Source organism: Sinohyriopsis cumingii, chromosome 16, assembly GCF_028554795.1.
Source record: "Sinohyriopsis cumingii isolate HCF-2022 chromosome 16, ASM2855479v2, whole genome shotgun sequence".
Taxonomy (NCBI): Eukaryota; Metazoa; Mollusca; class Bivalvia; order Unionida; family Unionidae; genus Sinohyriopsis; species Sinohyriopsis cumingii.
This window is the reverse complement of record NC_142976.1, coordinates 80,129,005-80,200,550: the sequence shown is the minus strand read 5'-3', so window position 1 is coordinate 80,200,550 and position 71,546 is coordinate 80,129,005. Positions and strand designations below refer to the sequence as shown.

Genomic DNA, 71,546 nt, shown 5'->3' with positions numbered 1-71,546 from the left:
GTTTCTTTCTCCGGACTCCGACACCACATCGTAAGCAGGCTATTGGACCTAAGCTTCCATTACGAACACATTGTGAATGTTGCCCGCAGAATTCGTTTACGCAGGATTTGCCACATGGAGTCACAGATCCTACCTTAAGCCACTTGCACAGATTTCTTGTTTGGGACATTGTATATATAATATTTTTTTTATTTAAATGTTTGTCTTAATTATATATGGATGAGCTTGAGAGATTATCCAGAATCAAGCCCTGGAAAGCTTCTAGATTCGATCTTGACAGACTAACCCCTGACTCGCGGAGCCGAGCTCTGACTGATCTGATTGATATGATCAGAGATGCCAAAAATGAATTTCGTGATGATGGAGCATCTCACGTGTGGTCTACATTCAAAATTATACGCGATTACTCTGTCAGTGATGCTACAATGAACGATGCACGAGCGAAAACGAGTATCGATTACCTCCCCCTTGATCAAAAATATTTTTGCAGAGTAAAATTTATCGTGCTAGCACAAACAGATCATTGGATTACCCGTGACAAACGTGACCCTGTCCTTGCTAATGGAAAAACTGTCATACTGAGTAAAAATTCCAGACCAGGAGCTATGACTGGGATTGATAAACCATATTATGAGCGAGCGTATCCTGTAACAGCAGTCATTTATGGAATCTATCCGATAGAAAAACCCAGTGTTGATAAACTGGCCCAGATAAAATTATCAAAAATAAATTGTGTAGCTCAACGAGTAATAGAACATTTTACAAATGCGATGCGTGGAAACGGTCTAACGGCATTACGACGTGAAAAAATAAACAATTGGGCTGAACGGGTCAAGGATACCGGAGCTACAATAAACGATGTTGACGAGTTAGAAAAATCACGAAGATTCCCAATAACCGTAGCAACGATAACAGGGGAAGTATTATACGAATCGAAATATAATGGGAACGGAGCTCCAATAAATATCATTGATCATAACGCTCACGCGTGGACCAGCGCAGTCACAATATTTCCACGAGATCGAACTGTAAGATTTTACCCAGAGAATTCTGGGAGAAACATCTTTGATTGTATTAATGAGATAGGTAAAAGCGATCATGTGTCAGTGTGGTTATTTAAAAGGTTCAGATGATGAAAAATATGATCAATTTGTACGCGTTAACGGCGAAATATACCGTAAAGAATCTCTTCATGAAACAATGAAAAACTTGCCCGGAGATACTCAGAAGATACTGACCGATTACTAATTGTTTCACTGTTCCATCAGTTGCACCCCACGCTGCCAGAGAAAAAATTTCGTGGAAGCCAACCCGAAGTGAGTTTCTCGAAGATGTACAATTAAGTTGTTGTGAATACGCACACAGCGGATTGTGAAATACCAAGTATAATTACAAGGAAATGATAACAGTTGATATGGTTGCGTGTTATCCAGAAGCTTCCTCGGGATGGGATAATGCTTTGGATACTTTAAAAGATTTGGACACCCCACGAACTCGATGACGCGAGTGGCCATTAATGGACCATTCCCGATTTTGACCTAACAGGATTCGCTTGTGTAGTGTCATTCGAAATGGCTAAGAGTCTTCATGTTATTTGTTATGTTTGGTTTGGTCGGCATTTTAGTGAAAAGCGCTGGGCACCAATAGTGTTGTTACTATATATGCTTGATTGTAAAATACTGATATCGCTGACGGTCAGTGAGGCAATTATATCATATCGGGCACAGACTGAAGTTTGGTTACCGACGCCTGAACTGGTTGATTGCGAAAGTGATGATTACAGTACATTAATCGCCAACCTCGAAGAGAAAAGAACCGCGAAGGATCTCGGTAAAAGAATAATTGGCAAGTTTACTCAAAGCCGTCCATATGATCATAAACGACATTATGCACGGCTAATTATGGACGATGCTGAATACGATTTTATAATCGCTGATGCAACTGCGAGAGATATATTTGTAAGTCGAGAAAACGCTTATTTATCTGACGGAACTCGGCTGGGTACAATTGTAAGTTATACTGATGGCGAGTCACCTCAGTATACTCATTTAAGATCTTCAATGCTAGCTTATGTTTCCATCAATTTGCTATCGATGATAAATAGATTCCCTGACACTGCAGTTAGAGTTGCAACGGATTCGTTTTACATCAACAAGAAATACCTGAATTCGGTAACTCGTTTTACAACTGATGATGCAGAATAAAAGAAGAAATGGTATATGATTGTTACACGGGGGGAGTGAATGTCCCTCCGTATATGGTTTTCGTTATCTAGGGGTTGACCGCCCTCGATGTTATTGCCCGGTTCGAGTAAATATAAATATAAGTGGTGAAACTTATAGGTAGAATAGATAGAGATCTCAGCAGGTATATAGAACAAACCAACACGAGCCCCCGTACATGTAAACAAACAATTTAATCAATTACATACAAACACTGTGAAAATTCCTACATCAGGAATGTACTCTGCTTTTAGAAATTTAACTTTCACCGAAATGCAAAGAAAACGCAAATAGATCTAAATAAGATAGCCGATCTGTTACTGATAGATTTAGTTCATCATAGGATCGAGTGAACAATCGAAGTCAACGTCTTGTACGATTTCATAACCTGCTCGTCCTCAGTCTGTTTTTGCTTCCTCTGTCGCTGTTCAGACCCTTGGATCTCAGGATGATACTTTCTACCATCCGTCTCAGGACACTCTCAGAATAAGTCTTCAGAAATTAATACGTCGCAGGATTGCGTCACAGGATTATACGTCTCACTGCACTCTTCTCTATGCTTCTCCGTATAGGTCTCAGAATAACATCCCTCATTCGTTCCATACGTCTCTGGAGCTATTTTCTCCCTTTTAGATAAATATAAATAGAGACAACCTAAATTTCCCGTTATTTATGAAACGGTTAATTCTTCATTATTCTCCCTCGTTATCAGATTTCACTATCAGTGCTAAACAGACGCTAAGGCTATCAATCGACTCCACATGTCCTATAATGACCCTAGTTAGTCAAATGGCTAATTCGTTACACCTTGACCTTACACATTAACCCATACGCGAGGCCTGGGTTCTGACCCAGCCTCAATTTACACTGTGAATAAATAGGATACATCACGTCAATCAATTACTAGATCATTTCCGTCAATACACACTTATTCTTAACCATACGTGAAATCTTCTAAATTCGGCGAATTCACACGGATTCTTAGAACATAATTCTTATGCAAACAAGACGACAAATTGAACCAATTCGTCAAACTTATCTAAAGAAGATTAATGTACAACTTCCTATGCATAAACTCAACACAGTTATACTTCATAAAGCAAATTATTACACGAATGTAGAAAAAAGATTCATGCAGATACAATTAAATAACTTCAGCAAAGCATTATATATGGCATCAACAAATTACATGGAATTGTCACACTACCTTTGCTTTCAACGTTCCTCCCTCTAATCGGTAAATTAGTTCGTCGGTTCCTTTCGACAATCGTCCCCTTTTGGACAACAGTTTTACGGAAATTTCTTGCAAATTCCCGAAGTCGTAACCTTTGGGTCCCCTCTTGTAGGGAAAGCTTAGACTGATTAAAATTAGATGCGGGCGATATTAAAACTTATGAAATTTTGTGTTGGAACACGCCCTCTCATTTAACGTACCAATCAGAATCAAATATCTCTGCCGCCTTTTTCCACAGGCGCCAAAGTCAGGGTCAACTTGACCTGGTAGTTTGAGTAACAGAGTTTCTGCGTTCTCTCAATTGTGACAACTTTACCATGAAAATGAAGTTTTCCTTGTCCTAAATTGTCCGCCTGGCTACTGTATAAACAAATGTTTAATTAGGAACATAATTCTCCCTCTAAAGGACATTACCGTACACGGTAGTATGGCGATATGATACGCGCCTGTCTCAATAAATCTAATTAATGGTTGTCTGGTCTCAACTAATGTATTCTTGTTAGATCGACATAAAATTTGCCACTTCACAATGATTATTCCGAATCCGCAGATGTTGAGATCAAAGACAGTTATTATAAATCAGAATTATCGGAAACCTCGAGTGCGCCATCTGTGTACGATCCAGTATCCAGACACAAGACTGTTTATCTCAATGGGCCGGGAGGGTCTGGCAAGACGACTCGAGCGATTGAATTATTTCGGAATTCAGATATGATCGTGTTAACACCTATACACAGACTCGCGCGAGAGATGAAACAACGAGGGGTTAACTCATGCACTTATCACAGCTTTTTCAGAAACAAGGGCGACGCATGGACTCCTGATCGAATAGGAGAGAAATATATTCCAAGGATTATAATTTGGGATGAAATATGTGGGATGAAAAATGTACGGTACCGTTAGAAACATTAAAAATATTTTTCGATTGGTTATTAACAAAAAATACAGCTGTGATAATGTGTGGCGATCATGGTCAACCACCGCCCTTTGTTGGACCATCTCCACATTTGTGGTTAAAAGATTTTGTTGATTATTATGAAGAAATAAATGATGATTATAGAGCGCTTGATGCAGAATTAAACGAGTTCAAGAAATTAATCAGACTACAACTGAATAAAATTCAATGCGAAATAATGCGTAAAATAATTTCAGAGACTTCAATTAGCGACTTTCTGCAAGCGTGGAGACCAAACGACTTGATAGTGGCAAGTAGAAAGATAGTCAGAGACACACTTCAACAGCGGTTGTTTCAGTTACAACGGGAAAAGTTTCCAACGTTGCCAGTGCCGTTGTGTTATAGACCAGCTGATACACGACTACAAAATATTGACGTTGATATACCAGGACAGACCGAAAAACAAAATCTCGTATTAAATGATATTGTCGCAGTTGATGTCAATGTTGCTGAAGATAAATGTCAAGTCGATATAATAAGAAAAAAATTAGCCGGTTATAAACAAAGTGACAGAAAAAATAATCGCAATTTTGATCTTGACACTGATTTCATCAGCGCGCTGAAACAACAGCAGAATAATCACTGTGCAAGCTGTAATTGTGTAATGTTGTGGCAGTACTCGAGTAATAATCCAAGACAATTTACCGTAGACAGAAAAGATAATAGACGCGGTCATACACGAGAAAATGTGATGCTGACCTGTCTTGAATGTAATCGACGTCGGGGTGCTAGTTAAGTGATCTAGGCGGTAATTGTTTGTCTTCGGGAATTACTTGTAATTGCTTGCGTGTAAATCCACGTTGAGGAGCAGTTGAATCCAGTCTGTAGATTGCTGGTCTACCAGTAGATCTAGTTATACCAGATATCTTGTTTGTAGTGATGCTCCAAGTAGGATCAGTTGCTCTTTTTTTACCCCCTTCAAGTTCACCGGGCTCATATAAATATCTCACAGTGTCATTGCCCAGCACTGGCTGTGTTGAAAAATCGCGTCGTTGTACGTGTATATTCTTTTTGGTAATTGCGTTAATAGGTTTCATGTTGGTTGTTCGAGTAATTTCATTATTTAATGCAGTTATCACGCTTGGTAATCTTGCAACCCATTCGCGAGATCTCTTGTCTTGAATGAATTCCTTCGCGTACTGATATCCAAATAACCGCTCAGCAAGTGTTCGATTAAATCGTTCAACAATTGCCTGATCGCGATGAATCTCAGTATGTCCTCGTCTGATGGTGACGTTATGTTGTTTCATTAACGATGATACTGCACCCTGAAATTCTTTGCCAGGATCAACTTGTAACAGCTGTGGCCATCGTAGACCACCACGTTGATAAATTCGTTTAAACGCACCTGCTACTTCAGTTGCTGTCTTTGTTGACAACGGTTCTGCATCTTTATATCTGCTTGCAGCATCAACTACAGTTAGCGCGTACTTGTATGTTATTTGACGTCTTTGGATTTTAACGGTATCATGAGGTAGAAATAACATATCAGCTTCATGATCTTCATTAGGAACACTGACATTGAAATGTGCAAAGTGAATTTGCTTAGGCTGTGGTATATAAATTTGCCATATTGCCTGTCGGGATAACCATTTTTTAGCAGTAACACGCGTAACTTTTGCTGCTTCGGCGAGTTTACTAATTGCTGCGGTACCCTTCCGGTATGCTCTTGGGGAATAATAAATCGATTCCATTTATAAATTACCAGCACCTAGCGCTAATTTACCTTTCATTGCGGATTTTATTAACCAACTAGATAACCTTTCCTTGAAAGATTTATCAGTGATGAAATTTAGTGCATGAATTAATTTCACATCTGCGAGATGTCGCTGCTGCAGATCCTTACTTTTATAAGCTACATCATGAGCATGACACGCTTTATCAATAGCGTTTATTGGTCCCTCGCCTAGTTTTGGTTGGTCATGGTTGTCAAGTCTGATACCAAGTCGGGTTCCAGGCCCCCAGTAATTATATCCTGGAAGATGTTTTTCTCCTGGATATTTAGCCCACGGAGTTCCGGGTAATTTTCCTAATTTTGCTGCAATATCATCCCCGTGTTGCTTTTTCTTACTTGACTTTGGCTTATCGCCCGAGGAAATAAATTTAAATTTTTTTGTACCGCATCGTTCACACTTACCCGTAACCGCTGATCTGTTATTTTTTGTTGTAATGGTTCTAAGATCACCTGTTGGGGTACGCGCCCTGCATTTCACACAATATAAATCCATATTACTTTATATATTTTCTATATGGAAATCACTGACTTTTCTGCAATAAGTAAACGAGAACCAGTTAACCATCATGCAACGCTACCAAATTCTGTTCGTATGATTATTATAGGACCATCTGGAAGTGGTAAGACGCAGTTATTACTTAATTTAATAATCAAGTGGATGAAATGGGATCAATTATATTTGGTAGCGCGATCAGTTGATGATCAACGATGCTACGATGTGCTGAAAGACTTTAATGAAAGCGCAAAATCGTTAAACGATGATGATGTTATCGAATTTATCACTGATATCGATGAAGCGCCGAGTGTTGATGATCTTGATGGGTTTATTAACAATTTAGTCGTGTACGATGATGTGATGTTTGATAAACAATCAAATCCAGCTAGGATATTTTCCAGAGGTAGACACAAAAACACAGATGTAATTTATGTAACCCAGCGTTATACACAAATTCCTAAAGTGATCAGGGATAACTGTAATATTCTTACTGTGTTTAACGGAGTTGATACTCACATGTTACGAAATATTCATCAGACCTGGTGTAGCGGTGACATGGACTATAATTGGTTTAGAAACGTTTTTTCACGAGCACAAGCTACTCCGCACGGATTTATAACAATAAACTTACATGATCCTGGAACACAATATCGAGTTGGTCTTGATAAAATATTCGGATAATAGCTGCAGGGAAGGCAGCGACAACAAGTCGAGGTCGTCGCGTAAACTAAGGCTTTCATCGAGACGAAAAAGAATTCGTTTGGAAAGCAGCGGGACCTTCCCCGAGTAATTATCGCTGACTTTTTTTCGGTTTGATGGAGGCCTCAGTTTACGATTTAAGGGCCTCTAAAGTTTGTAGGGTTCGCCTCCCTGCTGCTATATGTATTCCATAGGTAACATAAATGGTCTTGGCTCATGTTACAGGATATAGCTGCCTCCTTTATGGCATGTCCAGTTCTGAGCATGCACATTGCTCTCCCGATCACAAGCATGCCATCACCGTCTGAGGCTGCTGAATTCCCTAGACTTATTGCGTCTGTGTTTGTCACCCACTTGCTACGCAACCATGACCGTTAGAGACATGCATTAAACCCACCCTCCAAGAACCCCCGAGGTCTAGCATGAACATTGCCGCTCCGTGATGTAGCATAATGTGATAAAAGGTGGGACTAAATCACTTTCCCAACGTTGGTGTTCAATGATTTAGAGTTAATGTGATGTGAGTTGTGACCAAATCAACCATTTACTACTAATATCAATAACCTTCATTAAGTCTAGATCAGTTCTTTCGAACCTATGGGCTGCATGCCCCCGGGGGTACGCTGGGTTATTTCAAGGGAGCCTAAAAGTACAACTATTAGTATGGGGAGGGGTCCACGTGAATTCTTGCGAAGTTACAAAAGAGTCCTCAAACTAAAAACGGTTGGGAACCACTGGCCTAGACCATTCTCATTAGCAGATAAAGATTTCGAGTCAAGTCTCAGATATCCGAAACAATTGTGGTGACTCACTTTTTGTTATTTGTAAGTTCAAAATTAGGAGAGATTTTATCTAATTACTGTTGCCGCTAACAAACTGCGCAAGGATTTTGGAATAATGTATCAACATTACAATGCTTCTTGCCAACTCTGTGAGTGACCTGAAGGTTGTAAGTGCCAAGTTTTTTTTTTTCTGCTATCTTGCAACTTGACCTGTCAGACATTTCAGGTTTTTAATTCAACTCTTAACAGCGTTATCAGACGTCTTGCCCATAAAGATCATCATTCATCATTGGCGACTCAGTCTGGAGAGACCATGCGAATAGCGCCCTTGGGGTGTTGACATCGTCTGCTGTGGCTGTACAGGGAGTGACAGTCCCTATTACAGTTGGTGCAGACATACTGGGAAGTCTGAGTTACTGTGGTTGCTGCCGCGTTCTTCTTTCTCTCAAGTTTCTCTGCCGCCAACTGGCCTCTCCTCGCATCAGTGACTGATATGCCCTTGTTTACCGTCATTCTCCAGGTGCCTCGGTCCTCGGCCAGCACTTCCCAGCCATCGGGTGAAATGTCGCATGCCTTCATGTCCCTCTTGCATACATCCTTGAAATTGAGTGAGGGGGTGCCGACTCTTCTCATGCCAGTGACCAGCTGTCCATATAGGATATCCTTTGCAGCCTCCCATCCTCCATGCGTCAGACGTGTCCCAGCTATCGAAGGCGCCGATTGCTCAGCAGGGGGTACATGCTTGGGGTACTTGCACGCTGCAGGATCTCGCTGTGTGGAACACGGTCTTGTGAGTTGATTTTCAGGATGAGTTTTAGGCACAGTATATGGAAGGAGTTGAGCCAGCGCTCTTTTCTCATGAAGGTACTCCAGGCCTCACTTCCATATAGAAGGGTGCTGAGAACGCAGGCCTGGTAGACTTGAACCTTGGTGTGCACTGTCAGAGCGTTGTTTTCCCACACCCTCTTCGTTAGTCGTGCCATGATGGTGTTTGCCTTTCCAAGCCTTCTGTCTGGCTCCATATCAAGCGAGAGAGTGATGGTTGACCCCAGGTAGGTAAAGTTGTTGATTGCTTCCAGGGTGACACCGTCGATTTTGATGGAAGGGGCAATGGTGGTATCTTGCACGCTGACATTTGTCTTTTCCAGGCTGATGGTGAGACCAAACTGCATGCAGGCATCAGCGATACGGTCTCCCAGTCTCTGGAGGGCTTCCTCAGTGTGGGTCACAAGAGCTGCGTCATCTGAAAAAAGCATCTCCCTGATGAGGACAGCCATCACTTTGGTCTTTGAGCGCAGTCGGGTCAGGTTGAATAGCCTCCCGTCGGACCTGGTGTGGAGATATATGCCATCAGTGGAAGAGTCGAAGGCGTAGGACAGGAGCAGGGAGAAGAAGATCCCGAAAAGGGTTGGCGCCAGCACGCAGCCCTGCTTCACGCCACTGTTAATTGGGAAGGAGGTTGAGGAGGATCCAGCATACAGGATTGTTTCCATTCATATCTGCTTGGAAAGAGATTATCATGGTGCGGTGTTTGGGGGGCAACCGATCTTAGTGAGAAGTTCAAAAAGGCCCTTCCTGCTGACCAAGTCAAAGGCCTTGGTGAGGTAGATGAACATCATGTAGAGTGGGTGACCTTGCTCTCTGCTCTTCTCTTGGAGTTGTCGTATGGATAAGATCATGTCTGTCGTCTACCTGCCTGCACTGAAGCCGCACTGGGATTCCGGGTACACACGGTCCGCCAGCAACTGCAGCCTGTTGAGTACGATGCGTGAGTACACTTTACCAACGATGCTGAGGAGCGAGATACCTCTGTAATTATAACAGTCACTACGGTCGCCCTTGTTTTGTAAAGGGTCACAATTGTGGCGTCGCGCATGTCTTGGGGGACTGCTCCTTCCTCCCAGTAGAGGCAAAGTAGCTCATGCAGTGGTTGAAGCAATGTTGGTTTCCCACGTTTTATAGCTTCGGGTGGGATGCTGTCACTACCTGGTGCTTTGTCGTTTGGGAGGGAGTCGATTGCTTTGCTGAACTCCTCTAGGGTTGGTACTTTGTCGAGCTCCTCCATGGTGGGCAGATTCTTTATGCTGCTGAGGGCTGCATCGGTGACTGACGTTTCTTAGGAGTATATCTCTGAGTAGTGCTCCACCCATCTGGCCATCTGTTGCCCACGGTCTGTGATCTTCTCTCTCATCAGAGATTTCAGGGGAGCGACCCCTTTCACTGTAGGGCCTAGAGTCTTCTTGATGCCACTGTACATACCTTGGATGTTTCTGGACTCGGCACTGCGATGGATCCCTTCACGCAGTTGTTGCCAGTACTCGTTCGCACACTGTCTAGCGATGCGTTGGGTGTTTCTTCGGGCACTTCTGAGAGCAGCAAGCGTCCGTTCATTAGGGCATTTTTTGTAAGCTATGAAGGCTTTTCGTTTCTCCTCAATTAGTGGTTCCATCCTTGATAGGTGTGCGTTGAACCAGTCCTGGCTGGGTCGTTTCTTCTTGCCAAACGTTGACATGGCTGTACTGTAGATGGCACCCTTCATGGCGTTCCACTTTGCTGTAGCATCGTGCTCTGACAGGTCCTGGAGAGCCTTGTCCAGGGCGGACATATACTCCTCCACCTTGGAGGGGACCGACATCTGCGCAGTGTTTATGCGAGGGCGTCTTTTTGGTTTTGAGCGGTGTAGTGTGTGTGGCTGTAGTCGCACCATGCTGCTCACGAGGGCATGGTCGGAGTCGCAGTCTGCACTGTGGTAGGTTCTGGTGAAGAAGACGCTGTTAATGGCAGAGCGCCTGGTGATGACCAAGTCGAGTTGGTGCCAGCGATGAGACCTGGTGTGTTTCTATGACACTTTGTGTTGTGGCTTACACTTGAAGAAGGTGTTTGTGACGCACAGGCCATGGTAGGTGCACAGCTTCAGCAGTCTTTGACCGTTTTCGCTGGTCTTTCCAGTTCCATGATATCCGAGCAGGTAGGCCATGACTCGTGGTCCGCCCCTACTCTGGCATTATAGTCGCCAAGGAGGAATAGTGGTTCGTGTTTTGGGCATCCTTTGATCTGTTCGTCCAGCTGCCCATAGAACTGATCCTTTGTGTCTTCGGAAGACGTGAGGGTGGGGGCGTAGACACTGATGATGTTGACAGGACCTTCAGCAGTGGTGAGGCGGATGGACAAGAGATGCTCAGTGCCCCCTGTGGGAGGTTCAACCGAGGCCAGGAGATTGTTTCTGATGGCGAAGCCCGCTCCGTGCTGGCGGGGCTCCTCAGGTTCTCGACCCTTCCAGAAGAAGGTGTAGTTTTCCTCTCTGAGGGATCCACTAGAGGCGAGCCTGGTTTCCTGGAGGGCAGCTATGCTGATATTTAGTCTGGTGAGTTCTCTATCGATGATGGCCGTCTTTCTGGTGTCGTCCACTTCCCTGAGGTCGTCGGAGATGCCTGTGCACATGGTTCGCACATTCCAGCTTGCAAATCGAAGAGCTGGAGTCTTCTTTATTGGCGGGCGGTATTCGGCCAGTGGGACATGATGATCCCTCCCACCGTCAAAGGTGACCCGTGGCGCCCCTTCCCTACGCCAATCGGGTGGGACTATAACCCGTAAACTGTCAGCTTCCATGTTGTTTCCTCACTCAGTAGCGAGACTGGAGTGACCTCTCCAGAGCTCAAGCCTGGGCGTGGAGTATGGAGATCCTGGGCTGTCCAGACGTCAAGATCCCCCTCTCGTCCTTGCTGGTGGGGTCCAAAGGAATGCTGAGCATAACATTTGGCACCAGTTTGGATACAGGAGCTGCCGGAAGGAAGTAGTAGACACCCAGCCGCCTTGAGAGAGAAGATCACACCGGATTTTCTGTCTGGGTTTACTCCCGTAGCCTTTCCTTCCCCCGAAGATATCCACAAGGCAGTGGAGCCATCATCCAATGGATGGGACTTGGAGGGTTTTGAATCAGAGTTTCCTTCTTCTAGACGAACTGCCTGACAAGGCTAACGAGCTTCATCTGCCCGGGTTTGGAGTCAGAATTTCCCTTCTCTTAGACTGGTTGCCTGCTAAGGCTAACGAGCCTAGTCTACCCACCCAGTTATACCGCCGGGTACTCGGTCACGCCACACAGAAAGCTCTGTGAAAACACAACATAGTAGTGTAGGAGAGGCCATATGCAAGTAACCTCCTGCTCAGCAGAGCGAGTCAGTGGTCCTGCGGCGATCACTACACCTGGAAAGGAGAGGCTATGAGAGACGCTTCACTTTCCTTTGGCAAGCGGGAAGTGAGGCCCAGGCCTCGCACACACCCCTGCCCATAAAGATAATGATGACATTTCTGAAGTACAGAAACCACATCAAGCAATTCCATTCTGGTCACACTGTAACAATTTCATGCTTATTCATGGCTTTGATCATGTAAGCAATTACCCTTTCGACTCCATTTTGCTCTTTGGAAGGTACTGCTCCAACTGTGTGTTTGCCTAACTAGGTACGAACTTGCTTAGGATGATTTGGTAGATCAGCTGCAATGTTGTCCGAGTCAGAATGCACCCCATCTTAAGACACAAAATGACCCAAAGATTTTCACTACGCTGGAAAAAAAATTACAATTTGATCGTTTCAACTTCAGATTTGACCCCAGAAGTCTTTTTAAAATATGTTCCAAGCAATCCAGATTCTGAAAGTAGGAAATGGTACAAGAATGTCGTCCATGTAAATCAGGTATTCTTTACAATGCACTACCTTTAATATAGATCTTCATTAATCTTTAAAATGTTGAAGAGCTTCTGGCCAAACCAAATGGCATAACAAGAAGCATTTGACTTCTATGTTTGTAATTCTCATCATTATTCCAGAATTTGATTTTGGGAGTAAAATTTTAAGTTGTTACCAATTTATGACTTCATTTCATTTCTATCGTCCCATGCTTATAGCCTAGTATCATATTCAGTCCTAATTTTATATAATGTGTATTACCCAAAACAGTAACAATCTAGATGGTCTTACTAAAACTGTTTCACTGGCCTTTCATATCAACTGTATTTTATCTTGGAAGGAAACTCTAATATAAATTAAATCCTAGTGTGTTTAAATCCCTTTTTTATCGTTTGCCTGCTTGTGCGTATCTCCCTTAGATATTGTGATTTTCAAAAGGAAATCACGATGATGTTTTAGATAACACTTCAGATCTTAATATACATTTTTCAGTGACATAATAACAAAAGGAAATTCAGAAGAAATACTATGCAGATTATTTTGAGCTGTTCGAGTACAACAGAAAAGGGGACCATTGGTACCAGTATCTCGTGGAGTTATGTCATGTGTTAATTGGTATTAAATCAGTCCGATATTCGTTCGGGTTTTGTTTTAGCCGGAAAAAATAAACTTCTAAACTAAAGAATCATAAAAACATACACAGAGACCACTCTCTTGACGTCAGTTACATCAGTGTATAATAATAATAATAATAATAATAATAATAATAAATATACCAATGGTGCTAAAATCATGGAAGTTAAAACTAACCTTTTCAATTTTCATGTCGCTTTTTTCTGAGACTTCATAGAATACAAAAATAAGAGTTCCACGGAACATTGGCCATCTTTACGTAACCTGTGCTTGGATTTTTGCCGATATGCTAAGTTCACTGTTTCAGATATCCCTAAGTGTACAGTTAAAGTTAATATTGGAGAAACATGTTTCATTTAGATTATTCTACCATCTTTCTTCAAGTCCACTCCCCTTTAGAGTCACGTAAGTCATCAACCAGAGGAAGCTTTGGTCTTGATGCTAGATGTCAGGTGGGCTTTAATGCAGATATCAGGAAATATTAAATATTGTAACATTCATACTTGATTTTTGTGTGCTACCAAGCTTGCAGTCTATTTCGGGAACAGACTGCACTCAAATTTTGATTGTCACTTGATTTCGGCTTGCAGTCGACACTAATTAATGATTTCTCCCTCGTATTCACAAATGAGCCGGAATCCGATCGTTAAAATGGTTACTGAAACAATTTTATAGAACTAGGTAATTAAGAGTTTTTTTTCCTTAAAAAGTACATTTTGTCTTTGAGTGTAACAGGTATATCAAATATAATATCATACAGCAACATGTCATGTAAGATCAGTCACTGACAATTTTGAATGATTCAGGTGGAAAACTGATTATGAACAATTAATAGTTCAAATTTTTATTTTTATGAGAGAGGTAAAAGAGCAGAAAGAATGAAATAGCCTTAATACGGAAATACAGGTCTAAATAACATACATAAGGATTGATATGTCTATATTTCTTTAGTATATATTTATATATATAAACACCTTCGTATCTTCAAAAAAAATATCTTATTTGATTCGTAAGTTGTGAAGTGTAAGGTAATCGGTTAACCATAGTTGGTATTTTACCAAACAATATATCATTTTGACTGTAGCAGAATTCTGAACAAATTGAAAGGAAACCGGGTTTAATATTCCAAATACTCTGTAATGTATTCTGAGATAGCTTAAGTCACAAAGTTAATAATATATGCTTCAAATGGGTGTAAACTCTGTGTGTGATGGGTGTAAACTCTGTGTGTGTGTGTGTGATAACAAGACATTATAAACCCCCTTTTAAAACTTAATTCCTGGCAGTAACGGCCTTAGCAAACGCGGGGCCCATTTTGAATCATTTTGGAAAAGTCCTCTGGCTTTACGCGAGGGGCCCCTGTGAGCACGGCTTTTGGAAATAAACTTTTAAACAAGTTTTATAAGATAATGAACTTAAATTTTTCTTCTATCGCTTTAAAATTACTTTCTCTCTCTCATTCTCTCTCTTTCTCTCTTTAAAAAAAATTACTAACTCGCAAGGTCCCTGTGAGCGCGGGGCCTGAATGGGCCAAATCGATCCAATCGGCCTAAGACCGGCCCTGATTCCAGGCCCCCTCCTAATATCTTAGATTGATTTTATAGCTCTAATCTATCGTGCCTTTCTTTGTAAAATATCTTTAGAACTTAATGTCGAAATTTAGATGACTTAAGATCATTAGATTTCATGCATAATGTAAATGAGAACGTAAACATATAGCTGATATATCATTTTACAATGTGTAAGACATCTCTTTGTTTATGCAATAGCGTACAAAGTGTATATGGCACGCTCTTTCGTTTATAACATAGGTATGACATTTCAAGATAGTTTCCTTTCTCCTCTTCTAACCAATACATAGCGAAATTTACGACACTCTTACCATCCAATCCTCCCCAACCAGCCCGAGCCCTTATAAGAATGAATCTTCTTTGCCCTCGGGCCCTTGCTTTGGTTTTGATTCACTTTATTCGGTTTCCTGAATATCATTATGCTCTATGTCATTTCCTACTTAATGACGTTTAAGATAATGCAACCAAAAGTATATTATTTTTACAACTATAATGCTAATGACGTCATCGCCCTTGGACAATCGTGTGACATTACTTTGTATAGTCAACATTTTTACAAAAAAATTTCAACATCTTTTGCGTCCACACAAAGAAATGCGATAGTAATATTAACATTTGTTTAAAATATATTTTGATACCTTACGATTTTCAAAAGCCACTAAAACAGACTCCAAAACGGCCCATTTTCAGAGTAATTATGGATGAATTCGGTGTTTACAGTTCCTATGCAACGAACGCGATTGTACTGTATACGGATTCGTCACATGTAACTTATATATATATATATATATATATATATATATATATATATATATATATATATATATATATATATATATATATATATATATATATATATATATATACACACACACATGGGTCACATTTGGTTGCGCCCTACAGATAATACGTACCTTTGAAAATGGGAGATGTAACGTTCAGTTGTTTCCATTTGCAACATGCCCAATGGAGAATAGCGAATAAAACCTCGGAAATTCTTTTTCTTGAGAAAACATAACCTTATGCAAAATACGAAACTGTAGAGCGACACCTCAGAACATACACGAATAAATGGAACACTTTTTTTATATTTTCTTGTGATCGTGTATGATATTCTCACGCAAACGGCTCCTTAATATTGATGTTATGCACGAAAATAAGATAAGTATACTTAGTTTGTTTTTGCTTGCAAAATATGTCTCGTGACAGTATTGTGTGCAATGACCTTATTATGTAGAAGTTTAAAGTCTTAGAACATAGGAGTGAAGTCAAATTGAATTTAAAGATGTTGCTTTATCTGAAAGAAAATAAATAATGAACAAATAAATGTTTCTTTTCTTCCATTTGTAATGAACTGAAGGGCAAGCATGAACTGGTCTATGCCTGTTCAAACTGTGAAATGTATTAATGACATCTCAAGAATAATTATGGCACGTTTGTGTTCCCATCTTTCAGCATAACACTGGTTCATGTGTCGAAAAAAAAAGCAATGTGCATTTTTAAAATGGCTCACTTTTCATCATGGGTGTGTGGGTGCGGGGCTTATGTGGGATATGCTACAAATGAATACTGTTGTGTGGAGACTCAAAACATGAGAATTATTCAGAAGGACTGGTTTGGTGTTTGCGATTTAAATGTTTCCGTTATGCAACCAATCTTGAAATATACAATAATGATACCTATATGGTCCTTATGGGTGCGCGCTATAGGTATTATGTATTGTCGAGAGAGTGGCAGGTATAAAATGAAGTTATTTGCACTTGAAACATACACAATAGAGAAATGTCTGTTATACTTTTCTCGCATTTTTCTTCTTATTTTCAACAATGTCAAGTTTAGAAAACTGGAAATGGATAGAAATTATAACAATAAAAAACTGTAAATTACAATATGCTAATAGTTTTTTTCTTCTTCAGATCAGTTACTTTCATCATGAAACTCGGATTTGCATTATTGATTTGATTCTTTTATTGTATGTAGTCTGGTAAAGAAGGTACATAATTCATTGGAGACTGATAATTTGCCAATATAAGAGTTATTTCTCTTGTCTTAGGACATTATAGTTCCATTTTAAACATAAGAATAAAAAAAAAAAAAAAAAAAAGACTCATACAAGCGCTTATAGATACAATATAAACCCCGACAATTATTTATAAAATATAAAAATTAGCACAAAAATAGAAGAGGTACTAGTGAGAGAAATAAATTCAAAGACAAGGAATGGTATGTAATAACAGATGGTAAGATTTTACTTTTGCACCGTTAACAGCGGTTAAGGGTTTACCAACTAGGTAAATATTACAGCTGATGCATCTTTTGGACCTTCCCCCGGAGTTGTTGACAACTCTGCTGTCCTACCTGCCGGCACGAGATCTAGCCAGAGTGTGTCAGACATGCATTTGTCTACGTGATTTGGCCAGATTAGATTCCCTTTGGCAACAGAGATGCAGAAAAGGTACTGCGTTTTTTTTTTTTTTTTCCAGTGCAGAAAATATAGAGAAATAGAAAATTTACTGCGTTTTTTCTTCTTCTTCAAACTGACCAAATCAGAAAATCCCGCCAACCTACGGGAAGCTGGGGCCTACTGCCGCTGACAAGCTTTCTACTCACGTTGACATAGCCCGAGACTCGAGGTCGAACCCACGTGAACGGAGTTGAGACGTCAGTATCTGTCCACGCAGTCGCCTTAGACCACCCGTCTACCAGAGACCCGACCCCTTGTTTATTATCTTGAAATTCCAGGGACTGAACTTGATTATCGAAATATGTCTTCCAATGTTTGTAATTAATATAGTGCATACATGTAGCTTTGGAACATTTGTGAAGCTGACAAATTCAGACTTACTGTCATCTGTGGGGACTAGTTTGATTTAGTTATTTGTTTACCATTTTATCTGCATGTAATTTTGAGATTAGAAATATAATTTTAACAATATACCTTTATAGCACATACTAATTTAAAATTCTTGTTTTTAAGCTATTTAGGTATTTTTTGTTTTTCTGTTTGTATACTTGCATGGATGACTACATGCATGTATGCTTGTTAATATCAGTTGTTATTTTGTTATTTATGGATGTGTATATTCATTTGTCCACCATGTTCCAACTTTTAGAATGACTGTTATGCAGCTGCCGTATACCCACATTTGAAAAGACTATCCACAAAGTGAACGGTCACTACATGAGGCATCAGTCCAAAACTGTTCAGAATGATTTAAACTTGCATAAATGTGACAGAACTACGATTTCAAACCAGTAGATTTACAATTTTACTTAGTAGGTTGGCCTCTACACCACTCCATTCTTTTATCATCTTCATTAGCCAAGGTTGTGATAACCCTATCTAAACCTTAGTGGATTGAACAGCTAAATTAGTGCTTTGTCCTAGCAACATTGATTGGATTTCATATGTTGCCTCCCTTTGTTTGTAATTCAAAGTAACCAATAGCATGGTGCATTGTACATTGGCTGAAAACGGTGGTGGCAGTGGATCTAAAAAGGATACTTTGTAAGTTTAACATCAAAAGTATGAATGTATACTGGGGGAAGCCATTACAGGTCTATTTGAGTGAAAGGTATTTGTGCAAACATGGACTGGCACTGGAAAAGTGCTTATTTATCAGTCCATTTGAGTTTTGTGCTCCCCTTGTCTCGATCATGTAGGAACAGTGTTAATATCTGAATAACTTCATTTTGATTGGATGTGGTGGCTTGATGCCGCATCCATTGAAGTTCACAGACCCGAAGGTCTGAAATATTTGCTTGATATGCCAAGGTGTAGATATATAGGGTTATAGGAACTTTGTTCTTTTATTGGCATAAATTGTACGTTCTTTGAGGAGATTGGAAACAAACAAGTGCATTTTTTGGGCTATAATATGTATTCATTTCTTGCTTTAATAAAACAGCAAGCTTTGAACATAAATCAGATTGAGATTCTGACTGCAGTGCTGTAATGAGAATTAATCAATCTGTACGCTATCATTAAAGACTTTTTAAATAAAAAAACGTTACAGAATTTTAAGTTTCTTCAGCAAGATCACTGTCTGGTGACCACTGATGACATTCAGGGATCGTCCTGGGCTTTGCCAATGTCGCAAATTGCGATTTTTTTTCCTTATTGGCGAAAAAAATATCCCATCTGGCGATTTTTTTGGGCGACAGACTTTTTGGTTATTTAATTTGTACATACAATCATGGATTTGGACTGGATAAATTAAAAGGGAGAATGAAAGGAAGTCACAGACTTGACTAAGCAATGCATTGGAATCAATCTGTTACACAAACGATCCTTTGTTCGTATTGACAAACCCATCTTTACAGTGCATTGTTACATCATAATCTGCTTATGCTGACATCTTGGCTGAGTACTGTATGCTGTGATGCAGTCAATCATGCTACCGAACTATACCTACAACTGGCCGACTTTTGAAGACGCGAATAGAACAGATACAATTAATTGATTGGCTAATCCTTCTGTTGTTTTTTTTTTTACATATACCAATACGGTAGTTTTGCTGAACCTTCATAGAAGACTGATAACCTTTGAGGTACCGACTACTGTGTATAAATACAAAGCAAATGGAAAAAATCTCAATCACAATTATGTCTGTCGCCATTGCAGCATTTTACTCATTGATCTTTTCCTTTTGCCATCAATACGTGTTACGGCTGCTGAGATTTAAACTCCGCAACAAGAAATAGCACAAAAAACCCCAGTTTTGCATAATTAAAAATAATTATTTATTTCTCAAAAGAGTGAAAGAATCTCTAAATTGGGTGTGAATTTATGCTTATATATACGGTCCAATATTGCCAGGTGTTGAGTCGTGTAAATTTCATTCGTGGGAATGGAGATCCTATTTTGCTTGTCGAGAAAATTTATACAGCATTCAGTGATTATTCTTGGGATTTAGGAAGCAATTCACTACAAGCTTTGTAAAGCTAGCCATGGGGGGGGGGGCCTGCTGATAGACTACTGGTGTCACCTGTCAGCACTGTGGACTGTGAACGTGGATACAGTAAGATGAACCTCTTAAAAACTGACATCAGAAATAAACTCTGCATCTCATCTCTCAAGAATTTCATGAGAATCAGCATGTACAGATGTGAAAAATTAGACTTTGAAACTGCATTCAACAAGTGGGCAGCCCTAAACTCGCGATGGATCTTTATGTAACACTTTGTAACATTTTGTTAATGCTTGTTGTAATTAGAGTATTAACTAACCCATCTTTTGTAATTTTCATTGCCTGTTACATTAATAGACTAAATTAACACTTGGAAAAATGTACGCTACTTGTTCTGGCGACACTTTTTGAAAATTGTCGACAAAATATTGAGGTTGGCGATTTTTTTGGCGACAGCTTTTTAAAAGCCAGGACCATCCCTGACATTGGTTCTGATTATTAAGCCTCACACTTAACAGGATCTAAATAGACCCCTGAATCACTTTGCATTTTGCAAAGATTGGAGAATGCCCTCTTTGTATCCATATTATAATGTTGTAAAGACAGGACAACTAAGCTCAGCCTATGAAGAAGTAAATACAATTTTCCTGTTGCTGGTTTTATAAGGTTGCTGACTACTCCCCAATACTCCCCCAATTTATGTTCACATCTCAGTGGAAGTTCCTGACATGGGCTTAAGATGTATTAGTGAATCTCATCCTTGAGGGCTACATGCTCTTCATAGCTTGGAACATAAACTTGGCAGGTTTCACTACTGCTATTTTTTAAATAATTTTTAAAAAGCCATACAAATGATTTAGACTTTAGATAAACATGAAGATATACATGATTTATTTATGCTTTTATGAATAATTTATCCCAGCTTGAAATAATTATCTTGTAATATATTGTTAAGTGATGTATTTTGTCTAGAGTTTGAATTTAATTTATGTGCATAAAAATGTCAAATAGTTTATGAAATACAAAAGATGCATACCTTTGAAACACACAGTGCAAACTCCGGACTTTTGCTACCTGCCTTCACATATTTAAATTCTGATATCCAAGCAGTTTTGAACTTTTAATATTTTTTAGCCAGTGGTTTCATAATGTTGGGAGAAAACACGTTTCTGCAATTTTCCGTGAATTGAACAAAACATGTAAGAGGTGTTCTTAAATATTCTTCTTGAACAATAAAGTATCAAATAAAAATGACAAAAGAAACAAGATACTGTAAAGGTTCTGTAAAACGTACTGTCAGTTGCAACAGCACTTCTCAGAATTGTACCTTGAGACTCTTCGATGCCATTCATATTGCTTAGTTTCTCGCTGACTGCTCTGGTGGCCTAAGTGGTTAGAGCATCTGCCTCAGATACAGGAGGTCGCAGGTTTGAATCCTGGCCGAGTCGTACCAAAGACTTATGCAAGTGGGTACTAACAGCTGTCTCAATAGACACTCAGCAATAAGAGGTTAGTGTTAGGACTGGTTGGCCTGGTGTCAGGATAATATGACTGCAGACATCATAGCGATATGATGGAATTTTTTTTAAAGCTATATTAAAAATCCAGATCTCATATACACACTCACACACACGCAGTTTCTGATGAGATCTGCAGTTAATATGAACAAGATCTGCACTCAGTCATAGCAGTTAACATGAATGAGATTTGCACTCAGCGATAGTTAAAATGTGCATGAGATTTGCACTCAGTGATAGCAGTTAACATGAATGAGATTTGCACTCAAAGATAGCATTTAACATGAATTAGATCTGCACTCAGCCACAGCAGTTAACATGAATGAGATTTGCACTCTGATATCAGTTAAAATGTGGATGAGATTTGCACTCAGTAATAGCATTTAACATGAATGAGATTTGCACTCAGTGATAGCAGTTAACATGAATGAGATTTGCACTCAGCGATAGCAGTTAACATAATGAGATTTGCACTCAGTGATATCAGTTAAAATGTGAATGAGATTTGCACTCAGCCATAGCAGTTAACATGAATGAGATTTACACTCAGTCATGTGGATGAGATTTGCAGTCAGTGATAGCAGTTGATGTGTATGAGATTTGCACTCAACGATAGCAGTTGATGTGGATGAGATTTGCACTCAATGATAGCAGTTGATATGGATGAGATTTGCACTCAATGAATGCAGTTGATGTGGATGAGATTTGCACTCAATGATAGCAGTTGATGTGGATGAGATTTGCACTCAATGAATGCAGTTGATGTGGATGAGATTTGCACTCAATGAATGCAGTTGATGTGGATGAGATTTGCACTCAATGCAGTGGATGTGGATGAGATTTAAACTCAGTGATAGCAGTTGATGTGGACAGGTTAATGCAGATATGATTTGCACTTAACAGCAGTTAATGCAGATGCAAATAAGATTATAATTGATTATGATTGTTAATACCTTGGATTCTCAACTGTTCACAAGATGTATTTTTTTATTGACTTGAAGTATGTCTGTACATTTTGCCACTGTTGAAGAATTTTCTCTTTTGAGTTTTGCTTCAAAAAATAAAAGACTCCCTTAAATTAAAAACAGTCCTTAGATATAATAGTTATGAGCTAAATATATTACTGGCAATAATATTTTGCTCTGTAAATTGGTACACTATAACTTTCCCAAAGAGGGTATACACAAATTTCCATAAGGAACTCTTTACGGCATGATTAATGTCTGGTATTCGTAATTTAAAAACAGTATTTTTATGTTGCTGGGAAATAAAATAATTGCATTTTATTGTACTTTTCTAAGCTCTAATAAACAATTTACTGCATAGAATAAAGATTAAGTTTAGTTCATTCAGCAACTGTTCTGTGCAGCAGCTGGTGTAGACTCTGTGCCTGGGACAAGTGGACAGTTTTGCTGGATGAGTAAATCTTAATGTCATTTTTCCAGGCTTTTTATATAGAATTTGAAGGAAACATTTTGTGCGATTTTGTGAAAATGTATATACATGGCTTGTAAACCATTTAAGATTTTGTCAGCCAGGCGCCTGTTACATAAATTTTACCTTTTTCCCCACCAGAATACAAGCTGAAGTCGAATAAAAGCTGGAATGCTTCATACTTTGAAATATATTCAAAAGGTAAGTGCAGGAAGTACGGAATGATCTTGAACTTAAGATGCTTGGTACATTTTGATTCATACACTACACTAAAAATGTCAGTAATTTGAAAAAACTTGTTCAGATTATCAGCTGAGTTCCAATTTAACAATCTGGTACTTAAGACTGCAACGTGAAAATTAAAAACTGTCAAAACTTTAAGGAATAAGTCAGGCTTAGAGCATTTCAACCTTTAAAAATTCAAATTTATTATTAAATTTGTATTCATATGGTTATGTTACGTCAAATGTTGGATTAAATCTGGTATGATGGACATGTTTGCAGTGTTATTTCTTTTTTAAAATAGGAACATCAGACCCATTGTTATATTTTATTATTTTATTCAGTATTTATATGTTGACTTACTTACCAGTATTAAAATCGGTTTGTAAAGAAATGCAGATGTAAATCCATGCATCCATATCTTACTTGTCAGTCGGGGGAGGTAACTATGCAAATTGTGTAGTCACTAGTTCAGTATTTTCATATGCTTCAGCATTTTATTTTCCTTCGTTATGAAGATCTGCCCTTGAATTCCAAGGATAGTACCATAGAAACTGGTTTATTTAAATGTTGAATGCTTTTATTTACAGTGCTAGTGAAGTATGGTACTCTGGTGGGTGCTTGGAAAACAACAATGAACTGTTATGGTGGATTGTTCAATGTGACGGTAAGTTATTATTCTAAGGATACTTTTAATCCTTACAGCAATTCAGAACATCTTTTCTATGAATAATTATTATTTAACTTTTTTTCATCAAAACAAGAACAATGATCATATGGAAAATGATCAGATTTTGGGTGTTGAACTGGCACCCTTCAGGTCATGAGTCCAATGGAATAACCTCAGAGACTTCAGTTCCCTTGGTTGTGACTTTTAGTGGTTTTCAGGCTATGACTTAGGGGGGTGAAACCCCAGTGGTGTAACAATATACTCAGTTATCTACGCTGACTGCACAGATTAACTCGCCTTATATTTCAAAGCAAGTGTATGTACTTTAGGGGCGGGTTTATGGATAGCTTTGAAGTCATAAATCAGGGTTTTTTTTCATGGGGATTATCCAAATGAGAATGCTGGCATATATGTGACCTGATATATGATAATGTGTGGTCACAGAAAGAAGATAAATGATACCACATTTAATAGACAGTGTGGCAACTCAGTGGTGAAAGCTTTTCTTTCCCGTCAATAGTTTAAATACATGTGAGAATTTGCATTCACAACCTGACATGTTAACTAATCAGGGGAGCAATCTCAATCCATTTGTTTTAGCCAATGGTTGGTATTTATATTATTATTATTATTATTTTTATAATCATCATCATCATTTTAGAAAATTATTATTGTTGTTATTATTTTTATTATTATTATTATTATTATTAGCTATGGGGCCCTGAGTGGTCTAGAGCGCTCTCCGTTATGGATCATTGCCATCTCACCTCTGTCTGCATGGGTTCGAGTCTAGGATTTGGCCACTGTGGGTATGTGAGAAAGCTTGCCAGTAGCTTCTCATGGGTTGGTGTTTTTTTCCGGGGTTTTCACTGGTTCTTCCTCCACCATTAATACTGGCCGCCATGCATAGCCTATCATGTGCTGAAAAATGGTGTTAAACCCGACAACAACAACAATTATTAGCTATAATTGTGCAAGCCTAATTTTGTTTGGGTGGAATACTTTGAATGGATTAAAACTTAATTAAATCATTTTTTTTAGCTTTACTGGTTATAGACCAGAAGAGGTTATGTGATTGTCTGTTTTCCATTAGAACACAATTGTTATCATTACTACTTCTAGAGGATTGCTGTGAAACTTTCCACACATTCATCCCAAGGTTATATTAACTTTGGGTTTTCACTAGAAGACTTAAGGTTATGTACTAGCTGGTCAGCAATGAAAATGATGCCAGTCTGGCATCCAATTTGGTCACCATAAAAGGACATGTTGGTGAGTGAATATTTTTCCTGTATGACATGGCTGTTGAGATCATGTGAGATTTTCAGAACAGGAAGTCTGTATGATTGATTTATAAATGCCATAAATCTCCAAATATTTCCAAAGTTCTTGTATACTTTTTGATGACTTATTATTATCATTATTATTTTGTTGGACTGTGATGTCAAAACCCACACCATTTAACATCCAGCTTCAACTGCAGAATTTCTAGTGAATAAATATGAAATATTACTCGGGCTATATTATCAAGTTGCTCCTGAATGCATGTCATGCCTTTATTAGGATGTGGTGTGTTCAGTCTGCTTTTTTGTTAGAAGTGCAGTATAATTGATTTACACTTTTTTGCAGTATTGCCTGGGTCAGATCTTAGTAGAGGAATATTTTCCAACCAAATGCATAAAAGACAATCTGAAAAGTGTCCCTTGGTTCAGCATTTCCCTGGAGAATGGAGAAGCTGCAGTGAAGTGTCTACAGGGTTTTGATTTACCTCATCCTGGTGACTTGAAATTTGTATGTATATTATAAACAACATACAGGGGAAAGAAATGTTGACCTCATTATGAATGTAGGATTTCTAATTAAAAGTTTGTGTGTTTTGTACATACCTATATATTTTCTGTTGTGTTTTTTGTACATACCTATATATTTTCTGTTGTGCGTTTTGTACATACCTATATATTTAATGTTGTGGGTATTTTCATGGAATTAACAATTATCAGTTTAATATAAGTAATGATTTATCTGTTACTACTGAATTACTTTCCTTTCTGTAACTCTTAGTCCCCAGTCCAGACTAGTTATTGTTTCTAACATTTAGGGTTGGAGGGCCAAGATGGTAAGAACATGATCCCAGTCTGATTCCTTAGTCACAACTAACATACAGAATACCATCCTCCTGTGACTTGAACCTGCAGTATGATTATAGTTTGATTCCGTAGTCAGAGCCAAAATATGGAATACTATCTTTTTCCTTAGAAGATGTATGCATGACACATGTGCTACATCACCTTTCTTTTTTGTATTAATTGTGTGTTTGTCTTCTCAGTCCTTTGCTTTATGTGAGTGTTATCTGTGTTGATTTTGTAAATTATAGGATTTATTTAGTGTCTTAACATGTAGAGCTTCATTAAATTGTATCCCCGCACTTCTTCCATAACCAGAAGTAAGTATTGTCTACCCGTGTTCAGTTACCTTTTTTCCTTTGTGTGAATTTTTATCTTCCGAGCTTCTATTGCCACATGGTGTAAGCAAGTGCGGGTGCAGGATGACCCATGGGACTTGATGTGCATGCATGGATGGCTGTCCAGTTTGTTGTTGTTGATATAACCAGGTGTGGGACTTTACAAAAAGAGGCATATGTAAAGGGAGGATGAAGGGCAAGAACATGCCGTGACCTCCTTGGTTGAGATTGCCGAAGGGCCAAGGGTCCCAGAATTATTTTATAATGTCATTAGTGCCAGTAAGGGATTGGTCCCTGCCCCCTCCCAAGGGAGGAAAAACACATGAGAGTAAGTTGCACTACTCACTTCGGAATGAGTAGCACACTCAAGGTCAGTGTCCATTTGAATGAGATTATTGAATCATGACTTTCTGGGAGGGAGGAGCGGCAGACTTGTCCAGATATACCTGGTGTGGGTTTGTACATCAGATCTTTGTTGCCAGACTGGTTTTGACCGATTTCCAGTCACCATCATTAAACAAACACTGGTCACCATTTTTTAATTATCAGTATGGAGACAGGGATCAGGTCGATGCCATTCTTTTCTTATATCACTGTTTGATCCCAATGGGAATAGGAGGTCACATTGTACTTGCTGTAATTACGAGGGGACTCAAATTGGCATCCTTCACTCCTGTGTTCCCTTTCAACTCTACAGAATGTGGTGACCTCCGTTTCTGGTAAGTTAGTCTTCTATTTCATCTCTACAGGATGTCAGACCAGCCAATCTTTACGATTTTGCTTTATGATTTATCAAAATGACCCTTAAAATATGGACTTATGGAAACACTACGGAAATATGATAATTGCGGTAAAATCATGATAAAATGGCATGTCCATATTTTATTTGGATCTGGGTTTCATATTTGCTTTGTGGAATTAGTTAGAGAACCAAACTAAACTTTACAGTAGTGCCTCAGATGCCTTTTACAGCACATATTTTTTCATGTGACACATCTGCATGATCAAACTGTTGATTATATCATTTTTTTAAAATGGCATCCAGCTACATGTTAAAGGCAAAAGGAAAGAATAAGCCTCTTAAAAAAGTTTTAATAATCAATACAGAAGAATTAAAAGGAATATTCTGATTGTTCTGAATAAAATCAGGAAGGGACATAATTACATTTATGGCACATCATGTGTTGATTTGAGTATGTCACGTGGGAGATATGATTGCCATCATAATGTGAAATGAAGAAAATATTCTAAGGATTACATTAAGTTGAAAGATAGCAACAAGCCATTGAGCTGCATAGGGTTTGGAACTGAAGTTTGTGCAACTGGGTCAGAGGTAAATAAGGTGTATGTGTACACTGCAAACTTTTTCAGATTAACATAATGTTTTGATGCATCAGAACATTTTATATATACATTTCCAACTTGACAATATTAGTACATGATATTTTGTTACACCTTACTGAAAACTGGTCAGACTTATGAAAAATAATCAACTGCCTTATTGGGAGAAGTCTTGTTTGGGTTGGCAGATTTGCATTGGTGGGACTCCTACTTCTGGCAGGTGTCTTCCTCCAACCACATGGTGCCATAAATGTCCCTTCCATGATTTGAAAGTAGTCTGGACATGACATGTAGTGGACCTGCTCCATCACTTCAAACCTGGCCCCATGAATGACTTCAAGATGATGGCAACCCTATTTTGAGAGATACTGGAAGGCACAGCCTTGTCTTGCCTTGGGAGTGGGCACAAGATGATTATGTCAAAGGAACTGGTAGCAACAGTCCCTCTCCTGCCTTTGAGATCCTAACTCCTTTCCAATTGTTGGATCAGGTGATGTGGGAGGAGGAGATTTGGATGTTCGATATGGCATTCAAATAAGTGTACCATCTCCTTCCCCCCAGACTTGTGCCCTAACCTTCTTGTGCTGAGGACAAGGTAAGGATAATCTCTCCAGCGTGTAAAGGTTTTCTGGGCTGCATCTCATCCAGATCTTATGTTTATGATCAACTAAATCATTGTCTCTCATAATGGCTCTTCTGGTTAAAACCTCATCAACTTACCTTTCTTGGTTGGTGGGGACTCCAAACTTGGCTGCATCAGCTTACCTTTACCTATCAAGGTTGGGGGGACTCCAAACTTGGCTGCATCAGCTTACCTTTACCTATCTTAGTTGAGTTGGGGGACTCCAAACTTGACTGGGAGGGACATTTCTTTCATGAGAATTAAAGCCCTTGATGGTAGGGTTATTGCTGCATCTTGAAACTCTTTGAGCTGTTCCTCTTTGAATGATGTTATTAGAGCTGTTTTATGATGGTCTGAAAGCACATTCTCCTTTTGCCTTCAAAATTTGGCACATCATAGTGTATATATTCTTACTTTGTTGGGCCCATTATTGACAGCTTAACATGTGGCCACCTTCCAGGAGTGAACCATAAAGAAGTACAACAGTTTTCTCTACAAGATTTGTCGAGATATAAGCCTTCGACCTAACTGGTAAATTCAGCAGTGCAGTAGTAGCAGGTAATGTATTATTGTTATAAAAATGTAGTTTTTGTTGGAATAAACAAATTTTTTATTATGTAATACTTATCTACTAATATTGCAAAGAATCCTTTCTTCCACGATGCTCTGATGTCTTGCACTGTAGTGTTCACGTGAAAACAGGATGGTATTATGTATGTTGGCAATGAATAAGGGGTCTGACTGTGATTGTGTTCTTTTCAATTATGTCCTATCAATACTAATTGGAAGAGGGAATAATTAGCTTGGACTGGAGAGTAAGATTCTTGGAAAAGGAAAGCAGTGCAATAGGTAAGCATTGCATAATTAAATTTGTTTACACCCCCATCCAAAAATTACATTTTTTTTCAAAAATTGGGGGTGAATATTTAAGCTATATTTTTTTTAGCAATAGCAGATATAAGTAGATATTTGTACTTAATTTAGCACTGATAACCAGTGTCTACCCACAACACGTGTTGTCTTTTGACACATGCAAAACCATTATCCACTACATTAAACTATTTGTATTTTAGGGGTTTTACCCTTTTTGTTTTTATATAGATTTTAAAAAATCTTAGTACAGGATTGTGTTGATGTGCTATTAAGCCATTACATACCATATATACTTGCTTATAATTCAAGTCCAACTACAAATAACATGGACCCTGATCTACTATCACATAATGCACGAGCAGATCAGGATCTGTGTTGTTTGTTCAACTGATTATTCCTAACACATTGCAGAGAACCAGATCTGCCACATTATGTAGTGACAGATCTGGGTCTGTGCAGTTTGCAGTTGGACTCAACTTATAAGTGATGAAATAACATCATGCTAACCATGGCATCTGAATGAATTTCAAAAAAAATCATTTGACTACACTATTCTTTGTTTGGTCAAGTAAAATCAGTATTTTTTTAATGCTATAAATATCTTAAATTTTTGCTTGTTTAAAATGACATTTATGCACAAGTCAAATTATTTCATTTGCTTGCTAAACAAGGCTCTCACAAGTCAGAAGTTATTCTACTTATTCAAAAATACTCCCTTTTTAATGAATTGTGGTCATGTGTTGTTAGTATAGGAACATGGCATGAACAGTCCCTAATATTGACCACAATGGTGGACAGGTTACAGTCCTTTGAAAGTATCAGTGACAGATTAATGAAGTAGTCAGCCTGGTGATTGTTATGTATAAATAAATACATTGTACATTTAGTTCTACCACTACTTTTTGAATTGGAACCCATGACAATACCTACCTTATAACAGGAATTGTGTTATAATGTTGGACCTTATAGTGAGACAACCTTATATAATCAAGTACATTCTACATAATATAATTCTAATACTACATTATAAAATGGGATGTATGACAATACCTGCCTTATAACAGCAATCATGTTATAATGTTGGACCTTATAGTGAGACAACCTTATATAATCAAGTACATTCTACATATAATTCTAATACTGCATTATAAAATGGGATGTATGACAATACCTGCCTTATAACAGGAATCATGTTATAATGTTGGACCTTATAGTGAGACAACCTTATATAATCAAATACATTTTGCATATAATTCTAATACAACATTATAAAATGGGATGTATGACAATACCTGCCTTATAACAGGAATCATGTTATAATGTTGGACCTTATAGTGAGACAACCTTATATAATCAAGTACATTCTGCATATAATTCTACTACTACATTATAAAATGGGATGTATGACAATACCTGCCCTATAACAGGAATCATGTTATAATGTTGGACCTTATAGTGAGACAACCTTATATAATCAAGTACATTCTACATATAATTCTACTACTACATTATAAAATGGGATGTATGACAATACCTGCCTTATAACAGGAATCATGTTATAATGATGGACCTCATAGTGAGACAACCTTATATAATCAAGTACATTCTACATATAATTCTACTACTACATTATAAAATGGGATGTATGACAGTACCTGCCCTATAACAGGAATCATGTTATAATGATAGACCTAATAGTGAGACAACCTTATGTAATCAAGTACATTTTACATATAATTCTACTACTACATTATAAAATGGGATGTATGACAATACCTGCCTTATAACAGGAATCATGTTATAATGATGGACCTTATAATGAGACAACCTTATATAATCAAGTACATTCTACATATAATTCTAATACTACATTATAAAATGGGATGTATGACAATACCTGCCTTATAACAGGAATTGTGTTATAATGATGGACCTCATAGTAAGACAACCTTATATAATCAAGTACATTCTACATATAATTCTAATACTACATTATAAAATGGGATGTATGACAATACCTGCCTTATAACAGGAATCATGTTATAATGTTGGACCTTATAGTGAGACAACCTTATATAATCAAGTACATTCTACATATAATTCTAATACTACATTATAAAATGGGATGTATGACAATACCTGCCTTATAACAGGAATTGTGTTATAATGATGGACCTTATATTGAGACAACCTTATATAAGCAAGTAAATTCTACATATCAGCCAAGTCATACCAAAGACTTACAAAAATGGTACTAACAGTGTCAGGACTGGTCGGCCTGGTGTCAGGATAATGTGACTGGGTGGGACATCATGCTACATGTCTGTGGCATGATGCCCCAGTGCTAGACATCATTATAAACTGCCACACTGTAGACATTGTAGCGATATGACTGAAATATTGTTAAAAATCCAAATCACACACACACACACACATTCTACATATAATTCTAATACTACATTATAAAATGGGATGCTTGCCTTATAGCACTTAAGGAATCATGTTATGATGATGGTCATTGTATTGAGTGAGTACCATATTATTATTATTACTATTATTATTACCCATTGTCATTATTATTATTATTATTATTATTATTACCTATTATTATTATTATTAAGGATCAGGAAGAAGTAGAAGATGGGAGGCACACAGTGACCACAAACCTGATATGCTTAAGCAGTCATCAGGAAGTGAACGAAGATAGTGAGGTATCTACTAATCATCAAGCAAACACAAATCAGAAACAAATATCTATGAAATTTTCCTATAAATTGATCTATCACCAGTTGAAATATGGAACCCTGTATTAAGTAATGGTAGAATCCAAAGGGTGTTCAGGGGATTCATTTCAATCCTTTCAAGTTAAATTGTTTATTTTTCTTTTAAGAGAAATAGATTAGGTACCTTATTTCGGCACAACCATTTAAAAAAATTTTGACTGTTAATTTAGATAACCTAATTCAAATCCCTATTAATTTGTCAACCTTTGTGTCAACTATCCAAGAAATACCTCTGCACATTGCATTATTCAATGCCCAGTCAATAGGACCACTGGAAAAGCGTACAGAAATAGTTAATTTTATCAACAACCAGAATGTTGACATATTTTTCTTGACAGAAACATGGTTAAATACATCAGGTGATGAGCCCAACTGTGCGGATCTAACACCTCCTGGTTACTCCATCAAGTCGTTCCCCTGTAATTCTCGCAGAGGTGGAATTGCTATCATCACAAAAAACTCCATGATAAAACGTCTTAACTACACCACAACATTCAGTTTCGACCACACATCGTTTGAACTAGTCCAAACCACACTCACACTGGAGCAAAGGTCAGTCCATTTTTTCTGCCTATACCGCCCTCCTCCTAGTAGAAAAAACAATCTGGCTGACTCTCTCTTTTTGGAGCAGTTTCCGAATCTCCTGGACTATGGAAATTCGATAGGTGGCAACCTGATTATTCTTGGAGATTTCAACTTTCACTTTGACTGTCCCGGAAACTCAAATACATCAAAACTCATGGATTCCATTGTTTTCAACCTCAAACAGTCAGTTCACCAACCTACCCATAAACATGGTCACATTTTAGACTGGATTCTTCATAGACCTGATGATAACATTATACTGTCCTCCCTGGTATCATATGACCTTGCAACAGATCACCTCTGCATTATATGCCATCTTGACGTATCAGTCGCTAACCCTCCACCTTTGTCTGCTACTAAGAGAAACCTCCGTATGATAAATAGAACCAAACTAATGCATGACATCCAAGCTAACCTAACAACTTGCTTACCTCCTACCGCAGAACAACTCGATAACTGTCTGCGTTCATTACTTGACAAACATACCCCAGCTACCAAGTGCAGAGTATCAATTCAAAAGTGTTCTCTATGGTGTAGCAGTGTTAGGGACCAACTTTGCACTGCTAAAAGAGACCGTCGTAAAGCTGAGAGGCTCTGGCTTTCCACCAGACTCACTATTCATAAGCAAATCTATGAAGTCGCTAAGAAGAATGTCACAAATATAGTCCATGCAGCGAAATCAGCCCACTACACTACTAAGATCATGGAAAGTTCCAGCTGCAAAGAGCTCTTCGAGATTACTAACAAGCTAATGTCAAGGAACAAATCAACACCACTTCCAACTACCTTCTCTCCAGTCAACCTTTCGGACATGCTTGCAAATTTCTTCCATGACAAAGTACAAACCATTAGAGATATGCTTGACACCACAATTTCAATTGAATCGTCGTCACATACAGTTGGGCTACAGAATTTGAGCAGCAACCATTAGTAGCATTTGAACCTGTCTCTATGGATTTTATACGTACAATCGTGATGAAAAGTGCACCAAAGTCATGTGAACTTGATCCGATTCCAACATCACTGCTGCTTGAGTGCATAGATCCAGTATTGCCTTCACTAACTGATGTTATTAATACCTCTCTCTCATCCGGGGAATTCCCATCATTTTTCAAAACTGCCATTGTAAACCCTTTGCTGAAGAAACCAACACTAGACGATAACGATTTAAAGAACTACCGCTCAGTTTCTAATCTCCCATTCATATAAAAAATCTTAGAAAAGGTTGTTCTATCCCAGCTTGTATCTCATCTAAATTCAAACAGTCTTTTTAGCAATGTACAGTCTGCATATCACCCTTGCCACAGTACTGAAACTACTCTTCTAAAAGTAGTTAATGACATTCTCTCTGCGTTGGATAGCGGAAAGATTACAGTCCTCACCCTACTTGATTTGTCTGCAGCATTTGACACAATAGAACATGATATATTACTTCACCGTCTCCAGCATGTATTTGGCATTCATGATACAGCCTTACTGTGGTTCAAGTTCTACTTGGTCAACAGGACACAAATTGTATCTGCAAATGGAATACACTCCAGCCCAGTTGATCTATGTTGTGGTGTTCCACATTGGTCTGTTCTTGGACCTGTTCTCTTCATTCTGTACACTCAGTCGCTCTCAAGTGTCATAGATCATCATCCAGTGTCTCACCAATTGTACGCTGATGACACCCAAATATACAAATCTAGCAAACCAACTGAAGTTGATGCTACCATCCAAGGTGTAGAGAGGTGCATTTCTGATGTGAAATCATGGATGACATGTAACAAGCTGCAGATGAATGATGATAAAACTGAGGCCATTCTGATCACAATAAAAAGACTTTCTCATTCACATCCTTTACCTCAAACAATAAATATCAGCAACGCCAACATTAAATTCACACAATCAGTATGAAACCTAGGTGTTACTCTGGACAGTACTCTCACATTGCACCAACATGTCATGAACATATGCAAGGCTGCATATCTTGAGCTGAGACGCATCAGCTCAATTCGCAAATATCTTTCAGTTGATGCCACTAAAACACTTGTGTATTCATTAGTACTTTCAAGACTGGACTATTGTAACTGAACTCTGTCTGGTTCATCTCAATGTCTACTCCAGAAACTTCAATAAGTTCAAAACACAGCTGCTCAGATCATACTTAGAGTACCACGATCAGAGCACCCTCCCCGCTGCTTTGTACCCTACACTGGCTATCCATTCGATCCAGAATCAAACACAAAATTTGTTCTCTTTGCTACTTTTCACTGTTGGACTCTAGTCCAACATACCTATCTGACCTCACCCATGTGTACACACCAGCAAGATACTTACACTCCTCTTCTGACAATCGTATACTCATTATTCCCACTATGAAAACAAAGTCATATGGGCAGCGTTCTTTTGCATACCAGGGCCCAGCAACGTGGAATGAATTGCCCACTGAACTTAGACACAAAGACACAGTGATCACATTCAAGAGTGCTCTCAAAACTCACTTATTTTGACTGCAAGAACAAACTTAAAGACCTAATAATGTTTCCTACCTGAAATATTCTCAGCGTGTTTATTTTTTTTAATGTTTTTCTAATTTCATGGTGTTTGTTTTTGTAATAATATTATTATGTTTTTTATCTTATAGGTGTTGTCTAATGTTGTAAAGTGCTTAGAGCTTCTAAAGATTAGGCACTATACAAAGTCCTCATTATTATTAATATTATTACCACTGATTTTTTTCTGAAACAAGCTAGCTGAAACAGAAAACAGACAAGCTGATTTGAGTAAATTGTAACCTAAATCTAAATATAAAGAATACTTGTACAGCATCAGTTATACTTAATTTCAGGAATTTCATGAAAAGCTAAAACTGTAGTTCGTTGTCTTTTGAAATATCTTAAACTGTAAATAAAAAGGAGTTACGTGTTCTTTGGTCACCCTTGTATTTAATATGATGGGAGAAATGTTGAATGTAGGACATTGGAATTGTCACCCCAATGATCTCATTGACCATCTCTGTGGAACTTTGGTCAGGAAAACATGAGAAGTGGCATCCCAATGATTTCATTGACAGTGTCTCTGCAGAATGCTTGTCAGAAGGACATTGGAAGTGGTACTCCAATTATCTCAGTGATAGTCTCTGGAGAACTCGTGTCAGAAAGACATTGGAAGTGGCACTCCAATGGTCTCATTGATTAAAGGATAAATGAGATGAGATGTAAATTTGTAACTGATTGTTTTAAGTTTTTCAGCATTGTCATGACTATTTCTGATCAGATATTTATTAAATTGAATAGGCATATATTATCAAAATTCCAGTGAGTTTTATTATAAGCAAAGTCTGAACTTATTAATGAAATTCAGCACAATTAGAAATAATTCTCGTTTTTTTATGCTAGATAATCAGTTTGTTTTCTTTTTAAAACTGCTGTCTTCTAAGGACATCAGCATTTTATTTATACATCACTTTCATAAAGGTCTTGTCAGATTTCATCAGTTGTGAACTTATATGGCACCACATTGGTAGGTGGGGGCAAAAAGTCACTGAACTTGCCTGTTATTTTGTTTTTTTTAAACCAACTTTAGTATAGCTTATTGATACAATTGGTATTATGATTAAAATTGTCAAGTCTCCCCTTTGGTCTTTCACTTCTCCCTTTTTCTGCCTATGAGGTGAAGTAACTCCTCCCTGTTATGAGAGCAAGGTTGGCCTTTGGTTACCATGGGAAAAAATCCTAGCATAGGTAACCATTGAAAGAAGGTGTATCATAAGTTGAATATAAACTAAGCATTCAGCTTTTCAGTACCAATTTTTTCTAGATGGGTGATGAATTTTGTTTGAAAAATGATTTTCTTGTATCCTTTTAGGTGTTCCAGTGTTGTTGGTCATTATTTAAATTTTCCCCCACCTCCATCCTTCTCTTTCAGGAGTTTCAAAGATGGATGGAACAGGAGAAGGTGAGAGGTACAATACCAGAGCTGTTGAAAATCAAATGGCAGCTGACAAGGCAGCAAAAGTAAGTTTCAGCTATCTTTTCCATGTCAAGTTTATAGTAAGTAACTTTTATGCTGTGCTTAGGAATGAAGTTTTTAAGAAAAATGTAATTTTTTCTTCTTCAAAATTCTAACAATGAATCTGATTTGTGTCTCAATCCAGTGTACACATATTTTATGAGTAGTGCACTTTATGAGTAGTGCAATAGAGTGCAGTCAGTGTACATAAACCTTGTTAGTAGTCCAACACAGTGTAGTCGATGTACATATGCTTTGTTTATGTACAAAATGTCTATACATGCTAACTTTCTTTATTTATTGTTTATTTTATGCCTAACTATGACAGTGGTAGGATCATATAGTGTGACCTTGTCTGTTCATCCATATGTGACTCAATATTAAACATCTGCATTTAGATGATTTCAAGAAATTTCATGGGGCATGTGTTTTCCGTTAACATATTTGTTATTTATCTTAGACTATAAATAATAACTTATGAAAAGTTATCTTTATCAAAAGATAAATCCCTTTTTTTAGCGATGCAGTTTTTATCTCTACTGGTTATAGACCAGAAGAGCTGATAGAATGGCTTGTTTGTTGTCTGTCCATCCTTCCATGACCACAAAGTTGTTATTGCTACTCCATTCCATAAAATTTCCATGCAGCGTATCATTCATTGTACTAATAATAGCAACACTTGCCACATTTCCTCAAAAGAAAATATTCATTTCCAAGAATATCATGAATTAGAAATCTCCTCCGTCACTACACACTTAATTAGAAATGTATGGCAGTCTGTACCCAGTATTGTAATGATCGTACTGTTGCCTACTTAGAACTTTTTCCAAATTAGAACTGATGAAAAGTAAAAGTTATCTGTATAAAAGATATTACCATATTTACCGTATGTTTTCGGACATCGTTTGTTTTCGGACACCGTTTTTTTTTAAAAATATAATATTTAAATGCCTTGTAAGTTTTCGGACATTGCTCTGCTATAATTTTTTCTACAATTTATGTTTTTGGACACAATCTAGGAAAATCTGCTGCCTCGTTTTGTTGTAAAATTCACAGCGTGTTTACCGTTAATTTAACTGATACAAAATTCGCTTCATTTGTTAGATAATTATTTATTGTGATCATGAACTTCCATGAACTAATATAATTTAAATTTTTTAATCGTATGTATATATTTATGTATGTATGTATGCAGATAGATAGATAAACATTGTTATATTAAGCCATACACAATAAGTAGCAATATCAGAGAATGAAAAGAAATATGATTTAATGCTGTAATATATTTAAATATATTATTCAGTATCAAGTAGCTTGTCCATAGCCTTTTGTAGGTCCTCGGGCGAAAAGCCCTCAAATTCTGTATCACTATCATCATCCATATTGTTTAATTGTTTGTCATTTCTGATCAGCACATTTTCACTTCCGCTCAGATTGACACTGATGCCGCACACCTTGAAAGATTGAATTATCATTGTGCACTTTTCCTTCAATGTGTCCATGGCATTTACAACCCAGTCCAATACAGTCTGTTTTCTGGCTGTCTTGATCCGTCCGTTGCTGCTTTCATTAGATGATATTACTGCATTCATAGCATCCCTAATGTATTCCGTCCAGCTGCGGCGGAGGTAGCTCTTAACAGGTATATTGATGCTCACATCAAGAGGTTGCAATTTGGATGTGCAGCCTCCAGGTATTATTGCTGGCACAACGTTTCCGCGCCGCAACTGTTTCTTCATGTCATCAGTGATGTGAGCCCAGAACGAGTCCATAACTAATAGTGATCATTCTCATCTGGTGAATGGCAAATAAATTTCTTCAATCCATCGCAGCATTAGCGTTTCGTCCATCCATGCTTTCTATTGAACTGCGATAATCCACCCTTTTGGAGCCTTCATATCTAGCTGTCTCTTTCCCTTGAAAATAATCATTGGAGGTAATACGTTGCCAGAACCTGCAATGGCTAGAACGACAGTAATGTGTCTCTTCTCCGCACCAGTTGTACGAATCAGAACGCTTTTCGTTCCTTCTTTGTCCACCGTTTTCCCTGGCACAAGATCAAAGTACATCGGTGTCTTGTCCATGTTAATAATAAACTTATTGTCAAACTCGTCCTCCTCACGTCTATCCATCACAAACATGTGGAACGAAGCAATCTTTTTCTTCCAAATCCTTTGGTAAACGGTGGGCAAGAGAGGTCCTGCTTCTGAGCACAAAGTCATGTCTTTTCATGAAACTCTCTCCCCATGAACAACTGGCATGAAATTTGCTCTCCAGAAATTCTGTTGAGACAAGCTCCTTGGCATATATACATGTTCCCTCAACACTGACTGGAATTTGTAAGTCACGTTGAGTGAGAACCCATTGAGCTATCTTATCATCCATAGCTTGTCCATATGAAATGGGTCGTCCACACTTAGGCAAATGTCCGTTCAAGTTCAGATCGGCAGAAAAGTCAATTTTCATCCAGGTACTCACCGTGGATTTTGGAATCTTGAATTTTTCTGTTGTTGGTCTAATTCCCAGACATTTTGCATTGTTAACGATATCCTGCTTTTGCTTTAATTTATAATGTTTATAGTGACCACGTACAGAACCGGGTGGAGCACTCTCGGGTTCAAGATAATCAGACTCGTCATCTAGAGCAGCTTTCTTCGTAGGCGGTTCTTTTTGTGATGCATCCTCAGAATCATTAATTTGAAGTCGCTTCTGTGGACCGCCTACTGGCCTCTTTGGAGACGATTTCGCCAAGGGAGAGTCCCTTCACGAACTAGGCAGTGCCTCCTCGCTTGTTGCATAACGTATGATAAACTTATCCATCAGAATTATTACAGTACTAACAATATTATGTTTCACAACGACAGCTATCCAGTATATAAACTTTTGATAGTGGTGGGTGTTTTATTTTTACTTTATATTTTAATAGCTTGATTTGGCTAAAAAAATATAATTGGTTGTTGGTGTAGACATTGTTACACATGAAACCACACCAAACAGGTGTGACAGTTATGGCTTTGATTAGAAACCATGACCCCTGCTTTATATCATTAAACAATACATCGGAGAGTCAGTATGGATTAGTAAAATTCATTGGCATTGTGCAACAAAACAAACCCCTTATCCCTGAGGCATTATATACCAAGGTTTAAACATAGTTATTGTTCTATTGGTAGTAAACCTCTTTGTAGACGATAAATATTGATTGTGGGAGCTAAATGTTCAGTACATCGTGTGCTCTTTTAATGAAATCCAGATGGCTGCATTTTATTTCCGAACACACATGTCAAAGAAATCCCACAAGTTTTATTATTAACAATTATCACCTAGACACCTTGAAATCTCCGACATACCGGTACATCAAAACAATCTTTGAGCAGTCGATTGTTTCGAGTCAGCAAGCTCTACTCATTTTGAAGCTACCCTTGGCTTGGTGGGGAGAAAAAAAAGAGTGAACCACAACAAATAGACCACCTTTAATTTTTTTAAAAAATACCAACATATTAAACACGCCGACTCGTATATTGCAACTTGCTTGTTATTTTTACCCTTCCTATGCATGCATACAACACTCACCCCATATGGAGCCTCTCACCTTTGGTGCTTTAAGATTAGCCATCATACATGTACCGGTATTTCTACTCTCGATACTAATGTTTCTGTCATAAATATCTTAAAAATTATAACTCCAAAATCTTTTTATTTAGTTTGCATTAATATCTTAATTACACAGAAATTAAGCTTGCGCGCGTTGGTAATGTAGATTTTAATGATCACCAATTAGCAGAGAGTTAAACTGTGGATTGCAAGATTATATAGTAATATGGCAGTTCTTTCGGAAAATACGCACACAATCGTGGCTCTAATACATGTATGGCTGTGTTTTCTGGTGGATGGACATGTATCCCATAGACAAAATAGGCAAGTAATGCCTGATTTTCATTCATTAACCTTTCCATGGTGCTTGACAAAATACTTGTTTTACTTCATGGCAGCACGTCATGTGAGCTAACAGTAACTTCGTTACAGAAATCGGGGGGGGGATAAATCTATCTTCAAATGTATGTTTTCGGACACCTAATTTTATGTATTCGGACGACAAAAAAAGTAATTATTTGTTGCAGTCCGAAAACATACGGTAAATACGGTAATTACTTACTGTTGTTTTCATATGACAGTTAAATTTGATAATCCAGTAAAATATCAAAAGGTTTTATATTTCTATTTTCTCATGCGTAGAACTTGTTTAATTATGGTCAACAGGTCACTGAATTGCCCTCATTAACATATTCATATAAATGCACAGTACATTATTTTGAATAACAATAGCATGTGGCTTGAGACATCTAGTGTGCAGTACTTTCAACACTAACAATTATAAATTTTTTCTTGATTTTTTCCTTTTGTAAGAACAGCATATATAGCTATGTTTGACTTATTATTCAGATTTTCATAAGAGTACAAAACCTGCTGACCTTTATATTGAATGAGAAGAAACAATAATACCTGATGAATAATTATAGGTTACTGCATTTGTATGGGAAAATGTGAACGAGTTTTGGGATGGAATACTGCATGAACTTGTGAGTGCAGTATATCCTTCCGACAAAACGAGTTCATATTTTCCCATACAAATGTAGTAACCTTTTTATTATATGCTCATTTTTTTATTCTACCTAAGGTTTAATTATATAAACAAAATACACTACAAGAAACAATGTAAATGAATGAATGCCGTATTCCAAACTAAATATACATGTGCAGTTTTGTCATTACACAATGACATCATTATTAATGTGCACATAACTCCGCCCAGATAAATTTGAACTTAGTCGCGCTCGACATAACTTTCGGAAGAAAACGGCATGTCTAGTTAAAATTGAAATTTGCAGTCATATTGTGAATGAATGCACATTGCAACAACTTTTCCATTTGATCTGGAATGAATATATTTTGGTATTTTGTTTCGATTCTACGAAAGTTTGTGATTTTGGACTGGATTCATCTGTGCAAATTATAAATGAAATATATTGGATTGAAGTAGCGTGGGAGAAGCGTGTTTACGTCTGCAAATGTGTTTCTGTTTCTGTCACTGAATGTTTGAAATCATAACATGGGGAAAATATGAAGTCTTTCAGTTGCAATTATCAAAAAGATGCTATGGAATTTAATGCTTATTTCATTTTGAGTGCAGTAAGGAGGATGCAGTTGCACTTATCATCGAAATTACAGCACAATTTCGAAATGTGTAATCCAGATTTAAAACCTTTGACATGGCTCATGTAATTCGGATTTGCAGAATTAAGAAAAAACATTTGAGGAAATTCAGGATGTAAAACTGTAAGTATATTTTATTTTGCCATTCTTATCACCAGATAAAGAAGACAGTATATGTCTTGTCACTTGTATGTTATTTGTAAGGACCTATTCTTCCGTCTTTTATATAATGTAGCTAGCCTAAATCCGTAACATTGTATCAACGCGGAATGTGCCAAAACAGCTGGGGTTTTTTGCAGTCCACGAAACATGTTTTAGTTCATTCAGAAACAAATTTAAACAACCACAACGTAAAGAGCCTCTTACGCGAGTGTATATGATTTGTTTACAAATCAAAAGTGCTGGCGTCTGCGTCATTGTTTGTTTACAATAGAAAATAGTTCCTTTATTCACGTGAATGCTATATGTGTATTGTCGTGCGCATTCAGTATCAGGGAATATTGAACGATTCTGACAATGTAAAGTTAACGGGGAAAAAAATGAGCATATAATAATACTGTGTTTTGAATCTGTTAACTAAATTGTGAAAGTAAATAAATTGGCTGAGAAAAATAATGTCTGTATGAAGACAAGGAAATCCAAGTCATGGGGTTACATTGTCTCCCCACAAGGCATAGCCTTGTGAGGGGTGTGGGAGGAGGGAAATACTGTAACCCCTTGATTGGGATTTCCTTGTCATGGTGCAAATCCCAACATAGATTCTCTTAGACATGTCATTAAACCCTAACACAGCCATATGATCCCTGGTACCCACCCTTATGACTTTGGTTTTCATAACATAAATTAATTAGTTTTGTTGGATTTCAACCAAATTTAGCTTGCAGCTTTATCATGATAGAACTTGAATGAGTCCGATTTCAAGTATTTTACCATGTCATTCAGAGATGCCAGCTTTTTAATTTTGTGGAATTATTTTAAAAAATCTGAAAATTCTGCATTACAAATTAAACTGCTGAAATTCTGAGAAATGGATCAAATTTTAAACAGGAGTTTTCTGTCTTGTCACAGATATAAGTAAAAGTATTTAAGCACCATTATGATACACTGGTATGAATAATGTAGTTTCTCGGTGTAAAAGAAAGAATGAACATAACAAGAAACAAGTCAGTTAGACTGTAAATAAATTAACAATTTGTGCCTGAGATGAAGAGAAACAAAAGATGCAGATTATTTGTGTGGAAAACTAATGTTTGGTTATTGCTTTGGGCAAAAGTATTGAGAAATTCAAGATTATGGAATTAAAAAAAAGATGCACTATTTATTTTAAATGGGTCCTAATTATTGCAGACCATGTACAGACATGTATAGGCTCAGAGAAGATACCAAACGATTATATTCAACATGGTTACTTTTAACCAGTGAGCTACCAATTCTGGGCTGTCTAGTATCTGTGTTAGAATTCCTGATAAGAATGCTCATGGGTGACATCTTTGTATCATCTATAGGCATTATCTCCTCAGATTGCCCATTTTCCTTGCTTTCATGTAGGAATTATGTCCCCTGATTGCCCAGACTTTTCAACAGCATAACTTTACTAAGATTTATTGGATTTCAAATTTAATATTATGCTTTATATTAATAAGATTTTGAATAAGTTTAATTTCAAGTGTTCCATATTAGTATTTAGAAGAGTTATGGCCCCTGATTAATTGTTGTCCAAACTTTGCTTTCAGAAGCACAACTTAACTTAGCAATGTTGAATTCCAGCTAAGTGTGGCATGTAGCTTTATAGATAGGACTCATGGGATGAGTAGGATTTTCAGCATTCCATATCATTTACAAGAGTTATGGCCCTTGAATGCCCATCTTCTACAAAATTTTGCATTTTCAATAAAAAAGTTCCTCTGTTTACCTGACCTGCCATGCAAATTGTGTTAATTGAGATTCTTTGCAATACACTCATTGCTAATAGTGGTGTACTTCTTCTCCCATCCGTTTGACCTGGAGAAATATTATTGGTCACAATAATAAAAAGAGCCCTAATATTCTATTGATTTACATTAACCTTAGCATTATTCATAAAAGACAATAATTATACATTATAATGTTGTACCACACCTTCTCACTGATAAGTTGGGTCCAACTGCAGACAACGTGGAGTCTCATCTAAAGTTGCATAATGAGCCAGCAAATCAGGTTCTATGTTGTTTATGGTACTGATTACACTTTATAAACTGCAGACCCAAATCTGCAATTGCATTATGCAACAGCAGATCTTAATGTGTACTGTTTACAGTTGTGCCTGACTTATATGTGAGTATATACAGTATTTGGACTAAAAAAAAAGTCCATATTGCTTCATATAGAAATTTTGTGTGTGGTGGGTGGCAGCAGGAAAGACAGCTTTTGCAATATGAACATTCTGTATGATGCAGAGAAATTTTGCAGCAAAAGTATAAACTGCTGATGAGACATTAACCAGCTAGAGTAATCTCATTCAGGAAGGCCCCTATGGTTAAGAGCCTGGCTTCCATTAAGGAGGTCTGGGTTCAAGTCTGATCCAGCCTTACATTTTTTTCCCACCTTTGGACCAAATGTCAACCATAAGCATCAAAGAGGGATGTTGTCTTGGGTCTGTCAGGATTATTTGTTTGGTTCATTGAACACCTTCTTTTTCTTGAAGATATCACCGGTTCACATTAATCTCCTGTGATTTTTTTATCACATTTTAGGTTATCCATATCCCCATGCTTCTTTTGAAGTGTTGGAGCACTGTGATGTGGTCCATTTTTATTTATTTATGTGCATGTGTTATGTAGCTAAGCATCACCTGAACCATTAAACTTGGATGCATGAAACTTTAATCAGTGTTAATCCAACGAGTTTAGATTGTGGCAGGATTTTTGAAGTCTTTTTCATCTCATTTGAGGGTGGGGATAGCAAGATAGTGTTTTTTTTTCATAAAGTTTCAAATATAAGATTGGAGTTGTATTTCTCATATGTCTGACAGCTGGCATGTGAGTTGAATGACCTAGTTATCACAACATGTCACATTGGAACTTTGAAAATATTGAGATCCACATTATAGACAAATCTGTATACTTGCTAAGAATGAGAAGACAAAGCACATACACAGCTGATATTTGCCTCTGTACGCAAACAATAGAACCCTTTCAATGAAGATGTAAGCAAACATTAGAACCCATTTAATGAAAATGTAAGTAAACATTAGAACACTTTTCAAGAAAATGTAAACAAACATTAAAATACTTTTAATGAAAATGTAAGCAAACATTAAAACCCTTTTATTAAATGTAAGCAAACATTAAAACCCTTTTAATGAAAATGTAAGCAAACATTAAAACCCTTTAATGAAAATGTAAACAAACATTAAAACCATTTTAATGAAAATGTAATCAAACATTAAAACTCTTTTAATGAAAATGTAAGCAAACATTAAAACCCTTTTAATGAAAATGTAAGCAAACATTAAAACCCTTTTAATGAAAATGTAAGCAAACATTAAAACCCTTTTAATAAAAATGTAAGAAAACATTAAAACCCTAAAATGTAATCAAACATTTAAACCCGTTTATTAAATGTAATCAAACATTAAAACCCTTTTAATGAAAATGTAAGCAAACATTAAAACACTTTTAATGAAAATGTAAGCAAACATTAAAACCCTTTTAATGAAAATATAAGCAAATATTAAAACCCTTTTAATGGAAATGTAATCAGACATTAAAACCCATTTATTAAATGTAAGCAAACATTAAAACCCTTTTAATGAAAATGTAATCAAACATTAAAACCCTTTTTTTAAATGTAAGCAAACATTAAAACCCTTTTAATGAAAATGTAATCAAACATTAAAACCCATTTATTAAATGTAAGCAAACATTAAAACCCTTTTAATGAAAATGTAATCAAACATTAAAACCCTTTTAATGAAAATGTAAGTAAACATTAAAATTCTTTTAATGAAAATGTAATCAAACATTAAAACCCATTTATTAAATGTAAGCAAATGTTAAGACCCTTTTAATGAAAATATAATCAAACTTAAAACCCTTTTAATGAAAATGTAAGCAAACATTAAAACCCTTTTAATGAAAATGTAAGCAAACATTAAAACCCTTTAATGAAAATGCAAGCAAACATTAAAACCCTTTTAATGAAAATGTAAGCAAACATTAAAACCCATTTATTAAATGTAAGCAAACATTAAAACCCTTTTAATCAAAATGTAATCAAACATTAAAACCCTTTTAATGAAGAACATTAGTAATCAGGATATGACAATTCTGTATTCTATTTCTTTTTTTAATTAAAAGATTTTATGATTTTATTCATCAGACACCTGTTAAAACTGTCACCACTTGTTCTACCACCAATAACACCAGACAGAATAATCCAGACAGGGCTGTTTAAGGGATCATACAGTGCACATGGAACAGAGCTGCTAATGTTGTCATACTCTGATGAAACTCAGGAAATTCATCTGACAAAAATCACAGTAAGTGTTGGAAAAATCATATAGCTGATTCAGAATTATTAAAAATTAGATGATGCTCAAAAAAGTGGAGTAGTTTCTATATTGTCAATAGTGACTTATTTTCTGTGAATTTTGTTCTGAATCTATTTAGTGATTCTTCAATTTCCTGTGTATAATAATGTGTTTTTCTTTTTTTAGAATTTGTCAGGTAGTACTGACTCTGATGATCGGACAACTTTGACCTGTATTTACAAGTCTTTAATCATTATTGACACTGCTACATTTACAAGTCTTTTCTCAGTGATGACACTTCTAAATTTAAAAATCTTAGCAGTGTTGACTACTGTATTTAAAAGTCTTCTAGCAGTGTTCACACTACTTAATTTACAGCTCTATTCATCGTTGACACTACTTAATTTACAACTCTATGCATAGTTGTCACTACTTAATTTACAATTCTATTCATTGTTGACACTACTTAATTTACAATTCTATTCATTGTTGACACTACTGTATTTACAACTATTTTCATTGTTTTTTTATCATTCTTGACACTGATCTATTTACAAGTATTTTAGCATTGTTGACACCACTGTATTTGCAAATCTTTTAGCATTGTTGACACTGTGATATTTTCAAGTCTTTTAGCATTATTGACACTGTGATGTTTTCAAGTCTTTTAGCATTGTTGACACTGTGATGTTTTCAAGTCTTTTAGCATTGTTGACACTGTGATGTTTTCAAGTCTTTTAGCATTATTGACACTGATGTTTTCAAGTCTTTTAGCAATGTTTACACTATTGTATGTACAAGTCTCTTATCACTGATGACACTTCCACATTTACAAATGTTTTAGCAGAGTGGACACTACATTTAAAAATCTTTTAACAGTGTGGACACTACTACATGACTTGGTCCAGGTCTTTTATCAGTGTGAACTCAACTCCTCTTACGAGTCATTTGTCACTGTTGACACTACTGTATGTATGAGTCTTTAGCATTTGTTGACACTGTTGTATGAACAAGTCTTTTATCATCATTGACACTACTCTATAGGTCATAGCATTCTAGACACAACTTATTTGTAAGTCTTATCATTATTGACACAGCTATTTTAACAAGTATTTTATCTTTGTTGACACTATTCTGTAATTCATAGCATTCTAGACACAAATGTATTTGTATGTCTTATCATTGACACAGCTGTGTTTACAAGTCTTGTGGAAGTGTTTACACTACTGTGTTTTCAAGTCTTTTAGCATTGTTCACACAGTTACATTAAATTTTACAAGTTTTTTATCATTGTTGATACTGTTCCACCAATTACGAGTCTTTTAGCAATGTTGACACTATTGTGTTTTCATGTCTTTTAGCAATGTTGACACTACTGTTGTTTTCAAGTCTTTTGGCAATGTTTACACTACTGTGTTTTCAAGTCTTTTAGCATTGTTCACACAGTTACATTAAATTTTACAAGTTTTTTATCATTGTTGATACTGTTCCACCAATTACGAGTCTTTTAGCAATGTTGACACTATTGTGTTTTCATGTCTTTTAGCAATGTTGACACTACTGTTGTTTTCAAGTCTTTTGGCAATGTTTACACTACTGTGTTTTCAAGTCTTTTAGCATTGTTCACACAGTTACATTAAATTTTACAAGTTTTTTATCATTGTTGATACTGTTCCACCAATTACGAGTCTTTTAGCAATGTTGACACTATTGTGTTTTCATGTCTTTTAGCAATGTTGACACCACTGTTGTTTTCAAGTCTTTTGGCAATGTTGACACTACTGTGTTTTCAAGTCTTTTAGCATTGTTCACACAGCTACATTTACAAGTCTTTTAGCATTGTTCACACAGCTACATTTACAAGTCTTTTAGCATTGTTCACACAGCTACATTTACAAGTCTTTTAGCATTGTTCACACAGTTACATTAAATTTTACAAGTTTTTATCATTGTTGATACTGTTCCACCAATTACGAGTCTTTTAGCAATGTTGACACTATTGTGTTTTCATGTCTTTTAGCAATGTTGACACTACTGTTGTTTTCAAGTCTTTTGGCAATGTTGACACTACTGTGTTTTCAAGTCTTTTAGCATTGTTCACACAGTTACATTTACAAGTCTTTTAACAGTTTTGACACCATAATAATTACAAGTTTTTATCGTTGATGACACTATTACATTTAGAAGTCATTTAGCAGTATGGACTCTACTACATGACTTTGTTTAGGTCTTTTATCAGTCTTGATACTGCTTTATTTACAAGTCTTTTGTCACTGTAGACACTACTGTTTCTACAGGTCTTTTAGCGTTGTTACATTTACAGTCTTTTTGCAGTGTCAACAGAATTTCATTTACAAGTCTTTATCATTGATGACACTACATTTACAAGTCTTTTTGCAGAGTGGATACTACATTTACAAATCTTTTTTGCAGAGTGGACACTACATTTATAAGTCTTTAAGCAGTGTGGACATAACTGCAGCCACAAGTGTTTTAGCAGTTTCACACTACCACATTTACAAGTCTTTATCATTGATGACACTAGTACATTTACAAGTCTTTATCATTGATGAAACTAGTACATTTACAAGTCTTTATCATTGTTTGCACTGCTGTATTTCAGGGTCTTTTTGCATTGTTAGCACTGTTAAATTTACAAATCTTTTAGTAGTGTGGACACTACTGTATTTACAAGTCTTTATCATTGATGACACTACCACATTTATAAATCTGTTTTTCCAGTGGACACTACATTTACAAGCCTTTTAGCAGTGTTGATGCTATTATATTTACAAGTCTTTTATCGTTGAGGACACTACATTTACAAGTCTTTCTTCACTTTTGACACTACTGTATTTTACATTTTATCAGTGTTGACACTACTATATTTTCAAGTCTTTAATCAATGTTGACAATACTACATTTATAAGTCCTTTTTTGTGTTACTAGTACATTTACTGGTCTTTATCAGTGTTGACACTACATTTTCAATTTTATTTTGTGTTGACATTGCTACATTTGCAAGTCTTTTGTCATTCTTGATACTACTACATTTACAAACAAGTTCCACAAGCATTTGCTGTCTGCAGTATTGAATATCTTTTCTTGGAATGCTTTTCAAGTCTTAAAATGCTTTTATATCCCCAAAAATTATCTAATTTCTACATTTAATTTTCAAAAGATTTAAATAATAATCACACATGTATATTTTGCAATATCTTCACATGCAGAAGTGTGCTTGCATTCAGATTTGCATATATGCAAATGTGCATTTTGACTCACCTTTGGAGCTGCTGAAGATCTACACATATGCAAATTTGCTTTTGACCAACCGCTGGAGATAGTGCAGAATTACACATATGAAGATTTGCTTTTCAACTTCATGTGGATATGGTGGAAATTTACACATTTACAATTTTACATGTTTGCATATCCATTCTCATGATGTACTCTATGTCCCAGTATATTTGCAATATGCTTATGTAAATTTGCACACATATGGAACTAAACAGGTGCATGTGAACAGAAGCCCAATGCAAATTGCTCAACCACTCTGCTATCCAGGCCAAACGTTTGTGCATATTTGTGCATTGTCATTTAATTAAGTTATCCTGATTCTATGGTATGTCTGTTGCAGGGTGACCCCAATGTGCCTGCTGGAGAGGTAAGTGTGTATGTTGACTTAAGAAGACCAATGATTCTCAGCAGAGAACAGCAGGAGTCCTTGCAAACACTCCGAGATATAGACACACCAGATTTACCACCAGAATTTGATGGAAGTATGAACTTAAGCCAACCTTTTATTGTTCCCAGTCAGTGCGAGGAGAGGGAGGACTGCAAGGATCTTCCTAAATATTGTAAAGCAAGGTATATTTGATAGATATGAAAGTTTTAAGCATTCATACATAATTTTTACAAATGTTTAAATTCTGCATTCCTCTGCACTTTTCTCCAGTTCATCAAGTGCCATTTTTAATATGAATACCCAGGAATTATATACCATTTTATGAAAGTTTTTTGAGGATAATTTTTTTTAAAGTGTGTTTGAAAGTTGAGAAATTTAGTTAAAGTGAAGATAGATCATAGATCATAATGGTTTACTCGTTCTTTTGTCATCTTGTCTCTCTTGCACCCTCTCTTGGAGTGAAAGTGACCCCAATGTGCCTGATGGAGAGGTAAGTGTGTATGATGACTTAAGAAGACCAATGATTCTCAGCAGAGAACAACATTGAGTACCATTGATGGCTTGTCAATTTTATATGTGTCTGGCACGCTTTTGTCTGGCCTCCAAATTATGTTTTCTTCCATCTTACAGATATTTCAACTGGTTAGCAGTCCAGTGGAATCACAGTTATGTGACACTTAACTGACCATCACCATCCTTTGCAGATGAGTCAGTTGTATTTTCAGTCCACAGAATTTTCTGACTTGGCATTAATATTCTCTTATTCTTTTTTTTCAGGTATCACAGCAAGGGTCAGATTGCTGCCTTTGGATACCAAAATCCTTCCTTCAGTAACAACCACTGGGTTATGTTTAGTGAGGATATATTTGGAGTTCTTTGGTTGGACTTGTATTCATTCAGTCTCTTTAACCGAATCAAAGAAGAGCTTAAAATTGAAAACAACCTATGTCATCTACATAATAGTTAGATGATTACAATAATGACTTTTGAAAAAGGGGGAAAAAAGGCTAAAAGCATAGTATATATCTTACATCGTGTCATCCTTAAACAGAATTGTACTGTATATTACTTTGAGATAGATGTACCTATATACTGTATCATAGGTAAGTTTACATTGTGACAAATTGTGATGTTGTTTACATGACTTTATTGATACAGTTTCATGCATGTGTATCCTAATTTTTTATTTTTTTACATATTTAAGGGTAAATAATAAAACTGTGTAATGACAAGAAAGAATCTCCCTTGTGTTATCAGGAAAGGAGAAGATATCCTTTGAGAATGAGAGTTTGTGTCATGGAATCCATGCAGTCTGGTCTACTTAAGGTTACAGCTTGCCCTTTCTTGACAACATAAAGATGCTGATGAGTGTATTATTTTCACCCATTAGACAGACATGTTTTGATTTTTACTCATTAAACAATTCTTTCTCTCTAACCAGGGCCCTGAGTGGTCTAAAGCGCTCTCCGTTATGTATCACTGCCATCTCACCTCTGTCTGCGTGGGTTTGAGTCTCTGATTCGGCCAATGTGGATATGTGAGAAAGCTTGCCAGTAGCTTCTTATGGGTCAGTGGTTCTTTCTGGGATTTTCCCGGGTTCTTCCTCCACCATTAATACTGGCCACCACGTATAGCCTATTGTGTGCTGAAAAATGGTGTTAAACCCAACAACAACAACAACTTTCTAACCATAGAGGTAGAATATAAGGTCACATGGTTTTTACTTGTGCTATAAATAATCTGTTACAAAGTTAAGTTTGCATGAAATGGGATGTAAATTGCTACAACAGTAAATGTCCCAGATACTTTTTCACCACAATCTCACATCCAAAAAATGAAAAGTCTCCTTTTGTCCCTGAATACCACATGTCAAAGGGATGCCCCATCAGATTCTGATTTTCTTGCAGAATGCCACAGTCTTAAAGGAATATCCCATGAAATGTTACTTTTGACCCTGAATACAATGCCACCTATGAAAAATTCCATATTGCAAAAGTTAGAAAAAAGGATAGGAAACCTATCCTTGAGAACCAAGATTTTCTCTTTTGAATACATTCCCAGATTAACATTAGGGATATAAGCATACTACCTCCTGAATTCATCCCTACTAAAAGACAAAAACTTTTTTTCTTTCATATTGACAAAGCATGATAATGACTTCACTTTTGTACAACATTGTATGAGACATTTCCCATCATTCCAAGTGAAATTTGTGTTAAATCCTAACCATCCATACAGAATTTGGGAGTTATTTGCAATAATTCATTCCTAAACAGGTGATAATATTTGTTTAATTTTGTGAATATTTTGTGAAATTTATCCCTTCTGAAGACTTGGTATTTTAGATCACATTTTACAACATGCTATTGTTAATGCATGTTGTTATTCTAGGTTTTGTGCACAATTGGTACTCATCTAGTTTTGTAACAGGTGTTGCTTTAGCGACATTATTAACATGCTGCATTGTTAATTTTTTTACATTTTTGCTGATTCATTTTATCTTGTCATTTCAATGAAACCTGTATGCCAAGTGTAGTAAATTCAACAAATTCAAGGCCAAGTAAGACACACACGAGTTGTGCCTTGTGTGTACAAAATGTATTCTCTTTTGTAAAATGTTCTATTTATTTGAATGGACGCTTATTCTTTGATTGCAAAAATGTATAATCTACTTTTACTATTTCAACTTTGTTTGGGACTATTTTGTTTTCACGCAATAAATTAAATGTACAGCATGTGTCAGAAATTATTAATTCTTTCTTATTTATTCCTACTGGAATAAAAACTATGTGACAAAAAGAATCTCAAATGGGTAATGATTTAATATTAAATTTATTAAACTCATTAAATAATGTCCAGCTTTTGCTCATGAAGGCTCGCAAAAGCTGGGGATTATTCAACTCGTTTCATAAATTCAGTATTAAATTACGCATTTGAGATCCTCTGTTTATTGAAGGTATATTATTGAAGTAAATGCACTGATTTACTAATTCGTTTGAAAATGTTGGCATATAAAAAAGTAATATTTCATGGATTTCCTGGATGAATAAAGGAAGTAATATTTCATGTATTTATTGGATGAAGGCTTCAGTTGTCTTTGACAGTGTCCTCTGAATCTACCGATGATCTTAAAAGTTGAATCTGATGCACAGTGAGATAGTAAAGTGATAGTTACTGGTCATACTTCATTGGCGCTTTAAAAGTTGTTTCAATTTATTTTCTTGCTGTGACCTCTCCAATGACCTAGTGGTTAGAGCGTCTGCCTTGGAAGCAAGAGGTCATGGGTTTGAACCCCGGCCGAGTCATACCAGAGACTTTAAAAAAATGGTACTAAAAGCTGCCTCACTAGGTGTTCAGCATTAAGAGGTTAGTGTTAGGACTGGTCGGCCTGGTGTCAAGATAATGTGACTGGGTGGGACATCATGTGATAAAAACTTAAAGGGGAGGAGTTTTCAGCCTGTTGATAGAGTTCTGGCTCTCTTGCCCATACCACAGAATTCTCTTCATGCCAAGTATTATGGTCCCTACACAGTTGAAAAGAAAGCAAATGATTTAAATTATATCATAAATACTACTGGGAGATGAAAACAAAAGCAACTTTGTCACATAAACATGTTAAAGGAGTATATTGAAAGAGATAGCCAGCTTAAACATGACATTAATTTAGTTGTACCTGTCCCACTCATTGAAGATTTAAGTGAAGGAATATCATCAGATTCTACTGATATTGGAGTGTCAGATCTTCAGAATTTAGAAATTATGGAAGATTTTGACCAGAAACTTTCACATCTGCAACAGAAGAAAGAAATGAACTTAAACAGTTATTATTTGAATATGAGCACCATTTCCAGATGTTCCTACAAGAACAAACAAAGTTTTCCATGACACTGAAATTGTAAATTCCAAACCTGTGAAACAACACCCATACAGGATGAACCCTCTCAAACAGAAATACTTGAAAAAAAGAAATTCAGTATTTGCTGGAGAATGATTTTATAGAGCCCAGTAAAAGTGACTGGAGTTCACCATGTATACTTATTCCAAAACCAGATAAAATTTACGTATGTGCACTGATTATAGGAAGGTGAACAGTGCGACAAAAACGGATTCATTTCCATCACCAAGAATCGATGACTGTATTGATAAGATCAGAAATGCCTAGTATTTGACCAGATTTGACATTCTAAAAGGATTTTGGCAAATTCCTATAACAGAAAGAGCAAAGGAAATTTCAGCATTCATGACTCCAGAATCCAGATGGACTTTATTAATATAAAGTGATGCCGTTTGGGATGAAAGGGTCGCCAAATACTTTTCAACATATGATCATCTCTGGTCTAGATAATTGTGATGTGTACATCGATGATGTCATCTACAATGACACCTGGAAAGAACATTTAGCGACAGTTCAGATATTGACAGACTGTTACATGTTTAGGCTCCAATAAACAGAAAGAGTGAAAACAACAAGCTTTTTAAAATTTAACAAATAATTTATTTCCCTGGAAAAATTCTGTAAAAATCAAAAAAGGAGAAGAAGTTATGGTTTCAAGAATCAACTCCAAAAATAATCCAAGAATAATCCATGAATTAAATTGCAAAAGTTCTAGTAATAAATGTTCTAATAATTTCAAGTTTGAATCCTGATGGAAAATCCAAGATGGATGGCGATGACGTATGCTGTAGTCAGTACTGTGCTTATCTATAGTTCCTTGTAGAAATACAAATAATGACATTCCAGTGTTGGAAATTCAAATGAAATTTATTAGCAAATGTCTTTCCAAAATTTCTGTGTGAGCACTCCTCAAAATATTTCCAGAGAAAAAAGAATTAATCCTTTTAAAATCCAACAGATCTGAAGAAAATTATAGCTCAAAATCTGGCTACAACAAAATAACTTGACATCAGTGTAAAAAGCCCAAAACTTAAGAAATCTCTCTATGCATCTCTATTAAAACTAACAAATGCGCAGTAATGGAAAAACTGGAATTGCAAAAAATCAAAATGGGGGGGGTCACATGATCATGTCTAATTCACGTACACCAAAAATGACCCTGACGAAAACCAAATCATTTTAAAATAAATAGAATTTGTTTACGAAGGTTGCTACAAATTCTGAAACAAGGTCAGGATTTAGATCAACACCTGGTGTTTACAAAAAGAATTGTTCAGGTCAACCGAATTTCTAGAAAAATATCTCCAGTGAATAAATTTACATTATGATAGCATATAACAGAATAAAAAATTGAAAACTGACAAATAAATTAAAATAAATATGAATTAAATCAGATATATGTAACACAGACTCAAAGATGCAAGTTTGACAACTAATTTATCCAAAAGTGGGTTCTGCCATGTATGTGTAACCTCTCTAGGACATATCATGGGACATGGACAAGTTAAACCTATGGATGCTACGGTCATGGCTATCTCAGAATTCTCTTTGCCTGTTAGTAAAAAGCAACTGATGCAATTTGTAGGTATGGCTGAATACTATTAGAAATTTTGTTCCAATTTTTCTAGAATTGCTGAACCCCTGACAAATTTATTGAACAACAAAAACAAGATTCTTGGGACTGAAAAATGTCAGGAGGCTTTTATGTTAAAAGCCATACTTAAAAGCGCATCAGTTCTCACAGCTCCAAATTTCAGCCAATCATTTAAATTGTCAGTTGATGCAAGTGATGTTGGGGTTGGAGCAGTATTGATTCAAGAAGATGAAAATGGCGTTGATCATCCAGTGTGCTATTTTTCTAAGATTAAATAAGCACCAAAGAAATCATTCAGCGATCAATAAGGAATGTTTGGCATTACAACATTTTGAAGTTTGGATTAGTTTATCCCCTTCTATTATTGTGTTTAGTGACCACAATCCCCTTACTTTCATTGGCAAAATGAAAAATAAAAATCAAAGACTACTAAGGTGCAGTTTGTTGTTACAGGAATATGATATTGACATCAGGCACATCAAAAGAAAAGATAATTTAATAGCAGATGCACTTTTCTGTGTATAGAAATGTATTCATGTACACTGTGTATAATTCATAAGAGTTCTTATGTTTTTTTAACCTCATGTATAATTAATCTATGGTAAAAAGAAAGCTTTATCATATAAATCTTTTTTTTTCTTTATGGGGGGAAGTGTTATGTATAATTGATTTAATTCATATTTGATTTAATTTATCTGTTTGTTTGTTAGTTTTAATTTTTTTTATTCCATTACATTTAATTTTGTTTACTGGAATTTGACATTTTCCAGAAATTAGTTGACCTGTTTTTTTCGTTAACACCTTAAAATAGATCTTTGAATCTTCATGTTGACCTAGTTTTTGACCTTGATTCAAAATTAGTAACAGTTGAGGTAAACTACTTTTTTCATTCATTCTTAATGTGTGATTTAAAGAGTGAAATTGTGGCTGTACTGGGTGTACATGACTTTTTACATGTAATAGCCTCTAATTAGAAAATCTGGTTTTACCGAAATTGTTCAGTACTCTGGTTTAATACTGGTGTTTTGAGAAATAATCTCAGTTGGGCTTTTAAACACTTAGATATCAAGGTGTTTTTTCTGTTGTGGCCAGTTGGAGTTACATTTTAATTTTTCTTCAAATTATTTGGATTCTAAGAAATTAATTCTTTTCGCTGGATAATATTTAAGTGCTCATACAGAATTCTTGGACAAAGACATTTATTGACATTTTATTTGGAATTCAGACACTGGAATATTATTGTTTGTGGATCAATAAAGAACTGTAGATACATCAGTACTACACTGGCTATAGCATAATCGCCTTCCATTTTGGATTGTCGTCAGGACTTGAACTCAAATTCATTAGAATATTTTATTACTAGAACTTCTTATTTTTAATTCTTGGATTATTTTTGGATTTGATTCTTAAAACCGTAAGGATTTTTTCTCTATTTTTGCCTTGTTTTTCCAGGGATTTTTTTTGTGGGCTAAATTATTGTTTTGGACCTGGTTTATATGTCAATTGTCAAACCATACAGTTCTCCTGAATTCTCGGGTTGGCCCACACTTGTATTGGCCACACACACCCTTCATGGATCCACCATGCGCACAAGTTTATAGATAAGCACTAATGTCCTTGTATGGTCTTGATGGACCTGCTTCGATCCCCATACAGAAATACAGCCAGACTGAGAGCCTGATACACACGCACAGACACACAGGCACACAGACAGCCATATGGCTGTAGAACAAAATGGAGAACATACACTCCTTGACAAGATTCCAAAAGAACAATGTGTTGATTAGAAAAGAAACTTGCCTTAAATCTACAGGAGAATGAGTATTAGTAAGGTTAAAATACTCATGCATTCTGTGCTTTTTGTGTCTTGCCACAAGCGATCTACGATGTGATATATGCTAGTTCAGTCACTTAACTTTTAAAAAAAAAACAGATATCCATTCTAGGTAATGTTATATGCATGTACTATGAAAATTGATCAAAATTGTTCTAAGGCGAAACCAAGTTATATCTTGCCTTATTCTGTGACAGTCACTGATGACAACATGAATCTTCTGATAATGTCAATCACTGATAACATGAATCTTCTCATAATGTCAATCACTGAGAACAACATGAATCTTCTCATACTGTCAATCACTGATAACAACATGAATCTTCTCATAATGCCACTCACTGAGAACATGAATCTTCTCATAATGTCATTCACTGATAACCTGAATCTATTCATAATGTCAAACACTGATAACAACATGAATCTTCTCATAATGTCATTCACTGATAATATGAATCTTCTCATAATATCAATCACTGATAACAACATGAATCTTCTCATAATTTCAGTCACTGATAACAACATGAATCTTCTCATAATGTCAGTCACTGAGAACAGCATGAATCTTCTCATGATGTTAATCACTGATAACAACATGAATCTTCTCATAATGTCAGTCACTGATAACAACATGAATCTTCTCATAATATCAATCACTGATAACAACATGAATCTTCTCATAATGTCAGTCACTGATAACAACATGAATCTTCTCATAATGTCAATCACTGATAACAACATGAATCTTCTCATAATGTCAATTACTGATAACATGAATCTTCTTATAGTCTCATTCACTGATAACATGAGTCTTCTCATAATATCAATCACTGATAACAACATGAATCTTCTCATAATGTCAGTCACTGATAACAACATGAATCTTCTCATAATATCAATCACTGATAACAACATGAATCTTCTCATAATGTCAGTCACTGATAACAACATGAATCTTCTCATAATGTCAATCACTGATAACAACATGAATCTTCTCATAATGTCAATCACTGATAACAACATGAATCTTCTTATAATGCCACTCACTGAGAACGACATGAATCTTCTCATAATTCAGTCACTGATAACATGAATCTTCTCATAATGTCAATCACTGATAACAACATGAATCTTCTCATAATGTCAATCACTGATAACATGAATCTTCTCATAATGTCAGTCACTGAGAACAACATGAATCTTCTCATAATGTCAGTCACTGATAATAACATGAATCTTCTCATAATGTCAGTCACTGATGACAACATGAATCTTCTCATAATGCCACTCACTGAGAACAACATGAATCTTCTCCTAATGTCAGTCACTGATAATAACATGAATCTTCTCATTATGTCACTCACTGAGAACAACATAAATCTTGTTAAAGGATAGAATTGTCCACCGAATATCCACAAAGTTAGCAATATACTGGCTTTGAGGTTTTTTTCTTGATTCTGATCTGGACCAGTGAATCTGAAACTCTACTTACTGTGGACAGCAGTTCTGGCAACTCCTGTCTCTCAATCTGGATGGTTATCCTGTAAAATAACACTGGACAACAAATTTTTACAAAAGTCATGTTACTGAAATAAAATTAGTCAATTCTTATCAATTTTTATGTGCTGAACACGAATATGACAGTCAAATTGCAAAATTGGCTCTAGTTTTTTTGTAATCTGCAAGAAATTAATGTTTACATAACGAAATGCATTCCAATAGTAAAAGGTCAACTGTAATAGCCTACCTATAAAAAATCAAGTCATTGACTACATCTTAGATTTCTTCGCCTGTCTCTTGTACAGCTGTTCGGGAGCATCTCTGAGGAGTGTCCAGCAGTAGTCAGCCAGCATTGTAGTGGACCATTTTCCCTGGTATCTTTGTTCCATTGTTGCGATATCTTGATGAAAACGTTCGCCGTGTTCATCACTAACAATACCACAGTTGCTAGGAAAGAAATCCAAATGGGAATGAAGGAAGTGAATCTTTAGAGACATATTGCAGCCAAGTTTCTTATACTTCATCAACATGTCTTCTACTAGTTCCTTATAGTTTTCTGCCCTAACATTTCCGAGGAAGTTTGTAGAAACTAGGCGAAAAGCATTCCATGCTTGTTTCGCGTCACCTTCCAGCAAGTTGTTGAACCGGTCATCTTTGAAAAGCTCTCGAATCTGAGGACCCACAAAAACTCCCTCTTTAATCTTTGCTTCGCTGAGTCGAGGGAATTTTTCATGCAGGTATCGGAATGCTGGCAAAGTCCGGTCAATGGCTTTCACGAAGTTCTTCATCAAACCTAGTTTGATGTGAAGGGGTGGTAGCAAGATTTTCTGAGCCTCAACCAGAGCTGGGTGTTGGATATTCTTCTCTCCAATGGCTACATTCTGCCTGTGAGTCCATTCCTTCCTCATGTAGTGCATTTCCCTTGCTCGGCTATCCCACTCGCATAAGAAACACATGTATTTTGTATATCCTTGCTGCAGTCCCATTAAAAGGGCAACTACCTTCAAATCACCACAGAGGTGCCAGCTGTACTTGTTATACTCAATGGAATTCAGTAGCTGCCTTAAGTTATCGTATGTCTCTTTCATGTGGACAGCATACGCTACTGGAATAGATGGAAGAATGTTTCCATTGTGCAAAAGCACAGCCTTGAGACTCAGTTTCGAAGAGTCCACAAATAGTCTCCATTCTTGTGGGTCATGAGTGATTTTTAAAGCATTCATGAGGCCCTCAATATCGGAACAGAATATCAGATTACTTTCCTTTCTGAAGAAAGGCTCCAATTGCTGGTGGCGCTTTCGATATGCAGTAATTGTGACATCTTCTTCTAGAAGATTCCATTGTTGGAGTCTTGATCCTAGCAATTCTGCCTTGTTCTTTGATAAGTCCAAATCACGAATCAGGTCATTTAGTTCTTCCTGTGTTATTCTGTGTGGGGTTGATGATGCACCACAGTGAAAATCTGGATCACTGCATGCTGATGGACCAGGAGAAGAACAGGTCGACTCACCTTTGTCTTCGTCAGATGAATCAAGAGAATATTCTGCTGGAGGTTCTGGAATAGGAAGTCCCTCACCATGTGGAACTGGTCTCAATGCAGACGGAATGTTTGGGTAGACTATTCTCGACTTCTTTCGCTTCGTTATTCCGCCGGAAAGAGGAGGAACCAAGCAGAAGTAACAGTCATTTAGGTGGTTGCTTGGCTCTCTCCACACCATTGGGACTGCAAACGGCATTGATGACCTTTTGCAATTCAACCACTGTGAAAGCTGTGTTGTACATGTAGCACAGCATATATGCGGAGCCCAAGGCTTGTCTTGGTCACCAACCTTGCATCCGAAGTAAAGATGATATGCCTTCTTCACTTGAGAATTGATACTTTTCTTCTGGTTGGCAAATGTCACTTCCCCACAAATATAGCAAAAATTGTCCGCGGTATTAACACACTTTCGAGGCATTACTGTTCTTTATTGTACGTAAATGGATAAAATAATAAGTTTTATGTAACAGTAGCTTGAACTGTCTCGCACAACGTCTAAAATATTTTAAATGCTGAACCTATCTGATTGGGCTTTATATAGTACACTGCTTACGTCAGCTTCAGCAGCCGCCTGGCATTAGTATAATAGGCCTACACATGTATAGTACACTGCTGACGTCAACTTACTTCAGCAGCCGCATGGCATTAGTATTGCATTGCATCAGAAAATGATGCAATCAACTGTGGATGATGTGAGCATGATGGTATTATGCAATGTTACATCATTATTCCGGATGTTGCTGCAGTCCTACTGGAGAAATTTACACAGTGAAACATAGAAAATGAGGTATATGAATATCTTCAAAACGAGAGCCAATACAAATTTTTCACGGTTATATTCGTGTTCGGCACACCAAAATACTACAGATTAGGGCCTTTTCAAGTCAGTAATGATTTCACTGTTGACCAGTGTAATTAGCAAACAGTCAAAGACCATATTTTCAAACAGTCGATGACTAAATTACCAAACAATCAGTAACCAAATTATCACACATTAGGTGACCAAATTACCAATCAATTTGTCAATGACCAAATTACCTAACAGCTAATGACCAAATTATCAGTCAGTCAACATCACTGACCAAAATACATAACAGTCAGTTTATCACAGACTAAAATACCAGTCAATTTGTCACTTACCACGTACAAACAAGTAAATAAATTTGTTACTGACCACATTACCAAACAGTGTGCCACTGACCAAATTATCAAACAGTCCATTTGTCACTGACCTAATTACCAGTCAGTTTGTCATAGCATTATTTTTTGTCAAATCTTCTAAATGTGGGATTCTCAGACTGTGGTGTGTAGATAGCTGGTGATCTGCAAACTCCATTCAATTGGTCTAACAAAAGGTTTATTACTGTTAGCTAATGGTACAGTTAACATTAGGAAAGATCAATAAGTAATGTGCTGATGGCTTCAGCAATCATTAAGTACTCCACTGATGGCCTCAGCAATCATTAAGTACTCCACTGATGGCCTCATCAATCATTAAGTACTCAACTGACAGCCTCAGCAGTCATTAAGTACTCCACTGATGGCCTCATCAATCATTAAGTACTCCACTGACAGCCTCAACAATCATTAGGTACTCCACTGACAGCCTCAGCAAACATAAGAGTCCACTGAGAGCCTCTACAATCATTAAGCTGTCTGCTATGACTCTCAGCAATATTCAAGTTGTCATTGGAAATAAACATTTGAGAACTACTGTTTTAAAATACAGTATTTAAGTCAACAGCTGAATTATTTTCAAAAAAATATTAATTACTATTCCATCGATCATGTTATAAATAGTTGAATCTAATTTAGATTAAAAAATACAATAAAAATACTGTGTATGGGTAAACTAATGTGCAGTTTACTTTTCTAAATTTTGCTACCTTGGACCATTGTTAAAAATATAGTTACAAAAATTAATGTAATGTAAGACTATTGTCCATATTTTGTATTAAATCCTTGGATATTTCAGTAATACCCATCATGATGTTATAAGACATTTTGTATGTTACCTTTTGAGTCAATTCGGTTCTAGAATTAGTGTCTCAGGCTCTGCTGAGTACTGTAACTCCATCTGGTTGCCAGATATGTTCTGTACATCAAAAACTAAGTACACATGGTCTGGACTGAAAGACAGTCAGTGCTTAGGGATGTTGTTTTTTTCCTGGATATAATATCTGAATGTATCTTTCAGTAAATATGAGTGAATGTATTACATGAAATATGAGTAAATGTATTACATGAAACATGAGTAAATTTATTACATGAAATATTAGAATATTATATGAAATATGAGTGAATGTATTACATGAAATATGAGTAAATGTATTACATGAATCATGAGTAAATGTATTACATGAAATATTAGAATATTATATGAAATATGAGTGAATGTATTACATGAAATATGAGTAAATGTATTACATGAAACATGAGTACTGTATTACATGAAATATTAGAATATTATATGAAATATGAGTGAATGTATTACACGAAACATGAGTAAATGTATTACATGAAATATTAGAATATTATATGAAATATGAGTGAATGTATTACATGAAATATGAGTAAATGTATTACATGAAATATGAGTAAATGTATTACATGAAATATACATAAATGTATTACATGAAATATGTGTAAATGTATTGCATGAAATATGCATAAATGTATTACATGAGAGATGAGTAAATGTATTACATGAAATATGAGTAAATGTATTACATGACATATGAGTAAATGTATTACATGAAATATGCATATATGTATTACATGAAATATGCATAAATGTATTACATGAAATATGAGTAAATGCATTGCATGAAATATGCATAAATGTATTGCATGAAATATGAGTAAATATATTACATGACATATGAGTATATGTATTACATGAAATATGTGTATATGTATTACATGAAATATGAGTAAATGTATTACATGACATGAGTATATGTATTACATGAAATATACAAAAGAGTATTCCATAAAATATTAATATTTCAAATATACAAGGAAACAGTTTTGGATGTGTTTGGTTTCCATGGTTATCATGTTTCTGATGTTTGAGCTCTATATAGTTTATTTAAATAAAAACTTTAAACCTTATAGTGACTTATTTCACCTTTAACCTCTATAATGAATCATTTAAATTTTAACCTGTATAATAAACCATTTCACTATTGTTTGATTTTAGCTCCAGCACTTTCAACATTACTCATACTGAGTACTGATCCATTGTAAAATAATGGTGAGGTTTTAGTTAATGATGACCAGTACACTTCTCAAAGCTAAGTTTTCATGATATGTGTATATCATTTTTCCTTTTGAAAGAGTGTATAGCCATTGCCTCCTAAATTCACTACTTTTGATCCAACTTCATAAATGTTTTAGCAAACAATTGCAATCTCTATTCAGAATAAAGTTTATTACTATTATATTTTACTATTATATTTTTTACACATACCAATCTCTTTTGTCCCTTTAAAATGATATGCTACTGTTGTCTCCATAGTGATAAATCAGGTTTTTGCAATAATGTGGATTTTGTTATTCTTACCTCTATGAAGGTAAAACATCCCATGCACAGTTTGCTACATTTGCCTCTTTGACCATGAAACATCCCAGTACAGTTTGCTATACTTACCTCTCAGATGGTAAGACATCCCATTTACAGTTTGCTACATTTGCCTCTCTGATGGTAAGACATCCTATTTACAGTTTGCTATACTTGCCTCTGACAGTAAGACATCCCATTTACAGTTTGCTATACTTGCCACTCTGACAGTAGGACATCTCATTTACAGTTTGCTATACTTGCCTCTCTGACAGTAAGACATCCCATTTACAGTTTGCTATACTTGCCACTCTGACAGTAAGACATCCCATTTGCAGCTTGCTGTACTTGCCACTCTGACAGTAAGACAGTACATCCATAAGATAGATTATGGGTGGTATGGTCAGTACAACCATGAGATAGATTATGGGTGATATGGTCAGCACAGCCATGAGATAGATTATGGGTGGTATGGTCAGTACAGCAATGAGATACATTGTAGGTGGTACCGTCAGTACAACCATGAGATACATTGTGAGTGGTATGGTCAGTACAGCCATGAGAAATATTGTTGGTGGTATGGTCAGTACCAACATGAGATAAATTATAGGTGGTATGGTCAGTACAGCCATCAGATAGAATATCTGTGGTATGGTGAGTACAGCCATCAGATAGAATATCGGTGGTATGGCCAGTACAGCCATCAGATAGAATATCGGTGGTATGGTTAGTACAGCCATCAGATAGAATATCTGTGGTATGGTCAGTACCACCATCAGATAGAATATCGGTGGTATGGTCAATACAGCCATCAGATACATTGTGATTGGTATGGTCAGTACAGCCATGAGATACATTGTGGGTTGTATGGTCAGTACAGCCATGAGATACATTGTGGGTGGTGATATCATGATAAAATTGGACACGTGTAGAGTTTTGGGGCCATAAAAAAAAAAGATTCTGTATCAGAATTAATGTGTTCTCTGGTGAACAAAGTTCATCTTTGAGAAGAGATAAGTTACATCCGTTTTCATCATGGTCAGGGGTCATTAAATATTTAAAATTGTAAAGGCAGGCAAAGTTTCGTTTATGGGTCACAAAAATAGCCATATATGGTTTGTATTGATTCATATTCATCACACAAGCCAATGTTCTTTTGAGCTTGGTGTGCAAGTTACTAATCAAAATGTTTCTGAAGTGTGAAAAACTGTTTTCAAGCCTAACTTATACAAGCTAGCCAACCAAAATGTCAGTACTCTGTTGTACAGTCACACACACACACATACACACACACACACACACACATATATATATATATATATATATATATATATATATATATATATATATATATATATATATATATATATATATATGTAAAGTTGTGAATCAGTAGTGAAATTATTACTTTGTCATGGTTCACATTGACAGTTTTAAGTCTGTGATGATTCATTTTATTGAATGGATTCAAGTTAGAAGGATATTGTAATCTTGAGTGGAACATAAATTTGGGACAGAACAATAATATGCATATTTTTTGTTTTTTATGACTCCTGCACATAAAACAACACCAACATTTTGACAGCATGATATTTGTTCAAAACCCAATTTTAAAAGGTGAACCCATGAGGCCAGCTTTACCTTTTCCCACAGGTGACCAATATTGACAAATTTGACTATATATTCGTACACCAGATCAAACTTGTTCTTTCACTGACTAAATAAACACGAGATAAATGTAGTTTTATTTGGTTTTCTACATGTAATAAACAACAATGACTTAAAAGAGTTGGAAATGTTGATACTGTAACTTGTAAAATCTATCACAAGGCTATCCAATATGTCATCCAAAAGTAATCCAATATGCCATACAAAATTTAATCCAATATGTCATCCAAAAGTAAGCCATACAAAAGTAATCAAATATGCCATAGAAAAGTCATCCAATACACCATACAAAAGTAAGCCAATATGCCATAGAAAAGTCACCCAATATGCCATACAAGTCATAGAATATGCCATATAATAGTCATCCAGTATGTCATACAAAAGTCATCCAATATGCTATGGAAAAGTAATCCAATATGCCATACAAAAGTAACCCAATATGCCATACTAGTCATCCAATATGCCATACAAAAGTAATCCAGTATGACACATTGATGTCAATAAATATTCTGACAACTTTAAATAAATTAAAAAAATGAATTACTTAATAAAACTTACCTGGCTTCTAAGCTGTCTGCCTTACTCCCTGCAGAATGAACTGAAATACAGAACACAACTAAAGGTTTCAATTTAGATACTCATCATCATCATCATCATCATCATCATCATTATTATTGTAGCTAATATTGTTGCTATTATTATTACCTGAAATAGTAGTAGTATTGTTTAGTTTTCAAAAATCTCAGTCTTGTAGGCAAAATGTTATTATGTAATTGTGTGACATTTCCTCCAAATTACTGACTTCATTTCTAGATTTATCCAAGTAAAAGTTACAAAATAATTTGGCCTGAAACTTTGGTTTTATTTTCAAAAATGTTTATATAATACCAATGTAATGGTGTAATTAGTTGATTGAGTCTCAGTATTTGGTAATACTGCATTGTCACTGTAAATATGTCATTTGTTGACTGAGTCTTGATATTTGGCAGTTGTAACATTGTAATTAATTGACAGTCTTGATATTTGTAATAGTTGAATGTAATTGTAACAGTGTAATTAATTAACTGACAGTCTTGATATTTGTAATACTTGAATGTCATTGTAACAGTGTAATTAATTCACAGACAGTCTTGGTATTTGTAATTCTTGAATGTCATTGTAACAGTGTAATTAATTAACTGACAGTCTTGATATTTGTAATACTTGAATGCCATTGTAACAGTGTAATTAATTAACTGTGAGATAATTCAACTGAAAGGTTATTTCTTAGGTCCAGTGTACAGATGACTTTGCTTTTACACTCCTTATTCGGATGGGAGCAACTTAGATCCATACTTAAATCCAGACAGTTAAACAGAGCCTGCAAATGAGTGTGTGTGTGTGTGTGTGTGTGTGTGTGTGAGATTTGGATTTTTAACATAGCTTAAACAATTTATTTGTCATATCACTACGATATCTGTAGTGTGGCAGTTTATAATGATGTCTAACACTGGGGCATAATGCCGCAGACATGTAGCATGATATCCTACCCAGTCACATTATCCTGATACCAGGCTGACCAGTCCTAACACTGACCTCTTAATGCTGAGTGCCAAGCGAGGCAGCTGTTAGTACCATTTTTATAAGTCTTTGGTGTGCCTTGGCCAGGGATTAAACCCACAACCACCCATATCTGAGACAGATGCTCTAACCACTAGGCCACCGGAGTGGTGTGCAGAGAGCCTGAGAAGAGCTCATTTGGTTTCATCAGAGGATCATTATGTATCAAATAAGATTTCTCTGACAATGATTTAACTGGGGACAGATTTAATGTACTATCTGGCTGAATGAAACTTCTGTTCTTTCCACGTTTTTCATCTTCATCTAAAGTACTTGAAGTGTTATTTTGTTTCAGACCACAGGAATTAGAGACACTGATGAACTCACAGTGTACAGTTTTTTGTTTTATTTTCTTCTCCTTAACATTATCTGAGATTGCTTCCATGTTGATACCTAAGTCCTCAACATCAGATTTAAATCCAGAGTTGAATGAATCTTTTTCACCACTGTCGTCCAGATCTTCAGAACTAAGCTGCCACACTACCCTTTGAGCTTTCATGACATTCCTTATGGGTGGCCTCCCTTGGCTACTTTTATTTTGTATTACATTAGCTCAGGTACGAGTCTTTCAAATCTCCTCAGCTTTGACAATGAGTCGATCATGATTACTTTCCACTTTCTGAACAAGAATAACTCTTTCCTTATCATAGTATGAATTCACATCTGCTTTCAACACAGTGTTTTCCATGTTTGACACAAGAACCTGGTATCTTCCCATTTCGATCTGTCCAACCTTTGTCCTGTATTCGTTTTCCACTTTTAATCCATCAGCACTGAAATACGGGTTAATCCGAACTTTCAGTAATTTATCTTGATGCTGCATATGTCTCACATAAACATCCTGGCTTCCACTGATCACATCACCAGAAGAATCCATCAATGGCAACTGCATCAAATTTCCAGCTTGTTGTAATCAAATTTTCAGAAACTTGAACCCCATAATATTCTTCATTTAGTAACATTTGCAGCTCTTGAAACATAGGGTTTCTTTCATAGGTTGCTAAGGTATCCTGGGCTATATGTAGGGGAGACGTTGAGTGTTACTGGTGAAAACATGTCATAATAGCCATAAGGGTTAGTACTGGTAGACAGAGAGGTAATCATGGAGAGACCGATGGCTTGGTGAAGGAGATCAGAAGCACCACACGGGGGACTGGTCTTCACTGCAGATGAACATGTTATCTCCCCCACAAAGGGCTTAGCACAGGGCTGGGCTTGTTGCACTTGGCTATACACAGGATCAGCATGGTCAAGACTTTTGAAATGTCCACTATATGGCAGTACTGAGCTGTTATCCATAATTGTCCATCCACATTGTCCACTGATACAATAGCTTGGAAGATCCATCCAAAGGTCTTTTTTGAAGTAACTTTGTACAAATTTTGTATTAGTTCTGCCTAATAATTTGTGTTTTAATGTATATCAGTCAACAAATGAATGTGATTGATGTCAAATTTATCTACTTCTCCATTTCAATTATTGTTAAAATAACTCAAAGCCTTATCAACAAAGTCAAAAGATCTCAGTCTAAATTTTCAGTTCAGTACAAATAAATCTGCAGCAAGTTCAATTGTGATAAGAACAGATACTGTTAAGCACAAAATAAATTCCAGTAATAACAATAACAAAATGCACAAGCAACAAATTCCATATATTAGCATTGTCTACAAGACAAGAATATGTTTATGTTAAGACAAACATGGATATATATATATATATATATATATATATATATATATATATATATATATATATATATATATATATATATATATGACTTTGATGGCACTGAGAAAGTATTAAAGTCTCAATTTTAAAAATAGCTTGACATAGGAATAATTTTTAAAATAAATTTAAATCAAAGAAAATGAAATAGTTCAAATAATGGAAACAACTGGAGAAGTCAAAAAGTAGCTCCACAAACTCACAGAGCAATGTCATGTTTAAAGACAGATTATTCATGCCGAACAAGATAAACACATTTAGGATGTTATTATTTTTATTTGTATGATATAGCTTTCATTTTAAAACAGAATACAATTGTAAAATGTCAAAACAAGCTCAATGAGTAATATCCTACTTATTCATGCTGAACAAGATAAACACAATTAGGATGTTATTATTTTTATTTGTATGATGTAACTTCAGTTTTAAAGCAGAATACATTAGGCCGACTCAAAGTTCTCACATTTGGACAAAAATTCCACATGAAGGTTTCAGTGACTTTCTCAGGCAAGTAACTTAAGTTCCCAGTTACTATAATAATTAGGGATTAATCAAGTGTGTCATGGTAAATAGGAGCTTGTGGTCAGCCTTTAATGAAATAACCTCCTTCAAAGGGACCACTCAAACAGCTCTTGCTCAATGTCAGAGTTGAAAAGGATTTCATAAATTGTTTTAATGTGAAATATACAGTTGTTGCTTTTTTTAAAAGCAAAGCTATGAATTTATTTTATGTTCAAGTGAAAACTTATGATTTTGAAAAAGAGATGTCACCTTTCAACACAAGAACAGTAAATGTTTGGCAGAATCCATTAAAGACTTTATGAAATATTTAGGGTTAAAAGTTTTAATAGGAAATAACTTCTTCAAACCATGAATATTCATGAAAACTGACAATGTCATATAAGATGCTAAATAATTTAGAAAGAACATTTTAGTGTAAAACCTAATAGAAGCTTTGAAGTACTTTTCATGAAAACATGTATATAAATTTGCAAGATGTATCAGTTAATTATTTCAATACCTAAATGCAGTACATGTATAAATTAAAAAAATTAAAAATATTTTAATCAAATTTAAAATACTCTAAATCTAACCTAAAAATCAGACATTGTTTTGTCATTGGGCAACTTTAAAGTGTAGTGTGTGAAATTAAATTTACTCCAAGATGTCATTTTACACACTTCATTTTTTTAAATTAAATTCAATTTTGGGGAAAGTGGATTTGACATTTTAATTTGTTTTCATCTTTGCTTAACTTTTCAATTTAAAAATATTTAATAAGCTGTGGCTGTTTATGTAAAATGCTTGTACTTCAGACTTATTTTTTGTTTCAAATTGTTTCCAATTTTTTCTGCATAAGGGCAACAACAATAGGAAAAGGGATTTACTTCACCATGAGTTACCTCCCCAGAGAATATTCAAAATGCAATTTTCCCCAAATTTCAGCTTTGTAGAGTTACATGACTTTAATAAAAATATCACACACAATATTAATCTTCAGTGTTTTGCCGAGTCACATATCATCAATCAAAATATCACACACAGTATTATGTTTCACTTTTTGGCAAGTCATGTGCCTTCGATCAAAATATCACACACAAAATTAATTTTCACTGTTTTGCTGAGTCACATGCCTTCGATCAAAATATCACATAATATTAATTTTCACTGTTTTGCTGAGTCACATGCTTTTGATCAAAATATCACACACATTACTAATCATCACTGTTTCTTTTAGAGTACAGTGTCAAGTTCAGATAAACTGACATTATATTTCAATCATTTTGGAGAATTTTTCATTGCAGAATAATAATAATAATAATAATAATAATAAAGCTTTATTCTTATAACTGGACAGAACAGAACTTTTGTTTGATATTGAAATCTCAGGCAACACACGGATGGCAAATGAGAACAACATATTGCTTATACATTTAGGTGACAGTGTGTTTAGAGTAGTTAATAAATGTTTTAGTGTACAAACAGATATATGACAAAATAAACAGGGTGTGCATTACTATCATATGATGCAAAACACAAATTCAGAACATTGTGAAGAATAATTTTTAACATATTACACACATATACATGTATGTACATATACCAAGCCATACATACACATAGGCATACATATGTATTTGTACATACACACTCATACATACACAAGTACATATTCATTTAGTGATGTAAATTGTATGTTATTGGTAATTAGATCAAAATGTTTGTAATTATGTCCACAAATTTACCAAGCACTTTTTGGAGGGAAAGAGTTTACCAAACTTTATTACAGTAGGATTAATACAGTAAAAAGATTGTAAGACTTTACATCTTTCTCTGGAGAAAAAAGGACAGGCAAATAAATGGCAAAATTCATCACCTATGTCATCATCATGACACAAAGTGCATTTTCTGTCATGTCTTAGGCCTTGGATGCAGATGTTGTGAGTTTGACCTCCAGCCGATTCATACCAAAGATTTATAAAAATGTTACTAGCTGCTGCCTCACAAGGGGTTCAGCATGAAGGGGTTAGTGTTAGAACTGGTCAGCCTGGTGTCAGGATAATGTGGCTGGGTGGGACATCATGCTACATGTCTGTGGCATGATGTCACAGTGCTAGACATCGCTATAAACTGCCACACTGCAGACATCATAGCGATATGACTGAAAAACTGTTATAGCTATGTTAAAAATTCAAATCACACAAACAACAATTTTCTCCAAAACCCGCCCACCAAACTGAATCCAAAGCTTTGCTAGAATCAATAAGGGAGCAAAATATTTTTTTTCCTT

At 36.0% G+C, this 71,546-nt stretch overlaps 1 protein-coding gene across 1 annotated transcript; it reads left to right on the top strand.

The window, feature by feature from the left end:
* The first annotated feature begins 17,264 nt into the window (after positions 1 to 17,264).
* On the top strand, positions 17,265 to 52,587 carry LOC149780876 (F-box only protein 31-like). The gene is made up of 9 exons (XM_089937973.1): positions 17,265 to 17,470; positions 23,018 to 23,077; positions 23,689 to 23,765; positions 25,398 to 25,559; positions 31,687 to 31,776; positions 36,346 to 36,434; positions 46,003 to 46,162; positions 49,791 to 50,020; positions 50,616 to 52,587. The coding sequence occupies exons 1-9, from the start codon at positions 17,323 to 17,325 to the stop codon at positions 50,803 to 50,805; spliced, it is 1,206 nt and encodes a 401-aa protein (XP_089794099.1). The 5' UTR covers positions 17,265 to 17,322; the 3' UTR covers positions 50,806 to 52,587.
* The last annotated feature ends 18,959 nt before the right edge of the window (positions 52,588 to 71,546 follow it).

Coding starts and splice junctions, on each gene's coding strand:
- LOC149780876 (XM_089937973.1), top strand. CDS start 17,323: ATGCATCTTTTGGACCTTCCCCCGGAGTTGTTGACAACTCTGCTGTCC. Junction 17,471..23,017: donor GCAACAGAGATGCAGAAAAG/GTACTGCGTTTT, acceptor TTTCCCCACCAG/AATACAAGCTGAAGTCGAAT. Junction 23,078..23,688: donor CTTTGAAATATATTCAAAAG/GTAAGTGCAGGA, acceptor TTTTATTTACAG/TGCTAGTGAAGTATGGTACT.